This window comes from Parasteatoda tepidariorum, chromosome 6, assembly GCF_982258835.1.
Source record: "Parasteatoda tepidariorum strain Cologne lab strain chromosome 6, Ptep-v5.0, whole genome shotgun sequence".
In the NCBI taxonomy this organism is placed as follows: domain Eukaryota; kingdom Metazoa; phylum Arthropoda; class Arachnida; order Araneae; family Theridiidae; genus Parasteatoda; species Parasteatoda tepidariorum.
Window position 1 is genome coordinate 21,328,952 of NC_141760.1, and position 62,431 is coordinate 21,391,382.

At 29.5% G+C, this 62,431-nt stretch overlaps 3 protein-coding genes across 4 annotated transcripts; 1 reads left to right on the plus strand and 2 right to left on the minus strand.

The window, feature by feature from the left end:
- The first annotated feature begins 1,452 nt into the window (after positions 1-1,452).
- LOC147807673 (uncharacterized) lies at positions 1,453-2,358 on the plus strand. The gene has a single exon (XM_087166746.1). It carries the CDS (start codon positions 1,453-1,455, stop codon positions 2,356-2,358), a length of 906 nt encoding a protein of 301 aa, XP_087022872.1.
- Positions 2,359-6,674: 4,316 nt separating this feature from the next.
- LOC107436843 (uncharacterized) lies at positions 6,675-21,176 on the minus strand. Of its 2 annotated transcripts, none has more exons than XM_087165513.1 (5): positions 21,078-21,176; positions 16,623-16,681; positions 15,070-15,092; positions 10,998-11,123; positions 6,675-10,921 (listed from the first exon to the last, which is right to left on the minus strand). In XM_087165513.1, exons 2-5 carry the CDS (start codon positions 16,657-16,659, stop codon positions 6,728-6,730), a joined length of 4,380 nt encoding a protein of 1,459 aa, XP_087021639.1. In that variant the 5' UTR covers positions 16,660-16,681; positions 21,078-21,176; the 3' UTR covers positions 6,675-6,727. The 2 variants fall into 2 exon arrangements, with proteins under 2 accessions (XP_087021639.1, XP_042903340.2); XM_043047406.3 differs by having other exon boundaries at positions 21,022-21,144.
- A 19,606-nt stretch (positions 21,177-40,782) lies between these two features.
- LOC147807674 (uncharacterized) lies at positions 40,783-46,101 on the minus strand. Its single transcript, XM_087166747.1, has 2 exons — positions 45,984-46,101; positions 40,783-45,863 (listed from the first exon to the last, which is right to left on the minus strand). Exons 1-2 carry the CDS (start codon positions 46,099-46,101, stop codon positions 40,783-40,785), a joined length of 5,199 nt encoding a protein of 1,732 aa, XP_087022873.1.
- Positions 46,102-62,431: the final 16,330 nt, after the last annotated feature.

Sequence of the window (62,431 nt, forward strand, 5' to 3'; positions counted from 1 at the left end):
AAAAATTCCTGATCAAATTAAGATAAAAAGTACCAGCACTCAGGGTGCCGGTACTTACTACTACCAAATCCATTTGTAACGGAACATGTTACGGAACAAAAAATCTGATGCACCGTAATTTTTACAGTAATAATTGCCGTAAAATTACGGAATCAAATTAAATAAATATTACTGTAAAAATTACGGTATTATATTTTTACGGATGATGCACCCAGAGTGCTAGTGTTTTATACTGTGACTAGGAGGTTTCGCCCCCTGCTCGCTGGTGCTCGCCAACCCCCGGAACTGCTTTCGCAGTTCATTTCGGACTGCTTCGCAATCCGATGCTCGCTCATTGGATACGTTCTTAACGTCTAGCTTTTGTATACTTTTTTGAACACTGAAGTTCCGAAAACTTTTCACTGTAGAAAATTCTAATCCTGTGCATTTCAATATTAATTTGAAATTGTAAACAGTTCACATATTTTTCTTAATCACACTATTCTAAATTTCAGTTGTTGAGAAAAGTAACTGTTGTAAGTTTTGTTTTAAAGTCTTTCCCACCAGAGGGCTCAAACCATGTGTTGTAAAACAATACGAAATAGTACTGAACGCCGGATGTAAAGCATTGGCTTCGATGAAGATAATTTTGTGAGAATTTTTTTGATAATTCGGTGAGAATTCACCCGATTAGACATATGATGCTCACTACATGCTCTTGCGCGCCGAATTCAATCAATTAAAAATGAAAACTGTTGCCAGCGCGAGAAAAGAAATATCATCGGTTTTATTGATACATACGTACGTATTAGCGTTTGATATAATATAGAGTTGAGCCGGACCTTTTTACAGTGTTATTTTATAGATATCGAAGACTATTCCATATCCAATGGCACTATTCCATATTTTTTAAAGACCCCAAATGTGTTAGAAGGCAACCGCGTATCAAAATGGCTGGCACAACTACTGCCAATATTAAACCAGTAAAAACACTTAAATATCTTGGCGTGATTTTTGACCCTCGGTTGAGCTGGATGCCACATCTCGAGCAGTTAAAGTCCGATGTCGACATCTTTTACAACAAAATGAAACAGTTCAGTAGAGCCACCTGGGGCTTGTCCCCAAACATTCTTAAACAAATTTATCTCCGAGCTATTGAGAAAAAAATCACTTACGGAGCCTCTGTATGGTATAAAAATAACGTGAAAATTAATAAGAAGTTGAACTCCATACAGCGCATCCCCCTTCTAAATATCACCAAATGCTACTACACCACCAGCACAGAGGCTCTCCAAATTCTTGCTGGTTTCCCCCCCCCCCCCCATCGACCTAAAAATTAGACAGACTTGTACTATAAAGAAACATCGGTGGACGCGAGATAAGCAAATCATTTTCGATAGCGACTTCCAAATCAAAGAACTAGATGCCTTACCGATAGATATCCCAGTACACCATAATCCCTTGGATCTCAAGATGATAGAAAGGGGCTACAGCTCACCGAGGGGTGTGGGTTATGAAATCTATACAGACGGCAGTAGAAGACAAATAACAAATTCGGATACAGGGTTGACCGAGGATAGAGTGGGCTGTGGTTTCTTGGTGAAGCTTAATAACAACACCATTTATCAACACTGTGCTAGACTTAATAACGATGCAAGTGTATACCCCGCCGAACTCACTGCCATCAAACTTGCAATCACATGGGCAAACGCTGAAAATATTAATGCATTTAATTTATTCACTGATTCTAAATCCTCGCTGCAGTCGCTAGAAAACCCAAATCCGAATGACCCACTTGTGGAAGAAATTAAGAACATAGTCAAATATAAAACATGCTGTCTCAACTGGGTAAAGGCACATTCTGGGGACATTGGCAACGAGGAAGCTGATGCACTTGCCAAACAAGGCACTCTTCTTGGCAGGGTTGATCACTATTATCCTCTTTCAAAACCACAAATCAATTACAGACTGAGGCAGGTAAGCAGCGCAATTTGGCAGGACAGGTGGTCAACCACAACAAATGGGAGACATACCTATATCTTCTACCCAATGGTCAAGGAGAATAGACTCTCCAGCGATTTCTTTCTTAATCAATTTCTCACGGGTCACGGAGTTTTCGGCGAGCATCAAGCTAGGCTATTCCAAGCTACAGCCAGCTGTAAATACTGTGGAAAATATCAATCTCTTAAACACCTAATCGCCGAATGTGACAAATTCCGGACACTCCGAGGAAATCTCTTTCGTAATATGAACGACTTGACTCTTTGGTTCCGATCTAAAGCACAAAAATATGCTATCACTGAGATTATTAAACGTACCCTGGTAGATATAATGACACCAGACGATCTCATGGACCCTCTTCATATGAATCAAATTTAGATCTTTGCACCTAATTAACATCTCTCGGGGCTGCATAGCGACCACCTGCCCTGCCACAAACAGCTAATTGCTCTTAATGCTTTCTTTTAATTCTACTCATTTCACTGCATTACTATTTATTTGTTTTTAACTTTGGAACCCTTTTGGTTCAATGATATTTTATATTCTGGAAGCCTGTTGGTTCAATTTCTGTTTTCAATATTTATTACGTTTAAATTGCTTTTGCTTGTCTAATTTACCTTTTGATCCAATGTTTTTAATGTTTACAATCTTTCACTTACCTGTTTACCCTCTTGGATCCAATGTTATATACTGTATTCTTTTTCAGATTGTTGTTGTTAGTAATATTCAAAGATACTTAAGAAATCATGTAATGCTATATCAAATTCGTCTCTATTCAAATCTAAGGCATACAAGTCATTGTCAACTAAAATTATAGGATGTCAACTAAAATTTAGGATAAGCATTAAATATTATTATATTTATTTATTATTCATTTATTTTGTTTTATTATTCATGTTTATCATTGTAAATTCTCATCTTCTTTTGTTTTCAAACTGGAAATTGTATTGTATCCTTTTTGTTGATCAATAAATTTTCACCCCGGTTGCCCCCGCTAGGGGGCGGGGCGGGGCTGAGCTATGAATATCCAATGGCACTTATTCCATGACAATTTAACATTGCGAGAGACAGTTAAGAAAACAATGTCATACATTTGCTCCTCTGTTTACAAAAATATTTTTTGCAAAAAAAAATCTCAAAAATACTTCCTTCGAGAATCATCATACATTAAGTATGAGCAGTTCGAATAACGAGTTTCTGTTATTCGAAAAAAAGAATGCGAGTATTTATGGAAACCTTTGCAAAACCTTTGGATATAAAATTTCTTTAAAAAGTCAGCCTGAAACATTTACAATTTACAAGTTACTTTTGACTCAACAAGATAATGTACGCAAATTATATCTTAATTTACCTGTAGTTTACAATTTGGAAAAAAAAAACTTTAAATTACTTCTAATATGTATAATTCCTTTTAATATAACGTATAGAAAAATTTTACTTTTTCAATTCATTTTATCTGTTTCTTTAAATAATCGCGTATATCAGTCTCTATATTTTTCTTTTATTTTTTTAAGACTCTTTTTCTTTACATTCATTTCCTATAAAAAAAATCCTTCTGAAATTAGCTTTCGTATTTTTTATTACTTACAAACTACTACTATAAAACTATTTCAAAGGAAATTCACTATAAAAGAAACATTTTCTTATCCTATTCCAAGCTATTAATATAAAATTATTTTTGGCAAAATTTTCTGTAAACTAGGGAGTTTTTAGCCTTAATTCAAATTTTAAGTTCTTAACATTTTTCAAACTATTTCTGTAAAATTATCTTGATGAAATAATTTTTTTAACTGAATAATTACCCAACCTTTTAAATTTATAACCCTCTCAAAACTATTGCCATAAAATCATTTTAAGCAAAAAAAATTTTAAACATTATTAGTAATATTAAATAAGTCATTGCCTATAAATGACTTTCGGTATGCGTTTAGTTAAGAAAAAAAAAAAAAAAAAAAAAAGAATTTTTTTTTAAGCGAAATTTGAAAGAAAAAAAAAGTTTTATGAATTATGTAAGAAAAAAAAGTTAGCGCATATATCTTGAAAAAAATATGTGGAACACAGCCTAAATTTATATTTCTTTCCTACCAAAAAAGATAGTTCTAAGATGGTTGATATTCAAAAAAGGAAACATACATCATAAAAATATAATAAAAAAATCTTTTTAGTATGAGTTGTAGGTAAAAGGTAAGGTTTTTAATCCATTTCCTGTGTTGACGTTTTATTTTGCATTGAGGGTGTCGAAAATGTTACAGAAAGAGGAAATGTCGGCTACCAACATCCGTTTTGTGACACACTAGATCATATGAGCGATCTTTCAACGTGTTGAAGAGTTTGAAGCATTTTTGAGATGATCACCGAGTCCAAGAATTCACCCCTTAACATACTGAATTCATATAACTTTTAAGAAATGTTTGTCCTTTAGTGTTTAGATTAGATTGCAAATATTCTCAGATTCTAACCAAAAATCTAATATATATATATATATATATATATATATATATATATATATATATATATATATATATATATATATATATATATATATATATATATATATATATATATATATATATATATATATATATATATATTACTTTTACGAGTCGGAGAAAAAAAGGGAAATAATGAAATGATGCTGATGCTTGTTGTTAAATATTTTCAACTTCTATGTTTCTTTGCTTGATTTTTCTTTCTGTGTTTTTTTTTTTTTTAATTTCTCGTGGTTGTTAAGCAGCGAATCCTCTAGATGAATTTGCTCAGTAACGCCGTAAAATGACCCTAGTAAGTGCAAAACCTTAGCAAATCTTGTGGCCTTACATACGCAAATTTTAAGTATTTTAAATTGGTTTTTCAAATTATTTAAAAAAATTTGAGTAAAATCAAACACTTTACTATGTCAGGTTTTAGTTAATTGACTACTCGGGTTAAATAAAATAATGTGAACATATCTATATCAATTTAAAATAAATTTATTTTCGATATGTTGCAGACAATGGAAATTAATGCGTCAAAAGTTTTTGCCAACTTGGAGTTATAACCGAACCTTTCAGTGTCAACAATCAGTTCAATACCAATGAAAATCCATGCAAAAGTTGAACTAAATTTACTGAGTGCAAAATGTTTAAAGCTTGATTTTTTTCTTTCAATATCAGCAGATACAAATTAGCATGTTTTCAAATTAATATGAGTTAAGTAGAAACTATATTTGCATATTTATCAGGAAATTTGGTAACTAAACTACTAATTTCTAATAAAACCATTGGTTGCACAATTACTGTTATTAAAAAATTGCTTACTATAGTTACCGCAAATTTTATATAGATACAAAATAAACAAATATAAAAATTATCATCTTTCAGAATACGCTAATAAATTTGAGACAAAATTTTTTCCAGAGTTGAGATCGAGAGGAAAACAATTTTAAGATTAATGTAGTAGTTACCCTTGTTGATTGGTAGGTTTTGAAAAACTTATTTCATACGTAAATATGCCTTTTGGACTTTTACGCGCTATTATATCCTTCTCTTCACATTTTTCATTTCAGAGTACTATGCCATAAAGATTAGTTAAAATTTTTACTTTGCGCTATACCTCATTTCAATTTATTTGAGTTTAGATTTGCGAGGATCTATTCCCAGTCTAATTTTAGTAACGCCCTAATATTTTTCTTAACAATTTAGGCAAAATTGATATGAAACAATTAGCTTAAAGCAATTTTTTTATAGCGCAAATAAATAAATTTAAACCATTTTTAAATAAATTAAACTTCTGTAATATTTTATGTCAATTGTTTTTATTCTAAAGAAACTATTTTATTAGAAACTATTTATTTATTATTTTAACGAAACTATTTTATTAAAAACTATTTATTATTTTAACGAAACTATTTTATTAAAAACTATGCTATAAATTACATAAAAACTTTAAACAAACTATCTTTTTTTTTTAAAAAAAAAAGGATACATTCCTTGCGCAAGCATTACCACAATCATATTTGGAAATTCTTGGGATTTTGGGAACAATTTTTGTTGACCAATGTTGCTAAAATCAAAAAAGAATATTGAAAATTCAATCAACAGTCCAATTATTAATATCAGATCTTAAATAATAATTTTGCTTGATCTACACGATGTCCAGCACTTTATATTTTCAGATTTCACATCAAAAATGAAGTTAAAAAATATGCCCTCATTGAAGATTGCAAATTAATATTTAAGCACGAGAGAAATTAAACCTCTGTCAAAATCTGTCAAATTACCAATGAAAAGGGAGAGATGGAAAAATATCAAAACCAGTTTCATTACATGATAAAATTTAGTGGTTTTTACAATAGTCACCTCTATACTCTCCACTCTTTCCTCTGGCCCTCGATATAAAATTAGGTATTAGTTCCTGCAGCTGGCGATTAAGCCAGGTACTAATATAAGGGATATATCCTTTATAATATATTTCATAATATCCTTTACACTTTATATCCTGTATAAAGTCCAACTTTCTTCAATTGTGACTTGATATAATTTTTGCATATAGCTCACTTAGTTAATAATTTGAGACTCCTGAAATGCATACTTCTTTGATTTTATTTTTGACAAAGATTATAAAAATAAATATAAATGGTGATTATCGTTTACATGAACATTTTATACCTTGTATTGAGTATTTGTTACTTATAATAGATTTGTGAAGTAAAAAAGTTGAGATAATAAATAAACATTTATTTAAAATATTAAAAACAACATTTACATTTTTAAATCTCGTTCATAAACGAATCAAACATTAATTTAAAATCATTGAGCTTAGCTCTCTTAAATGCAAGTAAGTTTTTTCCGAATGCAACCAATTTTTTTACTTCAATTGGTTTTGATATTCTTCCTACAGGCGGAGATAAAAAGCTACCACTTTTTAAACCAAAAAAGTCTACGGGAAGAAGCTTCTTGACTGTCTGTGAAGGTTCAAAAAGTGAAAGTAACGAAGGTTCACGATATTTTAAAGATGAATCGTCTACATTTTCTAAATCATGAGGAAAATTAGAATTCAGGCTTCTATATTTTTTATTGTGTGATGTATTAACAACTGCAGACTTCTCATTTTTAGGCTTTTCCTGTGATTCATCAAGCTCTTTATAAAATGTAGATGGATAAATTTTGTCTCTGTTGATTTCATAGTTTTCATCCTGTAACAAATTCTGCTTGTACAGACCTTGTTCAAAAATGTTCGCTGGTAGGGGCATAGAACTTGAATGGAACACTGAATCAATTGGTTTTTCTTCTTCGTCCTGTGACTTTTCAACAAACCCGCTTGTAGCTTTCATGGTGTTTATTGGATTAATTTCAAACTTATTTAATATCACTTCATTAAAAGCTCCATTTTCATTTTCAGTTAGATGACTGTTTAAATTATCTGATATATCCGCCTCATTTTGCAGCTTTGCTGCCAAAAGAGTGTCTTTTCTTGTTTTTGTAAGTAAAGTAGTGTCATCTTGTTCATCAAAACTTTTAGATGGGAGCTGATCGTCTGCAGACGGATAAATGTGAAACAATTCGGCTTCTGCTGAATCTATAGTATCAGTAATTTTTGCAAATGGCGTCTTTTCATCCATATTAATATCTTTTAATTCAATAATAGGAAAGTTCTCCAATGATTCTTCAGAAATGTTTGCATATTCATGTGTTTTATTATCTCTTAAACCTTCTACAAATGTAGAGCTTCCTAATGATTTTTCAGGAATTTTTGAAAATGGTGGGGCTTCATCCATATCGGTATTATTTAAATGCTCTACAACAGTCGAAGTTTTAAACAGTTCTTCCGGTGTCTTTTCAATGTGCACCCTTTCAACTTCATTTTCGTATTTTGAATCTTCCATAACTATCGAGCTTTCGAATGATTCATTATAAAAGCTATTTATTTGATTTGAAATTTCCATAATGTTTTTCGGAATGCTTTCCAATGTTGTAGATGATTCAAAATCAAAGAAATGCTGTTGTTCTTTATAATGCCCTGTTTCTTCTTGCAATGGTACGTTCTCCTTCTTGTTCAAAACCAAACTTTTTCCTAAACCATATAATTCATTTTCTACATAATCAGAATAAACATCTTCTCCAAATGAAAGGCTTTCTGTACTAATTACATTATCTGAAATTTCATGATATTCGTTTGACTCAAAATCTTCAGTTTTATCAGCGAAAGATTTTGTTTCATCTTCATTAATTACATCAGAAATCGCGGCGTTCATATCTGAATTTATTTCTTCATCAACAGACATTAATCCTTCATGTTCTGGATACATCACTTTTAAGCTATTAACATAATGCATTTGTTCATCTTCAAACGAATCAGAATTTTCATATACTAAGTTGTGTTCATTGTTATCTTCATCCAGAAAATTAGCTGTTGATGACTCATCTGTAACTGCTATTGGGGATAAGGTGCTAATCAAAACGTAATTATTGGAGTCTGAATCTATAGTTTGAGAAAACATATCATATGCTCCTGAAAATCCATAGTCTCCATTTCCGTAATTATTCTGACCCTCGTACTGATCAGCTTGCTCACCTGATTTCAAAATTTCGTAGCTAATTGCATGAGACTGGTCATCTATCATGTGAGTTACAATATCACCAGGATTCATCTCTTCACCTGAATATTCCAACTTTTCAAATTCTGAGTCCATATTTACAATATGATGAGGATAAGTCTCTTGTTCTGAATATGCCGTATCAGCTGCAGAATCGACATATAAAGTATTATCAGAACTTATTTCTTGTTCTGAGTATACCAAATCATCATCTGCAGAGCTTATATTTATAGTATCAGAATTAATTTCTTCCGGATATACATTATCTTCAACGTCCGAATGCATATTTTTATTATCATCAAGATTCATGTCCTGTTCTGAATATACCAAATCTTCATCTGCAGAGCTCATACTTATAGTATCAGAATTTATTTCTTCTTCCAGATATACATTATCTTCAACTTCCGAATGCATATTTTTATTATTATCAAGATTCATGTCTTGTTCCGAATATGTCTGATCTTCAACTTCTGAATTCATATTTAATAAAAGAGGAATAAAATTTTGATTGTTCTGAATGACCTTTTCAAAAACACCTGCTGGATTACTTTCATGAATATGAGGTTTCTTGCTCATAACATCTGTTTCAGCAGTTTTCAGTTTATAGGAACTAATATGAGGTTCTTCTACATGTGAGAAATTTTTCATTATATTATCTGTGTCTTCTAGTTCATTTTCTATAAGTTGAAGTGTAGTAATTGAATCTGGTGCTATTGGTGTAATTGATACTGCTGCTTGAGTTATTGTTGGTTGTGTTTTTATGAAAGTATCAATTTCTGAAATAGTTGTATCATTTGACACTAAAATTACAGGTTCCTCGTCAGTTTCGAAAGAAGGGCTCATTATATTTGCAGGCATTATAAATTCTTGATTTAATTTAGTTGATTCCGTTAATTCGGCGTTGGTTTTCTTAGATTCGTCAGTGTACATTCCAAGTATTTTATTTAGACTTGGTTTTCCAGTAGATATATTGAATTCTTCATCTTTGTTTTCAGTTACTTTAGTATCCAATATAAAAGAGTCTGTATTTGTTTGTAAAGAGTGATATGCATTTTCTTTATCAGAGTATACATTTTTTATAGTTTCATATTCTTTAACAAGTTCTTTTGTTTCATCCTTTTCTTCATCCGGTTCGTCAACTAACATATGAATTTTTTTCCTATTTTGTCTAGGTTTCTTGATGGACATCTTAATATCCTCAGAATTTTTCCCAGCCTCTGGAAAGTGTGTAAGAGTTGACTCTTTGTGTGAAGATTGGTATACAGTCACTGCATCAATGTATATATCTTTGGTTGGTTGATATTCTTCCACAAATTTTGCTTCATTTAGGAGATTTTCCGATTGATCTGTAAACGTCTGAAGAGTTTTCCTATTTCTTCTAAATTTTCTATCAGACTTCTGAACTAAATCTTCTTTCAATTTGGTTTCAGTCTCTTTGATACCTGGTGTAGGGGACTCTGTAAGAAAAGTGTGATGGTAGGCATTCGATTTATCACCATATACATCTTTGATTGGTTGGTTTTGTTCCACGCCATATGCAGTGCTTTTTGAAGGGGATTCATCTGATTCTTGAGTTTGTAAGACTACGTATGTTGGTTTTCGGCGAAACCTTTTCTTTGGCGCATCTGAATTGTCTGATAAGCGTTTGATCAACAAACTTCCAGATGATTCATGATCAGAAAAGTTAATGTTATCTAAGGGTTGAGGATAATGGATAGGGAATAATTTATTCTGCTCTTCAGTATTATACCTTTCATACTTGTCCTTTTTCTCAGTCGTGGTGTCTTGGTTCAGATCCCTACTAGACTCAATTTCACTGAGAGACCCAATGCTGCTTATATAAACTTTATTATTATTATATGGAAAAATTTGAACAGAATTGTCGTGAAATCTGATATCGACACCATCTTCTTCTATCGAATCATGTTCGTATTTAACGAAACCACGAACATTATCTTCCGTTTGGCTGTTTTCTGCCATCTCATTCAAAAGCATCTCCTGTGCAGGAAGGGGATAAGTAGGACCAGTTTCATAATTTTCGTTGCCATTATCGCTTAAATCGTCAAAATAGTTCTTACCAGATTTTTCTTCTTGCTCTTTATGTATAAAGTTTTCAGTATGTTTCTTTGGTTCATAAAGTGCGGCCATTTTGTCAAAGATATTGTTAGTTTCAGCATTAACCGGTACTAATGGAACATCATTGTATGGGCTCCGTTTCAATTTTCTTTCTACAGCTTCATACGAAGTTTGTGTGGAATCACATTCTGAGCTGTACCAGTAATCACAAGATTTAATTGCTTCGTTAAATATCGTACCTTCCTGGCACAAAAAGCTCTCTTTTCGATGTTCGTAGCAGTAATGGAAAACCTAAAAGTAATAAATTTTTATTGCGTTATTTTGTTCAGTAGCAGTCTTCATAAAAGAGAAGATTTACTTTACTAACCTGACACCTTGTTTCTAAATCCGCGTAAAATCCTGGCTTAAAATCTGGGCATTTAAAAGAAGTTTTGGGTATAGAAGAATAATTAGGATAATCCACACCCGGAATGCCACGCACTTTTGCGAGAACCTGTGTGTTCAAAAAAAATTATATTTTTAATCACAAAATTTTAAATTAGAATATAATATTATATGGAAAATACAGAGTGTCTATAATCAGATTTTTTTAATTATGAACAGGCTATCTCAAAATCATACATCAGGATTTCGTGAAAACTGAGTAATGGCAAAATGAAATACTTTAAGAACTTTATCCCGGAAAAAATGTTTCCAGAGACCACCTCTAAATGGTATATGGGTGATTCTCACGAAACATGACAATTCGGACCAAAAAATTTCTTCATATTTAAAGTCTTCAAAATAATCTAAATTTTTTTTTGTATACTTCTTTAGCTACACTTATTAATATCTTATAGACAGAAGTGTACTTTATTGACATTTGCTAGAGAAAAAAAATAAAGTAGAAATTCACCAAATCTTGAATGCCAGGAAAATGACATATTACCTTAGAAGTTTAGAAAACAGTCATTTTAAGTTAATAGTAACTCAACTTAAGCCTTTATGTGAGATGGACCATAAATTGCTTAAATTAATTCTTTTTATCCACTGTAGAAAGAAACAAAAACCTTTTGTTGCTGATAAGTACAGAATAAAATTGTGTGTAATAATCAATCATTAAAGAAATAAATAACTTTGATTACATCCAAGCATATTACAATCAAACATAAACTTAGTAATAGGTTAATATTTGCTTTCCCTCTTTACAGTATTAGCAGTTAAAAAGAATTTCTGGTAACACTTCAATATCCTGGCATTCATAAGCCAGGATAAGGACAAATTCGCCATTTTATAGCATATAACTTTACTTTAATTTAATATTTTGGCCGAAGACGTTTATAATCTGCAGAAAACAGCAGTATTTCTTAAAATAACTCAGATAAATCTATGTAGTTTTTGTTATTAATGATTTCAAGAAGCCAGGAAAATGACAGCATAAAAACCTACTCATCTTTAAAAAATTTTTGGAATAGATTTTGAGCCAGAAAATTGGTTCTTTATTCATGCAACAAGACATGTTCAGATAGGAGGGCATCTAATCAATCTATTAACATAAGATATTGATTCCTGGCGCTATCTATTTTGGTTATAAATCACTAAGTAAAAGTAGCCAGGAAAATGACAGATTTTCATGGAACAAACAAATTATTGCCAGAAAAAATTATTTTAAGCGAAGTTTTAGTAAACAATACCCTCTGCGTATATTTTAGAAATGCTTACATAGGATAAGAAAAGAAAAATTAGATTTTGAAAAATGTATGGGAAGTTTTGATGCTAGTTATTATTGGAAATATTGTTTGGGACATGCCAGGAAAATGACATTTTGATATTCAATTTAAATTTTTAAGTATACAAAACAGTCAATGCCAGTGCAAAGTCATTTTAAAATGCTAACAGCAATGCTATTTATTGATTTTTTTTTAAAGTTCTTTTAGTGTTATAGTATTAGATCTTGGAGCAAGGGACAGTGAATTGTCATGTTTCGTGAGAAACGCCCATATACGAGCCTTTACAGACTGTAACGAGAATCTGTAAAATTTAGCGTACTCTTGTTTATGAACCATGATTCATACAATTAGCATTGTCTGCTACCATTTGAAAATGTAAATTTGCATGCTCAATCATTGGAAGCAGTGTATAGGTACTTGCAAATAATACACGCAAATGACTTATTTGAAACAATGTTATGGACTATCGGGATCACGTTAGATCTATCCCTTGAGGTATGCCCCCCGTTCACTTCAAGGATCAAAGTCTGGGGATTTCAGAGGTCAAGTTATAGGTAAACGTGCCTGGCAGATGAGTTGTTTTGTTTTGATAGATAATTCTCCCTTTATTTCACTCTGCTACTACACATTTTCATGAGTTTCTGCTGTATACTTTTATATAAACTGTTCGCCCGTGCTAAGAATAATTTTGGACAACATGTATTTAGAACAATTGAGCAATAAAGAAAAAATTCAGCCTTCGTCATTGGTAAATGAGTTATTTCGGAATTTCTGAGAACTGGACAGAAGGATTATGGAGATCAAAGCTCCACAATTTCGTAAGCAATGGCATTGCGCACCTTTGCATTTACCTTCACTAATAATCTGATACTCATTGATCTGATCTGTAGCTGGGTGAGCTTTAATTCGCCATCGGGGACTGAACCTTATTACTACACTATGACAGCTGAGGGCGTTAATCACTGAGCAATGATGGCCCAGTGAATTTCCATATCTTCCTAAATTTTACTCGTAATTAGCTCTTCCATAAGCTCATTCCTACACCCTGACGTAAAATAGTAAAGAAATGGGTATTTATAAAACAAAATATGTTATGCAAATTTGTTTACATCTTCGAACTGCTTCGTTATCATTTCAATAGAAAATTATGCACCCTTTTAGTATATTTTTAAGATAAATTTGAATTCCTTTACGAGTAAAAATATAAATTTATACGACTTGAAATCGCTATCCTAAAGAATATAAAATATTATCAACATTAAAAACTTGTATCCGAAAGTAAAATTTTATTAGTTCTTCGACAATATGCTTACGTCAGTCTAATTAACTAATTAAAAGACCATCTTTAAAATATATTAAAATTCTATTAATTTTTTTCTTAATAATAATCAAGCACAGAAGTTTTTATTACTTATACAACATTCACCAATTAACTATATAGAAATATCATCAAATTTTTATTAACACTAGCTCTTTTTGTGTTGACCACGATTGGTGGCCTTAAGTTTTTAAAATAATCAGAAGAATTTCAGTTTCTCATTGCTTTATATCTCAAAAGTATTTGGGTGCATATAATAACTACAAACTTCATTAAAAGTTCATATTTTATGCTTCTAGAAATTTCAAGTTCGGATATTGTGCTATGCGTAGAACCATCTTTTTCATAACTTATTTATGCCTTACCTATTATAACCTAATTATAATCCAAATATGTCAAACAAAAGATTTTTTAAGCAGTATTATTTTTAAAAATTAATTACTCTAAATCAAATGCGTTCTTTGCAACTGCCAGACATATGTTTAGTTCTTGGGTTCAGAAATATAGATGAACTATTATTATTAAATATACCTGATGATTCTTGGAGAGAGTAAGGCATATCTTAAGAATCCAGAATAATATAGCAACTTATGGCCAAAATCATACATCATTAGGGGTGCTTCGTAATAATAGACTGGCCGTTTGTGCACATTTGAACCGTTACATTGATTTAACTAAATTGTCATAACTGTAACTGTTTTTTTTAAAATTATTATCGGAACCTTCCTGCAAATAACTATTCTAACATGATTTACTGACTTGGCGAACAATTCGTCCAGCTTTGCTAATCAATCGCCAAATGAATAATCTTTGATAAGCATTTCAATTTGGGTCAAACAATAATTAAGAAACATAAAACTAAAATAAAAATGAAGAGAATGAAGATGGATAAAAGCACCGGTTCAAATGAGCTTGAGCAGCCAGTTCATTGCAGGAAAAGAGGGTCTAGCGGTATGCGTGGACATATCATTCTATAGGGTTGGTATGCAATTCTCAATCTTTATGATTCGATTTTACCTTCTCTCGAAGTTAAAAACCGCTGTGTTGAATCATGTCTCAAATATGTATCATAAATAACATCGAAAATTTATTGAAACTTTTATTTAAATGCATTTTGCAACAGGTACAATAAATTTTCCTTGTTAAAACTACTTAAACTTCGATTAAATTTTATAGAGCAATGAAAAACTGCGTACGGTATGAAACAAACTTCGGAAAAAAATCATATTCTTGAAATGCAATGGTCTCGATAATTTTACACATGGTGAAAAAATATTGAATGCAAAACCTAAACATTAAATATTTAGCGAAGCACTAAAACTCTATAGACGTATTAAAAACCTTAAGATAAACACTTTTAAAAAATAACTTTCACAAAAATGTCAAATATGTTAATCATAAATAATACTTACAGTTAGTTGAAAATGTAGCAAACCTAAAGAAAGGATGAAAATAACCATTAATTTTTATTCCTATAAAAATGAAATAATTATGCTTGATTATAAGAAAGTTTATGTATAGTTCACAAAATAAAAAAAAGATTTTTTTTCTCATAAATGGATTTTTTCGAACAAACTATCATTAAACCCGTAATGTTGAATTTTTGAAAAATAATCGCTTTGCCCACAATAAAAATAATAATTTTTTAAAAAAATTTCAAAAATCAATTAAAAAAATTTTGATCACCAAAAGGATATCACAGGTTACCTATTGGCTAAATAGTTATAGTCTAAATTTTTTTTTCTCTTTATATGTGATATTCACCTGAATTAGTATTGAAAACGATCCAGTTTGAATTGTATATTAGAATTTCTGATTCTTAATTAAAACCATAAAAACAAAAATACATCGTTATTCAAATGATGAAATTCTCTTTTATTCAAAACTCAATAAGTATTTATGAGATCTCTCTGGTCCCATATCTCAAAAATAAACTCATCAACTTAATGTATAACAAAATTAAAAGTGAAAAACATAATTCTAAATGAATTATCAAACAGCAGCGGTCGCCATAACGCATGCAATGGCGACGCATGCGCACTGCTTACTATTACTCCTGAACGCAGTGCAAAAGTGTGATGACGTCCAAATAAGTCGCGCAAGCCATAAAACTCAAAACACCCATTTTGCCAATAGGTAATACAATAAAATTGCACAAAATATAGTTTAAAGCAAAAAAATAAATTAATAAACAAGGTATATAATTATTTTTTTATAATTATTTAGAACTATTATTTAACTATTATATAAACAAAATTTTTAAATCTTCAACTCCGCTTATTTAATTCGTGTAATTTTTACCTTTCTTTCGTTAATTATGTCACGTAAATCTTAAAATAATAAAAATAGGTTGTTTTTTTTTGTTGTTTTTTTTCTGTTATGTAAACTTATTTCTAGCAAATTTTGGATTTTTCATTCAATATTACATAGTATAAAGTTTTGCAAAAGTGCGGGTAAATAAAAATGATAGATATTGAGGAGCTTAATTTTTAAAAAAAATGTTAAAAACAATTTGGAAGAACTCAAATTTCCGGGTTCAAAAACAAATTATTGTTGGCTGCAAGTACAGAAAATCAATTTTACTAAGTATTTAGATAAAAATGGTTTTCAACGATTAAATTTGTTTCGTAAGCAGCTTCCTGATGTTTCTATACATTCTAATGCTTTTTTCAAAAAAAGATTCTTTAAAAATATCAAAAAACATATTTTTCTATAAATCTCTTTGATTAATACTGAATGATAAACAACAATACTATAAAAAGATAAAGTCCTTATTTGAAGTTAAGAGTGGAGCAGTGTTTCTATCACTTTTCACTGGTCCTAAACAGAAGATTTAAGAAACTGATCTAAGAAAATTTTTGCTGCAGTTGTTGTGCCAGGTTAATTTAAATGAATTATATATATGAGTAAACAGCAATACATCAACTAACAGTTTTGTTAAAAAGAGGCATTTATTATCACTTACTTATAATGAAATACAGGAGTCTCGATGATAACTGCATCTTTCGATGTTTAACTTAGCATCTAAAATATTGAAAATAGATTTAGTTTTCGAATAGGAAAAAAATTCATTCTAAACTGCGAACTGGAGAGTTTCTGATTTTAACTACAAGAATAATATCTTTTCACAGTAAAAATGAAATCTTGCATGAATAATTAGAAAACCAAAATATAACTTTAGAAGTAAAAACTTATGATGCATATGAATATTTTAACTTTTTTTAAAAAATTTCTCTTGAAAAGAATCCTTAAATTCTTATTTCAAACTGCACCCCTGAGAAAAATGAAAAAAGAAAAGAGAAAAATAAAAACGGAACAACCTAAAGATTATTACTTAATAGATAATTAATAAAGATTATTACTTAAAGATTATTTTGTAACTTTAGAGGTGCTTAGTTCATGTAATTTTTATAATAATAAGCTTTAAACCTTTCAGAGGTTTGGAAGACCTACAATAAATTACGAAAGAAAACAAGTAACTTTGAGCACCCTATGCCAGAAAATCAAGCAAAAACCTTGTATCAATTACTTTACCTGTTACTTTTAATAACTGCATAAAGTTTGTAAACCTAGAGTAAATATTTATGGAGATTTGAACATTTTTATAAAAAATTAATTTTTCGGCCTTACGTATTTTTGCTATATCTTCATAAATATTCGACAGAATTAAGCAATAATTTTAGAGAAATTTAAAATTAATTATAAAATTGTTGATTTAAAATTTTAAAAAAAATCGCTAAAAACTGCGCAAGATATGAGTATTTAAGTTAGTTCTTTTATACTGCCAACAGAAAAATTTTAAAAAACATTTTTCGTAATTTTTTAGGAAATCATATTTGACAACTAATGATAAAAGCTTTATTTGAATATCTTAAAAATTTAAAGAGTTTCAAGCAATTTTCTGAGTAGTTTTGTAATTTTTTTAAAAAAAGCTCAAAACTATAATGGGTTATCCACATATTTCACCTTGTAGATTTATTAAAAATGAAACCGGCATTGTGGAGGACCACTCGCCATAAAAGTATGTTTCTTTTTGTTTGTTTTCTTTCTCTAAATCATCAAAGTTTAGTTTCCGGATGGTTATTCTAAGGTAATAAATATCATTTGTCATTAAATTTTTGTCTCGTGATACAAAATAAAATTTGTGAAAAAAGCCTGATCATTTTGAGCTTTCTTTTGAAAAGTACGGAAACTGCTTAGAAAATTGCTGAAAACTTTTTAATTTTTAAGATATTCAAATTATTTTTTTTATTAGTTGCCATAAACGATTCACTACAAAACTATGACAAAAATTATAAAAATTTTTCAATGCTTGCTCAGTATAAAAGAATTAGCTTAAATACTCATAAATTGCGCAGATTTTAACGAATATTTCTAAAATTTTAAATCGACAATTTTTTAATTGATCTTAAATTGCTCCAAAAAATTTTTTATTCCGTTGAATATCTATAAAGTAATAACGGAAAAACGCAAGGCAAAAAAAGTAATTTTTTTCATAAAAATGTCCATATCTCCATAAATATTTATTCCAGGTTTACGAAACTTAATGTAGTTATTAAGAATAACAACTAAAGTAATCGATACAAGTTACAAGCTTATTGTTTGATTTCAAGCTTATTGTTGATATTCAAAAATACTTGTTTTCTTTCATAGGTCTCCTAAACCTCTGAAAGCTTTAAATTTTATTGCTAAGTATGAAAAATTGCATGAATTAAACATCTCTAAAGTTACAAAATAATCTTTCAAGTATTTCGTGAGAAACTTAAAAAAAATGTCCAAAACTGAAAGTGTCCTTTCCACTATTATAGAGTACTGCATTTTGTAGGGAAAAACAGAGTACGTCGAAAAGATTTATGTTCATTCAGAAATAGTACGTTTTTGTGTCCTAAAATATCATCGATTGGCGATTGGGTGGAGACTTGTACATAATATTTCAATCGCCCTGCGATTTTGCCTTATAGGTACTACGGTTCGAACCATCAAATTGAATGATTTTTATTTAATGATTGTGAGAATGCTATTATTACATTAAAAAATTGTTTAGTTGCTCCATTTTCTTTCTGTGCGTTATACTTTAAAAAAAATTATAATTTGGAGTATGATGTACATTTTCTATAAACACTAATACAATAAATGTATGACGCATATCTGAAATCTAGGTAAATTACGTTTTATTTTAAGATGGGAGATTCGCCCGTATTTTGTCCGGATGTTGACAATTCGATTGAATTGCTGGCCTAATTGTGTTAATCATATTAAAATATCATAAATGTTTAACAGCTAAAGGCGAGTTTTCTTGGCGATCAAGGTTAACAATATATTGTAGATCTAGTTCATACATGAATTTAAGAGAAAAATACAAATGTATGTGTTTTCAAAAACAATTCTCCAGTCGTAAAAAAATTGGCAATTTCTTGAATAAAATTAGCTATTTTCTTAAGATTATTTGAAGGGAACTTAAAATTAAGACAATTATACTTAAGAAAAATTCCATTTTTTTAACCTTTTATAGGGCCTTTTTTTTAGTAATGATAAGTTAAAGGATTTTCGGAATTAAGATTTATAAAAAGAAATACATTTAGCCTTCTTTTTTAAGACCATTTTTTCGGTGCGATGGTTGGAAGAATTTCCAAACTTTTACCTACTTTAAGTACTTGCTATAAATTCAAACTTATGCGCTTATAAATAACCTTTTTTATAAACTTCGTGTTTATAATTACAAGGGAATTAATCAGGCTGGTGATCACTTTGATCAGCCTGCGTAGGGACCGAGGGTGAACGGCATCGGTCCTCGCTGAACTGTTCTATCGTAAAGTGCTCGACTTCACGCTCAGATCGTCGGCCTATCAACGCAGTGGAGCGACACCCTCTACAGAGGATCAAAATTGCGATACCATCTCTTCGCATTATCGTCAGGGATGTTTCCCAGACCGTCGCCAATAGCCCATTATGCAGCTCTAGTGCAACGTAAATAAAGTACCTACCTACCCTTCATTGGTATTCTTTAGTATTTTCTAAAGTAATCAGCAATTTGCAAAATCATTAGTGGAAATAGCTTTTCACTGACATCTAAAAATTCATGAAATTTGTGAGAAGTATACTTACCACCAAGGTTAAAATATTTTCTTTCATAATAATTAAAACTATATTATGCAAATTAAAACTGAAATATTTGCAAGAAAAATATTTTGATATTAACACCGAATTATTAAATTATAAGTACTACAATATTAAATTTTAAGTACTAAAATAGTACTCGTAGGAATATTAAGTACTAAAATAATTATTCGTTGTTATATTGAAATTCATTAAAATCGTTCGAAACGTAAAGCTTTTCAATTTTAGTATAAAATTATTGTTAAACTAATTAATAATGTAACAATTTTCAAAGTCTTAGGTACTGCTACTTTTATTGTAATTGAATGGTGATAAAATTCTAGAAAAAAAACTTTCAGATCAGTATTTTAGACAACATTTAAGACACCTAAAAGAGTTCGTTCACGCTTTTTTTTCTGCCAGTATCAGTTTCAGCCTTTTAATTTAATGCAAGAAATTCATATTGAAGAAAAAATTATTTACGAATGTGTAGCGTTCAGCATTTAATTGTGTTTTCTTTTCCCTCTAACATGTTTTGGTATTACATAATTTTTTTTAAAATCAAAGATAGTTGCATAACTTTTCACACGTGAAATTAATTCTCAAATTTTTTTAGGATTCAAACATTGAAATCTGTATTTTGTCCTTTTGTTATGTATATTTCCAATTTCGTAAATCAAAAATTATCCACAAAAAACATATTGTAATGACTATTAACATTGATCAATAAAAAATTCGCTTTTCCTTCCGAACTCCTAAGTTTATGTGTTCAATTTACGTTGAGAAGTTCAATCAATTTTATCACCTTTTTAAACTCTATTCAGTACAAAAAGATTTGAAATAAATCAATTTTTGAATCATGCGATTGATTACCAGTTTAATATCAATTTCAGATGATGTTTCAGTTTAATCAAAATTCCAGATTGTATTCCAGTTTGATCACAATTCATTTTTATGACTATAATAATAAATATGATACTTATATGAAACACTATAGTATGAATAATAATTCAACATTTGAATAACGAGAATAACTTAATGCCCTTACTTTTAAAAGTTTTAGGCAGCATTATATTAAACCCCAATAAACATTAATAATTCTATATAAAAATAAGTCTGTACAAATTACTTTAAATAAAGCGTCGGAAGAACCATTATTTACGGTACATCAAAATTAGAAATTAAGAATAAATTACAAAAAGAAGAACAAAATCAAGAACATAATTACAAAGCTATTTTAATAAATCATATTAACAATATTTTTTTACCTCAATTAAGCCTTATCCAGTTTACATTAAACGGTATGAATTCAATCCTTACTAACCTCATTACAGATTAAGTTCAAGAAAATAGATTTATCTTTTGAATATGCTTCCGACTGCCTATTTCCAACCAATTTGAAGACTATTATACAAAAACATAGGGCCTCCCTGGCCGAGCGGTCTCGCTGTTTCACCAAATACTCTGTAGCGTGAAAGTAGTGCTTTCGAATCTCGCCGTAACCTTGGATGTACCTTTGTGATGTGCTTTTCCAATGGGTGCTATCCATCCTTCAATTTGATAAAATCTTTCAATATGACCTGCATCTGTATGAGTAACAATGAAATAGAAATATAAATACAGAAACTAGAAGGTGACTCCACGACTTTAGAATGTAATCGATCAACCAATTGTAGAAAGAATATGAAGTAGCGGGTTCAACTCCCACAGTATTTCTGGGCACTTCTTCAATCGTTTTCCTATAACAGCTACAGTACTTATTGTGAAGCTCTAGTGCAACGTAAATAAAGAACCAACCTCCCAATTGTTGTTGTTGTTGTAGCTCATTTACGTCCCTCTAAAGCTGCACAATGGGCTATTGGCGACGGTCTGGGAAACACTCCGGAGGATGATCCGAAGGCATGCCATCACAATTTTGATCCTCTGCAGAGGGGAGGGCACTCTCGCTTCGGTAGTCCGACGACCTGCACGCGAAGTCGAGCACTTTACGGTAGAACAGTTTAACAAGGACTAATACCACACACCCTCATTCCCTACGCAAACTGATTCTAGTGGTCACCCACCCGCACACTGACAGCAGCCAGTGATGCTTGACTTCGGTGATCTGCTGGGAACCGTGTCTAAACGATCAGTCCACTACGGGACCCAATTGGAAGGGGCCATTAGGTAGGTTGGTGTCCCGCAATGGACTAAACGTTGTGTGGTGAGGGTGTGCGGTATTAGTCCTCGTTAAACTGTTCTACCGTAAAGTGCTCGACTTCGCGTGCAGGTCGTTGGACTTCCGAAGCGGGGGTGCCATCCCCTCCGCAGAGGATTAAAATTGTGATGACATGTCTTCGGATCATCCTCAGGAATGCTTCCCAGACCGTCGCCAATAGCCCATTGTGCAGCTCAAGTGCGACATTAATGAACTACAGCAACAACCTTCTAATTGGGGCCGAGGTAGCCCAGCGGTTAGACAATCGAACTCAGGTCCTAAGGGTCCGGGGTTCGATCCTCCACTCCACTAAGACCTACCAACTACATAAGATATACGTGTTCATAAAATCTGTGTAATCAAAAGTCCTGCGATCGATAGCTGAGCATTACCATGAGTACAGGGTTCTGGAGAAAAGAAAATTTCCTTCCCGTTCAGATCTATGTCTAAATTGAGGAAGTGGCCCCACGAATTGTGATGATATGTCTTTGAATCCTCCTCAGGGATGTTCCCTAGATCGTCGCCAATAGCCCAGTGTGCAGCTCTAATGTGACTTAAGTAAAGTACTTACCTATCTTTTTTAGACTGGTAATAACTTGGAATCAACCCCAAATCAATTAAAGAGTTATGCATCATTATATAAACTTAAAATGAACTCGAAGGAAGTAGGGGCTATCGAGAAATTAAAAAGGAAAGATTCCAAACCATACTAGAGTGAGTCACAGGTTCGTTCCCCGAAGTCATTGAATAATCTTGAATATTACTGCGTGTACCATAATAAAAAAACCTAATTATAAATCGAAAATTGTGCACTCAACTACTCATACCGACTCCTGCTTTAATTTTTGGAAACTAAGAAGAATTTTGATTTTAAGTTATTTGTTTCCCTTTGATCGTTGCAGATCGGTGACATACACCTGGAAACGATGAAGTTCCTATCATTTTTTTTTTATTTGAATTTGGGGCAGACGTTACTGTCACCATATTTCTATATATATATTTTTTTTTGTGTGATTTTTGCGTAAACAAAGGGTCGAAAGAATGCTACTGAAAGGTAGTAATAGTAACAGTAGTGCCGCATTCTCGTCACTCTGGAGCTACGCTAAAGACTATTCAAGCGATCTCAGAAACATCTCTGAGAATGATCCGAAGACATGCCATCACAATTTTGATCGTCTGCAGAGGAGCTGGCTTCCCTCTTTTATATACTGTCGACCAGTGTGCTATGTAGAACACTTAACGGGAGACGATTGCCGATATGGCATCCCCTCGGTCCCTTCGCAGGCTGATCAAATGAGTCACCCAACCGCTCACTGACTGTAGCCAGTGATGCTTGATTTCGGTGATCTACTGAGAACCGCATCACAGAGGGAGAAATTACAGAAAGGGAAAGATATCCTAAAAATAAAGTAATTAAGCAAAAATATATTACATAAATTGTTATAATTTCATTAGGAACTCTTAACAAATACAGCTGCTATAATTTAGTTCATATTTTCTTAAACATTTTAGGTTAGTTAAAAACATTGCTAAGTCAGTCCCCGTATTTTATCGCATTATACTCCGAAAATACCAGCTTTTGACACCAAATACTTTATACTATACAGCGTTTGAAACGGAATATGTCTAATCACTTATGCGCTTTGAACACAAGAGCTTTAAAATTGTCCGAAACGTTAAGATTGTGATAGAAAAAAGTAGTATAATGGTTACCAAAAATTGACGAAGCTTCCATTTAATCTGACTTTCTTACTTCGTGCTAGTTGAGAACTTTAAGCTCGCACAGTAATTTTTGTTATAGTAATTTTTTTTAATATCATGAGATGAGTCAATTGTTGTTGTAGTTTATTTACGTCGCACTAGAGCTGCACAATGGGCTATTCGGTAACGCCTCAGACGCCCAGTTCCATTGCAACGAATGAACGAACAATGGGCTATTGGCGACGATGAGATGAGTTAAAGATATGTTAACAAGAAAGTTAAATTGAATGACATTGTAATTAAAAAAGTAAATTATTGGGAAAATTACAGAGATTTGGATTGGTAAAAGTTTATTTTATTATAATTTTTAGTAGCATATTTTTTATCACTTAAATAAATATTTTTAACTTATTAAAAATACCCTTCTTATCTTACTTAACTTTTATTCACTCGATAGAATCTTGCTATTTTTGCAATTTGATGGATGAATATTTGTCAAAATTCAGATTGCATTCTGACTAGCTTGAGCACTCAAAACCACACTGAATCTCCGTGTCAGGTATCAATACAAAATTCAATCATTTCGCGATTACTGCTAGCTGAATTTATCACCGGCAAAGAGAATTTATTATCAACCAAAATTTCCTGACCAGATTAAAACTAGTTACAGCATTCCAATTTTAACTGAAGCTCTACGCTGAATTACAATGCCATTTGCAATCAATTGCCAACTACTACAAGCAGAATTTATCGCGAAATTCTGCCAAATTACAGCCAAAGAAAGTTAAACTCCAATAGAATATGCAACCATTTTCTGACTTACTAGAAAGTTCGCTGTTGTAATGTTGTTTCCATGATTATCTGTTTACTACAATAAGAATTTATCATCATATTCTAGCAAATTTAATTGATGCCCGGTAATTGACCACTAAAGTTTCGAAACTGATGACAAATTAAAGAAAAATTGTTGTTCCTATATTACTACTACAGTACAATAGTTACAGTCAATCAATTTTTGATCTACTGTCTGATTAGCTAGAATGCTTACATTATAAATGGAGCTCTGTACTGAACGACATACTAAGTTTCAATTATTTCCTGGCCATTACATGTACATTTTGCAGCCATTTTTATTTATTTATTTATTTTATTTTTTATATATTTTAAAGATTCTATGTTGGAAGCGTACTTTCCTGCTGTATGCGCGTGCTCATAGCGCACCTTATTATACGCGTCTCATCATTACCCGTTAACTAAAACAACTGTTAAATATTCATGTTCTTCCCGCTCTACAAGTGAGACGGATACATGTGAAGCAGTTGGCGTCATCATTTTGTGTTAATTGCTCATCCTAGCTCATCCTGTATTTGTTAATAAATGTTTGGTTAAATTAGTTATGGTCGTTGCCTTTACCCATAATATTACAGTACAGAACCCGTTATCCGGAAAACCAAAAACCGGAACGAAATTCGATAAATTTTCCCGCCATTTTTTAAGAAAAAAATTTTTTTTCCTCATAAGATTTTAGGATTTTTCTTTCTTTTTTGAAAGATGTTTATCTTACCATCATTTTGGAAATAATCATTTGTGTATTACTTCGTTTTTTCAAGATTATTTCCAAATAATTTTTTTTTAGATGGGTTTAACAATTAAAAAAAACGGCTTTTTGTAGCGATTCAGAAAACCAGAAAAATCAGTTATCCGGAATAGCGATGGTCCCGATCGTTCCGGATAATCGGTTCTCTACTACTATCAAAAAATTTATGGAAAATTCAGATTTCGACTGCATTTCCACTTGTTAAAATGTTTAAAAGTGAACTGTGTAGGATGATAATGCTAGTACTGATCATTTCTTGACTCCTACAGACATAATTTATGCAGGCAAATACAATTTATAGACAATTATTGTTTTGACCGCTTCCTGATTAACTGCTCAAATTTCATTTGAATTTTCAACTGAACACAAATTTCAGTATATTTCGAAGTTCCATAGGCTAAAATACAACGAATTCTTTGTTGCTATAGTACAATATTTTGTAACTTTACATTTTGTATTTTCCTCTTTCCAAAAGACAGAAAACTATGCCGAAATACTGCAGATTGTTGATGTAAAGATTAAGCACTTTAAATATATTTAAAAGAAATCCTACTTTTAGTTTTTGCAGAATTTTCTGCTAGAAACAATTTTATAGTAATAAAATTAACTTTTTATCAGAAAATTAACGATTTATTCGGCACATAATAACATAAATAACTTGATAAAAGAGACAGGTAGAGCTATAAACTTTTTTTTAGATCTGATTATATCAAAAATAAATGATGCATTGCATTATACTTGTGTACAACAAATACTTTACCTTGTCTATCACTCCATGTTAAGTCTTCCAGTAAAAGTTTGTTTCGCTTATTTCGGTGAATTTTGGCTCTCAACTAATCAGAAAATGCTACCCGTATGCCGTTACTACCTAACGAAGTTATATAGCTGGAACTCTAACCTTCTCGTAAACTAGACAGAAAGTATAATTTTTAGAAAGATGAAACTTATTATTTCAAAAAGAGGGTGCAATGCTGAATCGGTTGAGATTCCAAGAAAATATTTCAATCATGTGCAATGGTACTTTTGTAACTACCTTACTTAACCGGATCGAGACCTAGAATGTAATACTTAAATGAAAATGGTATTTTCAGTTCATATCGCCAAGGTGACTACTTTATCTTTTATTATCAATTGATATTTTTTTTTAAATGTATATACTTTGTGTTTCCTTAAGTACCCTAGTATTCTTTTTTTAAATATTTCTTGTTTGAAAAGTTTTTAATTTTTTTTATTATCAAATATTGGTCAGAACCTTTTCAAAAAATAGGAATATTCTTACTATCAATAGCCCAAATTTCAAAAATACTAATAAAATTTTTAAATTAATTAAATCACCCTCATATTTTAAATCAGTTTCATCAAAAGCATACTTTTTTATAACTTCATAAGTTTATCATCATTCAAAACAAAGTTAAGTTTTGTATAATGCATTCTGTCTTCCTTCCCACATTTTGTATATTTAGAACAAAACCATGCAAAACGATATCAAAAGAAAATGTACTTTCATTTGTGGTTAATTACGTGATGTATAAAAATAACTTTACTAGAAAAACCACAGAAAAATCTGATGATGTGGTTTACCATAAATTTGGCGTCAAACATAAAACGAAAGAGGGCTTATTTTTATAATAAAGTGCACACAAAGAAAGAAATCCTTAAACTCCAAAAATAGTAAAGTCAATTTTACTTTGTGAAAAAGATTGAACGCGCACTTCCTTGCATCGTTCCACCGTTATTTCTTGAACAATATCAGTTAAAAAATGTTGAATGTTTTTGTCTGACCGAACAAATAGACCAAAATGCTTAAGTTTTATGCTATGAAAAAAAATTGAAACCAAGATTTAATTTTATTATTTGACAAAATATCTCTAAAAGGAACTTATAATTACCCTTTTCTACACAAAACTAACAGTTTAAACTCAGGTGAGTTTTTTATATGGCATTTATAGTTCATCGTTTTGTTTTTCTTATTTTATCATTCGTCGCTGCATCATAAAAAGTTTGAAAACTTTTTGAATACTAAAATCATAAACAGCTTAGTTATGAGCAAATGCATTTAAAAATTTTAACTCCTTGGTTCTCACACCGTTATTACCAGTGCCAGCAATTACCAATTTCAGCATAGATATATTACTATTACATTCTATAATTATTTGATAATGCCCAAAACGAGATAATATGATGCTGATGAAAACACATTTTTAACAACCAAAAAGTAAAAGGGTACATTTTTAAAACCATCACATATATCACATTAGAGTAGCTCTAACACAATATTAACAATAAAAGTAAACAGTTATTCATAACTTAGACCCATATGTCTATAAGATTTAAAATGCTTTAAAAGTAACACTCCGTTTCCGAGGGTCGTAAAAAAGTTGTTAAATTATATAATAATTGGTAAATAATATAATAATATTGGTACTTTATATAGGCACTGTAGTAATAAGTTCCGGTAACGGAATAGCATTTTTATAAACTTATGTTTTAATAAGGATTTTAATATAGATCTTTGCACAGTGGTACAAACCTAGTCTACAGTACTGTACAAAAAAAATTAATCGAAATACGTTGATTCGCCTGATCCAATATTTTTTTATTTATTTTTTGTGCGTTTTAGTTTATCCTATTTAATTGATTAAACCTCTTTTATTTTGTTAAGTAAATAAAAATACTTTTGTTTGTGGGTTTTTATAAAATAATAAGTAATTTCGGTGTTGTTGACAGCTTTCAAAAGCCCGTTAGTGCTCTTACCATATACTAGAATTCTATACCAAGACAGTTTTCGCCAAGGAGGAATATATTATGATTGGTTGAACTGTATTTTAATTCTACCCTTGGCGACAATTTAATTTCCAAAAATTCTTTATATTCATTTATTTTTTTTAGTTGTTTCAATTTGCAAATATATTCAAATAATTATTTATTAATTTAATATTTCAAAAAGGGCCTACCTACAAAATAGTTTAACATTATTAATTTATTTTGTTCAGATTTTTCGATTTACAAAGATTTTAATTATTTACAAGTTTTTAACTTAAAATATGATTCATTTATATAATTTAATTGTTTCTATCTCCAAGAATTTTCTTACAATTATTAAATAATTGTCTAATTTAAAATGTTATTCAGTTATTTCATTCAGTTTTTTTCAATTCTCGAACGAAATTAGCAACTTTCAAAATGGCGTCAAGGGGGGATTTAAACTAGTTTTACTCAAATTTCATTTTTTAAATTATTCATATCACCATCTATATCTAAATTTAAAAGAAAAACATTTTAAGCTAATATTTATTTAAAACTCACTTGACAAAAAATAATCCTCCTAAAATTTATGTTTTATGAATTTATTAAAAGAATGCCGTAAAATAAGAGTAATTGCTTCTTGGCTCATTGTTTAGTAAACTTTACAGCCTCTGTAGAAGGCGCAGTATTTCCGAAATCACCACTCGCATTTTCAACGAACTGAACTCCAGGTTCAGATTCACCGAGTGACACATTCACAAATTTTTCATCACCAAAGGAGTATTCAGAAGTATTTAATATTTGTTTAAGAGGATTTTCTTCTTCTTCGAGTCCGAATGGCACAAATCTTGGTACATCGGAGTTTTCACAGGTATTTAATGCTTGTTTAGGTGAGCTTCCTTCTTCTTCTTCGAGTTCAAAAGGCACAAACCCGGATAACTCGGAACTACCTAGTTCTGGTGTTCCAGGAGTCAACATTGAATTTTCGACGTAACTGCTATCATTTATCTTTTCGCTGTATTCATCACCAGTTTTAGGCGTTGATTCCAAAGAAAACGCGAAATCATCCCGAAGTTTTACGAAACTTTCGCTCATTGATGTTGATATTTTTTTAGTTTTTCGTCTTTTGTAGCAACTACCAAATAATTGCTGGAAAAACTTGGAGCAGCTCATGCTATCAAGTCTTCAAATGTTAACCAGTATTTAAAAGTTAATAAAAATTATAGAGATATATGGTTTTTTCTGGTGAAAACTTTAATGCAAAACAAATTTTTAACTGGAATGTATTCTCTTGTTAATTTTGAAAATGGAATGGGATCAACGTGCACTTATCAAACCTACTGTGACCATGCAAACCTACATTGCAAAGAAAAAAATGCTATCACATAGCTCTATTATGACATGTTGTAAAACTTCATGAAAAGTCAAGTTTCTTTGTATAAAAAATGGTTAAAGAAACGGCGTTCTTTTTTTCTTGTGAATGTCATGTATTATTAAATGCCAGCCACCATGCTAAATAAAATTAGTCGAGACAAAAGTTAGTTGGCAAACAGGCTACAATAGGTGTGGTGGTAATCCCAAGGAGTTGAAGACCTCAGTCAATGTTTAAACCCGTCGCAGAGTTAAACGTTCGTAATGTGACGAAAAAGTTTAATTGATTCTGTTATTCTGGTACTAGGCTGAACTAGATCGTAACTTTAGTATTTATAAAAATTCTAATTGGGTATAATATTAAAAAAAACACAACTACTTCCATTTAGTAGGAATAACATTTACCATGACGCAATGCTAAATTCTATGCCACTATCCACATAAATGCCACTATCCACATAAATCAATTATTAATCAAAAATCGAATATCAATTACTTTTCTTTATAATGCAATAAAATCTGGCGAGCAGCTATTTAAACGATCAAACACTTCGTTTGTTTATTTGTGGCTTGAAGTTAGGCTCGCAGAAAATGCCGTTCATGGGTTAAATTTAGTAGGAATAACACAACCTGTGACGTAGGCTATAGTATACCCAATTGTGATAATTAACCCCAAACCTTTAGATCCCATTGTCGTTCGTAAATTCCTGAATCGTAATAGGCCATTTGTTTGCAAAAGAATGAATTAAACTCATCTATTTTTAAATAATTGATTATCATTGCATATTTATTATTATATTTTCTGATAACAGATTTTTTTTCCATTTCTTTTCAGATTTTTTTTTTTCATTTATTATTGACCCTGATTGTGATCTGTCTGTCTCGTTATTTTAAAAATTATGGAAAAAATATTTGCTTTTTTTTAAAATTCTAAATGCTATTAAATTAATTGGTATAAAATTAGGAAGATAAAAGTAAAACCTAAGACCATTTATATGAACTTTATTAATATTCTACTAGAAAAATGACAGTTGTGACTTAAAATTGATATTTTATGAAAATTACTGACTATTTGTAATACACATTTGAAAAGAACGTAGTTAAATAAGTTTTAAAAAAATAAGTGTCAACAATTTAAATCAAATGAATAGGATATTTCGATATCATGTGATCTGTCACCATAACTACACTCACCAAATGGATTTTAAACTTGCGAATAAAAAATAATAAAAAAAAGCAAAACTTTGCCCGAAGGTGGCTACGAGTTACACCCTTGAGTTGATTCCCTTCTGTGATATTTTTTAATTTCTCGCAGGTGTTCGCAGTAAGCCACTGCACTACCAACAGGACTTGGCGATTATTTTGGCGTAGATCACGATACTGAAATATTCCTGAAATGACTAAAAGCTGTGATTTAATTTGTAATTTTTATAACTCGATTTTACGAAAAAATATTCCTAGCTCTTCTAATAACTAAAATGTTTAAGAAAGTGAGGAGATTTTATTTTGTGAAAATTTAGTAAATAGAAAAAATTTCAAGTCCGAAAAATATCAAACCTTATTATAACTTAATAGCCAAAAGAACGAACATCGATATCGTTCCCTTTCTTTTGCCATAAAAAGTGGCCACGTATATTTTTTATTAAAATTTTTTAAATACTTAATTTTAATCAAAATTTTAATGTTTCCAAGGTTAAATGTGCACATTATTTATTAAATAGTAATTACATTTAGAATTATATTTTTCGATCGAAATTGTATTTATTAAAAAACGGAGTTTGCAACTACTATGTTATTCATCTTAATTTATTTAATGTAAAAAAATAAATACTCATAAAACATAAATTTAGTTGATATTAAAACCTTTTGAGTATATTAAGTCTAAGTTTAATTGTCTTAGCATATTTCCGCGATTTTGTCTTTATTGAAAAAAAAGTAACAAAAACTACTTACATTTTAATGTCTCAGTTTTTACATATTCGACTGTTTATATAAGTTATATTCGACATATTTTAACATTAAATCAAGCATAAGTACGGATATTTTTCCTCTCAAGTGCGCCATTTGCTTCAGAGATACATTTTCGAAACATAATTCTTAGAAAACAAAAATCTTAATTTATGTCAGATTATTTACTGGCCGGTTCTATTAAAAATACTAATGAAAGACTACATCTCGAAATTTAAAGTATTGTTTGTGGTATAAATTAATGAAGCCAAATAAAGTTTAATATATTCCGCAATAAAAAATTCGATTATACTGTTTGCTATATTTTATCCCATAAACATAAACATAGAGGGAAATATTAGAGAATTGTTTTTAGAAAAATAAAAATTCTGAAATTGAAATACAATATGATTTTTTAGCGAAAGCATTACTGAGGAACTATAAATTTCGAGCTGTTCAGATGAACTGCAAAAACACAAATATTTTACCTAAATTTGATTTCAACTAAAATTTATTACCATACATAAAACTTTAAAGTAGCCGGAGTTTTGTTACGAAATGAAAATGTTTATAAATTACATAATTTGCTCGTAACAAAAACCTATTCGTATTTTAATAAAACAAAACTTCACTGTTATTTTTTTGTTTTTAATGTCACAATTTTCTGCTCCCAGATCGAACCAACCAAGTGTTGACGCAAAATATTCTCAGTGGTAGACGGATAATGGGTTAGAATCCCCTTGGCGTTGGGCTAACCGTGGGAGGTTTTCGAGGTTTATCCCTCCAAGTATGCAGGTTAATTCTATCAAAACTGTCCAAGATGGTTAGCTTTCCCTGATGCTTGATACAGGAGTTCTTTTGTCTGCTGGGCTCAGTTCAAAATTACAGGGCTACGGAGTTAAACATTGATAATCGTAAACTCAAAATTGGGTTGGCTGTTCAACACCAGTTATAAAATAAAATAAAAATGTCCCAATTTTAAACATATATTAGAATAAATAATTGCGCAGTTAAATATAATAAGCATATTAAATATATTTAATTGGTTAATGAAATTAAGAAAAATATGAAGCTACTTTAAATTAATTCCTCATTAGCTAAGGCGGAACCTAACGTGTTATTATTTATATTTCATCATGATCATGTAATACTGCGTCTTCAAAATAATGTTTTTAAATAAATAATGCTTATATTACTTATAAAAAAATATGCACCTCAAACTTTCGTTAATAAATAAAATATATATTAAAATTTTTGAAAGTAATTCATTTCAAACCGGCACACCAATCCGAAGAGATTTACTACGATAGTTACGAATTAAAATCCAATCAACCTGCAATCATTCATTATTTTTGCTATTTAATGTGGCATCTTTTTTTAACCCTCTGAAATTTTAAATATGATTTTTAACACAACCAGGTGTTTCGTGAAGCGATTGGTAAGAACGAAACAAGAGTCTGGCTATAGCAGGTGCCTCATCATCTGCTTTTCATCATATCTTATACCTAGGCGAATGTTTTTGATTTTAAACACAAGCCGACAATGAACTTCTGCAGATCAGGCTCCTGTTTTATCTTCGTATCAGAATTTCTTTCGATTGTTGCCAGAGGCTATTTCTTGAGTGCCAATTACTGAGACTTGTTTCATGTTAGAAAAGTCTTTTATTAATTTTGCCAAACAGAATTCATTTAAGGACTACAATTGTTTGTTATTTTTCGTCAGTATTTATCTAGAAAAAAGCAACATATTTATTTAAGAAATTTGAGATAGCGCAAATTCTTTTTAAAATAAAATTATGTTACTAGGTTATATAGGTATAATATTTTGTACATAAAATACAATAAATACTTTTTGCATATAAATAAGGTAAATGATTTGAATAGTTTCAATTTTTTAGTACTACAGTAAGTCTGTGTCCAAGTCTGTAATCCAAGTGTTTTCAACAATATCAAATCAATTTTTATAAACAGAGATATGAAGATTTCAATTGTAACAAAATTTACTTTATCATATTAATTTATCATATTAATATTCAAATAAATTTTTTTTGTTAAATTTTATTTCATTAAGTAAATTTTGTTATTTATAAGGTTACGCATATTTTAACACGTGAGAAAAATAATCAAATATATTTATAATTATTTTGATGCGTTTCATGCAAAATGTCTTTTGAGTTATAAAAATAAATAAAAAATTTAAAAAATGAGAATTTTGTTATTTATTTATCTGTTTTTATTTATAAATAAACTGCTAGTTTTATTTACTTTTTATTTGAAGCTTGGCAGGTCCTTTAGTTAAAAAAAAATTTATCGAAAACTTTTTCTTAATGAAATATATAAAACATTTATTAAAGTACAGAATTATTCAATAGTTCGGATATGAAATATTACTGTATATCATTGAGTATAATTGAGAGATTATTTATTAATGTTACTATTATTATTATTTATTTATTATACTTTCTCTTATTTATTTATTAGTTCCTTTTCTTAATTATTTGTAAGTAGACTAATTGGCTCTTACTACACAATTCAAAATTTTTGTAAAACTCCGAACACAACTGCCTGACCTTTGACAAACTAAATTACAATTAACTCTAAAACGTTTCGGACAGTGAAAATAAGTTGAAGTTTTAATATGAAGACCTGGCAATGTAACGGAATGTGTAAACAAATTTAGTGTACAAAAAATTTTGAGAATGTGTTATTATTTACAAAGATAGTGGCAAAGAAAAATCGAGGTGATCAAAGAAAAGTGACAAAAATAGATTTTACATCGATTGTTGCTACGTGAGTATTATTTATTGAGCTGTAACAATGTAAGTTATTTAATTAAAAAAATTAACAAAAAAAAACAATTTTCCAGGGATTTTAATATCTTTCTCTATATTTTTGACCGAGTAAATGAAAAAAATTTCTATTTTGCCTTCTTTTTTTATTATTATTATTTTAAGAAATAGAAAGAAAATAGGAGGAGAAACATTATAGTTAGCAATATGTAAAATCGTCTCGAACATTTACTTATTTACTGTTAAGTTTTAAACGTGAGTCTTTGACACGTTTCCAAAAGAAAATCAAAACAATACTTTTCCAAAAGCTCATTTCAATTATTTTCTAAAGAAATTAAAACTTAGAAATCCAAGTGTTTTCAACAATATCAAATCAATTTTTATAAACAGAGATATGAAGATTTCAATTGTAACAAAATTTACTTTATCATATTAATTTCATTAGTTAAAATTTTTAATAAAAAGTTCTCAAAGTCACTATAAAACGCATATGTATAAAAAATATGAAAGAATCTAACTTCGTAAAAAAAAATTGATTCTAATTTATTTTAATTTATGTATTTATTAATGATTAGTCTTAAGCAAATATAAAAACTGCTTTTAAAGAAATATAACATTTTGAATTAACATGCAGAAAAATTACTTATTACTTTTAAGGTGTAGTGAGTATAATAATTATAAAACTCAATTAAAAATATTATTTGTACTAAACGAAATAATAAACTATGTACAGATTATTTTATATGGCCAAAATGTCCTTTTTAAAAGTTTAACCTTAACGGGTGGTGAGCGAGATAAGAGTATCTGAAAAGTCGTTGCTTGAACAATAAAATTAATGACCACTACATCCTTTCCTTTCATCAAACTGCGGATCTACCTTCAAAGATTAATATAATTTGACGACTTTATTGATTTAATTGTTAGAGCTGCGCCAAAGTGGCGAAGTTTGGTGAGCATTTGGCAGATGAAGTGTTGAAATGATAATTTCAAACAAACGCATTAATTACTGACAGCTTTCGATCTTCTAATTCGTCTATTTCCTTTGACATAAGGCGTTCGGCTAAGGTAGATGCCTCATTTAAGCTTTCTCGAACAAAAGAGAAACAGCAGGAAACTGGTGACTTGATTTAGTGGACCATGAGGCTTTCGATTCACGACCCACTTGGTTCAGCAAGGAGTCGACCCCATAGCTTCATTGTGCCATCAAATCTTCCGGAACGCTTAGCAAGGGGTGGGTGCCTATGTGATGAACAACAATAGGTGCCACGCGCCTCGTATCTTGACATTGAATAGATATCCATAACTAATATTTCCCCAGAAGGTGCAGGCTGGGTTCTTTGACATAAAAAATAGAATCGAACAACTAATAAATAAAACATCTTGACTAGATTTTTTTTTCTTCTGTAGTTGTTTAAAAGCTTTTTAAATATCGAGACCGTTTGGCTTCTTTTAGCTTTCTTCTATAGACAGCTGTTTGTGGCTAGTTTGAATAATTTTAAATTTTTTATTGAATCGATATTTGCTGTATTTTCATAATTGTTAGACCATCGTAGCATTGACATATATATAAAAAATAATATCAAACGATGAAGGAAGGTCAAAAAAACAATTTCGTGCAAGTTAATTGATTATTTTTTGTAACAATATTTGAACTATGTGAAGCATACTTTTAAGAACTTCCCTTAGTAATAAATAAAGACACAAAAATGTACGTAATATATCGATGATTTTTAGGAAGATTTATTTTTAAATCTTATTTGAGGATCAAAAATTAGAAAAGCTTACCACTATGCTTCTTGTATCATATTTTATTTATTAATCTTTACAGTTAAATGATTTTTGTATTTACAGAGCAAGACTTAAAATGTAGAATTAATTTTCTTAAAAAAAGAACTAAAATTTTTATTATAACAAAAAGTTTTTTACATTTTTAGTAAATAGTTATAGTCTAAGAGTATAAGTCTAAGATTTAATAATTAAATTGTTCAAGCATTTATAATATTCTAGGCATTTATATTTAACTTAAATTTTAATTACATTGAAATTTATTGTTTAGAACACTTTCAAAGAGCTGCATTGAATGTGCCATCTACTTCCAGTATTTAAGGTCTTAAGAAATTTATAAATAACACTATTTAAAAACAAATTGCTCAACTGTTAGAACATGGTTAAGAACATGTTCCGAACTACTTAGTGCATTTGAGAAAATTTTCTATAGAATGTATGAAAACATTCGGAAGTTATTTAAAAAAATATATTTTAATTGAAAACTTTTAATAAATTAATATTCTACATTTTTATTATCTGTCCTTAAATTAAACTTGAGTCTATTCAAAACTTTGCTCAACGCTTTTTTCCATATACTTTTACAAATACACATTTTAACCTCTTTTTTTTCAGTATGTGTTACGAAAAATTACTTTTTACATCAGACAATTACTTTAACTATCAATTTTTTACAACTTTAAAGCTCATTAGAACAACTAGTGAAACCTTTTGTAAAAATATTTTCAGATTTTATTTCCAAAACTTCCCGAGGAAACAGTTTTAGATACATAATTCTTCCCATTTGCTTTTTTTATAGTAACCCAGACTTTTTTTCTAAATGAACGGTGCAAAATTATCTTATCATTATTTTTATACTCTGCACTAGTAGTCTTTTAACACTAAGCCATGACTGTATTATAAATTATATTTTAATTACGCTGAAGCAATCATGAAAATATTTTTCAAAAAAGGCACAGTGGTTATCTTGAACTCAAAATTTAACTTAATTTTTATGCTACATATACTATTTTTAGGAAAGAATTGACTGAACATAAAATCTAAAAGTGTTTTAAAATAATATTAAACGTTTTTTTCTTTTTTCCTTTTTTTTATATAACTAGTTGGGTAAGATTTTTTTTTCTCTCACATTATATAAAGATCATTAAAAGCAATGATTAATTCCCAATCTTTACATATTTTTACAAGGCCATAAGATACAACGAAATTAAAGTTTAGTTCAGTTATTCTTTTCAATTGCAATTTCAATGAAAACTATAGATTTCCTTTGTGTTCTTTTTAATTTCAACAGCGAGAACGTTGACTACAGATGAACAAAACATAAAAATGATAAATAACTGTTACGAACTGGAAAAAGTTTTTTAAAAAAATCATATTATTAGCAAGAAAGCGTTATTTCGTATGACGTAAGAGACTTTGTAAAGCAGTTAATTAAACATTACATAATACACCCTATGACGAATATATATTTAGATTATATGGTGCATAAAAAAATGCACGATTTGAGATCGTAAGGTGCTAACGATAACAAATTTGAAAGTGTTTTAATATTAGATTCTCAGATCATTACTTATAATTTAAAAATGATTTATTAAAGGGGCCTTATGGGGATAATGATGGGGGTGGGGGAACTTGAGCACGCTCGTATTCCATAGAGTCAGCGCTAATTTGCATGACAAAGGCTCAAGGGAGTTTTGAATCGACTTATAGTCAGCTTATTTGTCATATCCAATAATGCACGATTGAAATAAGCTTTTAAATCATGCTTTAATATTTAATCATAATTTTTTTTCGTATTTATAATACCTTGCTTTCGGTTGTATTAAAATTTATTAACAGACATAATTGTTGGGTTAAAACATACTTAAAATTATTAAACTACAATCATTCTATAGCAATGGAGACATTTTTTTCTTTTTTTTTTTTTGGTTCCCCTTGTTATTCAGCGTAGTGTGTTTTTATTTCTCGTGTCACTGAGCATTAGACTAATAAAAAGCTTTAAGAAACATAAAAAAAAAATTATAAATCCATAAGATATTTATAAAAAGAGAAGAAAAAAAAACATGTCCCTATTCAACACTAAATCTATTCTGTTATTTAAATAATGAATGCGTCTTTATTATATTTTTTTCTCGATTACTTTTAAGTCGAAAAAATCAATGAATCAATAACTCAGACTATTATTTCGAATCAATTTTGCTCAAATGATGAACGGTAGATAAATCAACAAAAACGAATGATTGAATTTTATAAACGAAAAATGACTATAAAAACGAATATTAAGTTTAAAACTCGTTCTTTTTAACAACATATGAATTATTTCATATTTTTTTAATCAATCACTACAGAGCTGAAAAATTGTGGAAACAATAACTGTGGTTAGCATTTCTAATGAAACGAAGCAAACAGTGAATGGCTGATGAATCAACAAACAATAATAACTTAACTCTATAAATACAAAAGAAATTTTAAACCCCGAAATTAAGTGCAAAACTTATTGTTTTTCTTTTAAATCAATTGTTTTATGCATTTAATCATTCATTTTAAGGTTAAAGAAATTGATGAATCGATAATTCTGATCACTTTATTTCTAATAAAATACTCCCCAGAACAAATCGAGAATGGTAGTTAAATCAACCAAAAAGAAGGGCTGTTTCATAAAATAAATATCTTGAAACTCAAATTAAGTTCAAAACTAATTCCTTTTTAACCAATTTTCGATCATCATTTTAAGTCTAAGAGAAAAGATGAATCAATAAATCTGAATACTATCTCAAACCAATTGAACAAATTGAAAATTAATCAACTAACAAGAATATGTAAATTCTATGCATGCAAAACAATTTTTAAAACCTGAAATTAAGATTCGGAATCATTTCATAGTATGTAATTATTTTTTATTTATTCTTTTTTCTTTATTTCAACCACTTAAATGATTAAAAAGAATTATGTAATCGGCCCCGAACTCTGTTTTTCATGGCCGAGACCTTTACTCGTAAAAACTATCAATTTGTCAACTAACAATAATGACCTAAATTTTATATATGCAAAATGATTCTTAAAATATAAAATTAAGTTCAAGGCTTATTCCTTCAAATACAGTTATGGAACAAAAGAAAAGCCCCATATAACCTTCGACCTCCGCATCTTCGCCAGATCAGCTGTTTATCGGGGTGATACGGGCAGATTTTTTTTTTTATCATCTTTATAGTAAACCAAACTACAAGAAGTTGCAGCAGCTGATCGTTGACGAATAGTAAGCAGATGAATTGAAGTGAAGAGGGGGTCGAGAGTAGAAGGGGGATGGAAAACTCAGTGGCAGCACGCCGTCTCGTGACGTCACAATAAAAGTTAGTTCCGCAGGGCTTGTAGGCCCGTGCCGCCTGACGTACATCTGCTGTCGTTCAGCCCTTACCTACACTTTTCTTCAACAAAGGCGCACCTACAATATGCACAATTCTGGTGACATCTGTCGCTTTCGCTTCTAAAGGAGTTTCCTGATCCATAAACAATTGTATTTATTTAGCCACTTAAAGCCTATCTGAAGACTGTATGGCTCTAACTTTTAAAATGATTTCAGTACATTCAGAATTATTTACTATTTATTAATTTTTGCTTCAGGCGGACGCTACACAGCGGCAGAAACCCTTCATGGCAAATCCTCCTTTAACAACATTAGCATAACTGCCAACATGGGTAGAAAAATTTCAAATAGATTTTACGAAATAATATAAATTGCTGCATAATGTAAATATTTTACTCATAGGGAATTTTAGGGATTTTTACAGCCATCAGAATATAAAAACTACAATTTTTTTCCAGTTATGCTTGACATTAAATGAACTTGAAATGTTAATTATTATTATTACTAATAATTGTGAATAGTAGTAAGCTTTTTATTCATCAAAGATGGCTAAAAGATTTTTAATAAATTTAAAAAGGGAGCTCTGAATAAAAATAAACTGAACATTTTAGAACAAAGAAAGTTTTAAATTGATTTCTATAAATGAGACTCGCTTCATTACGTATTAGTAATATGCATTTAAATATTCAAGCACGCAATAATCTGTCCAAATATGATATTTTAATAGGGATTTTTTAGGAACTTATTCAATTTTAGGGAGTTTTCTAAAATGTACAAAAACTAGCAGAATTTTTATTAAACCAGTAAATCAAGAGAAACAGGTAAATTCCTGTAGTCTACTGGAAAATCCAGTGGAGTTGGCAGCTATGCATTAGTAATTTAAAATTTAATAGTGAAAGTGAGTTCAAGTAAACCTAGAATTACGCAGTGGGGAAATAATTCTGCAATAATTTATTTAGCATTTTGATATTTTGAAAACAATCTTTCAGGATTTGAAACTTTTTGATTTATCTGTATCGTTTTATATGGTCTTATACCGGGAAACCGGGTTTATATGAGTTTCATTTTTTTTATATTTTATGTCGCTAATAAATGAAAATAAATAATGCGGACGCCTTTTAAATAAAATCAATCAAATGAACTACAAGTTCTACAGATGAATGACAACAATTATAAAACTTTAATCTTTTAATAACAAATAATTTAGCATCAAAAACGGATTCTGAAAATTATAATTCTAAATTACAACAAAAAAGAACAACAACAAAAACTATCTCTGGTTGCCACGCAACCTAAAGTGAAATATTAAAACAAATAAATCTGAAGAAAATTAAAGGTGGCGCTTCGGTCAAATATACATACGCTAATGACTTAAAATCTTAAACATACTCCCACCTTGCAAAGTGATATTATAAATAGCACTTTGGAACAAACAGTTAGCATTTCTTTAAAATACAAACTAACTCATGTATATTGGTCACCTTTATATGAAACTAATAAAAAATATTCAATCATTATGTAAATAACAAAAAGTTCATAAATCCAAACGTTGTGGAATTTTTATGATTCTTCCCAATCTGCCTTTGATAGGAGAATACACTTCCAAATTATCAGGCACATCAACGGACTTAGGAATATTATCAACTTCCAAGTTAAGTTTCTTTGAAGACTTTTCCAGAACATCCATATCGTTCTTTGCTGATAACTCTAAAGGATAAAGTCTCTGGAAAGGTCGGATCCTTTCGCCTTGAGAGGTTCTTAATCTGGCTACTCTAGGAATACTGTCCTTTCCAGGATAAAGCTCCAAGACAATTCCAAGAGGCCAATCTATGCGTCGAGCATTATCTTGTCCTATTAAAACAATATCACCGATGTTTATTACATCATTCCTTCTTATTCCCTTGTGCACTAGCTGAGCAAGATATTCATTTCTAAATCTTTGTTTGAGATCTTCACGTAATTTTTGCAAAAATTTCACACGTTTCAACATAGAGGTTCGATTCACAAGGTCTAGATCGGGAGTTTCGTTGCTGTTGCTACCTTCCCCGTATATAAATGTTGCCGGAGTTAAAGGCACTAATTCAGATGGATTATCGTGAATGTAGGTCAATGGTCTGCTATTTATAACCGATTCACAGTCACATAAAATTGTAGTTAGTTCTTCATAATCTACAACAGATTTACCTAACACACGACGCAGAAGAGTCTTAAGCATTCCAACTATCCGCTCCCACCATCCACCCCACCATGCTGCTGTGGGTGGAATAAATTTCCAAATTATTTTCTGAGCTGTTGAGTACACAGCAATCTTATCCCAATCTAAATTCTTTAAATAATTGTTTGCTCCTACAAAGTTCTTTCCATTATCCGAGTAAATGACCGATATTCTACCTCTTCTTGCGATAAATCGTCTGAATGCTTGAATGAAAGCATCTGTAGTAAGTGACGGTACTAATTCAAAGTGAACTGCTCGGTACACAGCACAGGTAAACAAAACGATCCAAGCTTTTTCATTCGATTTTAGATACAGAGGACCGGCATAGTCCACACCAGACACTTGGAAAACTTTTGTCTGAGTAACTCTTTCTCTTGGAAGGGGCGCAAACGGAACTTCTACTGGTTTAGCTTGATGACGCTTACAAATCACACACTTGGAAATAACTTTATTTACTAACTTTTTAGCTTTAAGAATCCAGTATCGCTCTCTGAGTCTTGAGAGTAAGATGGAACGACCTGCATGCATCGCTTTTATATGCTCTTCACGGATTAATTCTAACACAACACTGTTAGCAGGTAAAAGGATTGGACATTTGAAATTCTCATTCTCATCACTATGTACCAGTTTGGTCTTTACTCTCAGAATATCACTTTTATCTCGAAAAGCTTGTATTTTGGCGAGAAATTTATCATCTTGGAAATGCGTTGTTTGCATTGACTTAAAAATCTCACTTTCTGCCTTTGTTAACTCCTCACAGATTAAATTTCCCTTCAACTTATCCTGATGTGAAACGTTGTGGACAAAACGTAGGATCCAAGCTACTACTCTTACATTTCTGCTATATGTTGAAAAGTAATTACACCATATTTCCGTTACTTCAATATTTACCATGGAAATAACTACTTGTTTTCTTTCTTTTCTTTTTTCCAAATTTACTTCCTCTTCATTAACGGAAATTTCGTCAGCTGCTGCAGGCCATTGTGTGTGGGAAAGATGTAGCCAGCTGGGGCCCTCCCACCACTTCGAATTGCCAAGTTGTTGAGCAGAGCAACCTCTACTTGGTAAGTCTGCGGGATTCATAGATCCGGGCAAATGCCTCCATGCTTTTACTGGAGTCAATTTCCTGATTTCTTGAACTCGATTTTCCACAAATACACCCCATGTGTCTTCTCTTTTAAGCCAAGCTAATACAGTTGTTGAGTCTGTCCAGAAATGAACTTTGTCCGTCTGAAACTGTTTTACTATTTCAACCGATAGACGAGCTGCAATTGTGGCACCAAGAAGTTCAAGTCGAGCAATCGTTGTTTCCTTTTTCCCGCTAGGTGCAATTCTTGCTTTGCTCTGAATCAGGTGAACTTGAACATTGCTTTCATCTTCTATTCTCAGGAAAACTACTGTGGAATACGCAAATTTACTGGCATCACAAAAGAAATGTAATGAAATGCGTTCGTAACCTTTGTCACAATGTAACCACCTTGGGATTTCTATGTGCTTCAGATATTCAAGCTGACTTAGCCACTTTGTAAAATCTTCTCGTGTTTTTGTGTCAACTTCATCGTCCCAACCAATTTTAGCTTTCCACAAATTTTGTAACCATAATTTTGGTCGTAGCGATACCGGGCTAGTTATCCCCATAGGATCAAAAACTCTGTGTGAGGCAGCTAGAATGCTTCTTTTGGTGATTTTTTCAAGTTTTGTGTCTTTCATATCAGGAATATTAATTAACAGAGTATCACTTTGTCTATTCCACTTCATTCCCAGAATATTGGTCTCACTAGAATTAGGTTCTGATGGGTTAGTAGACTCCCACCCTCGTAAATCAAATTGTCTTTCAGCCATAATATTAGTAGCAACTTCTATAAATTGTTTCAGCTCTGATTCAGTTTTCACGCTTGTGAGGCAATTATCTACATAAAAACTGCATATTAGTTCCTGTATAATCTCCTTAGGATATTTTTCATTCCCTCCCATTGCTTCTTCTAGTTTATTATTCAAATGGTATTGAATAGTGGCTCCTAGCAAAAACGGACTACAAGAAACACCAAACACAACTCTTCGATGACGAAAATGTTTCAGCTGTCCATCTTCTCCATACCATAAGAATCGCAAGAAATTTCTATCATTTTCATAAAGACTTATTTGCAAAAAAGCCTTACGTATATCAGCTGTTACGCCAAATTGATATCTCCGAAATTTATTTATCATTGAGGGAATTACTTCTATCAAATTTAACCCTTTTTCTACACAATCATTTAAACTAGGAACTCCTTTTCTCTTAGAAGAAGCATTGAACACGGGCCTGATTTTAGTTGTGCTGCTCTCCTTTATCACAGGTCGATGAGGTAAGTAATGACAAGGTATCTCCATGTCTTCTTTTGGAACCTCTTCAATTATTTCCTCTTTCTCCCAGTCCTTGAACACTTCTCCATAGGCATCATACAATTTGTCGGTTTTCAACTTGCGTGTTGTCATTTGCAATCTCTTTAACGCCAAATCATAATTATCTGGCAAAGGCAAATGCCCATCAAGCCATGGCAGACTAACTATAAAACGGCCATCTCCTTCAACTTTCACTGTATTTAAGAAATGTTCCATTGAGGCTTCTTGCAGTTCCTCTCTAGATTTTTGTTCTGAAGGATCTTTTATTCCTAAAGAATCTAATCTCCACATCTCAGAAATATCCATTTCTTTTACTAAAAGTGAAGTAACCAACATTGCGTTGCTTGACGGTAAATCATTTTCAGGTGCTTTCCCTGTTAAAGTCCATCCCAATAGTGTCTCTATTGCTACTAATCCACTTGCCAAAACTCTTCGTTTTCCTGTCATAAGTTTTCCTATTACGTCAGCTCCAAGCAGAATTTGAACTGGTTGTGACTCATTTCCGACGTCTGACAACTTTATATTCATTTCTTCAAGCTCTTTTAACCAGGGTCCAAAGCTAACAGGTGTTATAGTATCACAAATAGATGCTTGATCCAAAGCTTCCATGTTACAAGTCAAGTTATTCTCTGGATTCCTTAATCTAATTCTATAACACGTGTGTTCAAATTTATCTGATTTATGACCACCAAACAAAGAGTGTATGAGAGTTTCTTTTCTCAAGGGAACATATTTCATCGTTTCAGCCAAATTTTTTAAAATATATGTTCTTTGTGATCCAGAATCTAAAACTGCTCTCACCACAATTTCTTTTCTATCAGATATCAGCTTTAGTTTCATAGTTTGAAGGAACACTTTCGGACCGTACGTGATGTTGGACATGTTTATTTCAGAACTTTCACTTTTCTGCCCGGATTTATCGGGTTCACGATTTTTTGCAGCTAAAGATTCACACATTAGTACCACATGTCTTTTACCGCATATGACACATTTTATAAAAGCTTTGCACTTACGAACTGGATGTCCTTGCATTAAACAGGCAAAACAACATTGACTTTCTCTTACTATGTTCTCTCTTTCAGCTAAAGTCATATTTCGAGCGGAAAAGCAATCTGAACTTTTATGTTTCCCTGAACAAAACACACACACTTTCTTCAAATCTTTTACATCTGTAGTCAATAGATTTGCCGCTGTTGAAAATCTTTTTGTTGGCAAATCTCTTGCTTTCTTTTTAAAGGGTAGGCGTTTTTCATCAGATCCCAAGCCAAAACCTGACATGGCCAAATTAATTCTTTCTTCACCTTCCGTTTCTGCCTTCAGAAAAGCCATAATGTTCGTTAATCGCTCTTTGGCGTCAACTGAAGCAACGCGGGAAGAACTTCGGTTCCAGGCTTTTAGAAACTCTTCTTGGAAACAAGATTCTACCATAGGGAATAGTATTGAAGCGCATTTCTCGGTCGTAACACCTAACGTTTCTAAAGCTCTAAGATATGACTCTAGTTTGTCATAAAGGGACGTCATAGATATCTTTTCATGCTTTTGAACGGAAACTATGAGCTTCAACAATTCCCTAACATAAACTTCGACCAAAAGGTCATCCTTGCCAAATCGGGCTTTAAGGCTGTCTACTGCTTTGGTATAGTTTGCAGCTGTTGGAGGAAAGCTTTCTACAACTTCTCTAGCTCTAGATCCAACAGTTGTAGCCTGAATCAGGTATTGAAATTTGTTTTCAGGGGCAATATCTGTATCATTATTAATTTGTTCAAATTGTCCCCAAAATGGTAGCCAATCTTTTAAATCTCCACTAAATTGCCTAAGTTCTAATTTTGGCAAATTGAACTGCTTTCTGGCACTGGCACTAATAATATTTGGCGGAGACTCACCGGTTCTTTGCGATGTAGCTTGAATTCTCGCCAACTCCAGTTCATGTTTTCTTATACTTTCTCTCTCTTCATATTCTCTTTGTTTCTCTTCATATTCTCTTTGTTTCTCTGTTTCTTCATATTCTCTTTGTCTCTCTTTTTCTTCATATTCTCTTTGTCTCTCTTTTTCTTCATATTCCTCCTTTTGTCGTCGATCATTGACAGTAGCTACCAATACACTTGTTACAAAATCTGGATCAGCTAAATATTCTTTACTTTTCAAAATGATCGTTTTCAGATCCGCTACAGTAGCTTTTTGAGGTAATACTTCGCCAATTTCTTGGGCAACAATAATAAGATCTTCCTTTTTAAATCCTTTTGATGCTAAAAACATTTTTCAAATCAGAAATAGCGTATCAACCGTCCTGTCGCGGACGCCACAAAATGTCGCTAATAAATGAAAATAAATAATGCGGACGCCTTTTAAATAAAATCAATCAAATGAACTACAAGTTCTACAGATGAATGACAACAATTATAAAGCTTTAATCTTTTAATAACAAATAATTTAGCATCAAAAACGGATTCTGAAAATTATAATTCTAAATTACAACAAAAAAGAACAACAACAAAAACTATCTCTGGTTGCCACGCAACCTAAAGTGAAATATTAAAACAAATAAATCTGAAGAAAATTAAAGGTGGCGCTTCGGTCAAATATACATACGCTAATGACTTAAAATCTTAAACATTTTAAGTTAACAATAGATGTGAAGCAGAAGAAGTTTCTGCTGCGGTTCTTTTCCTTAGGATTTACATGACTGATTTAAGTTTTGGAAATCCAAAAGCTGACCATCTATTCAAACTGCAAACCCAAGAAAATTACACATCACCTATGATATACTGTATAAGAGACAAAACCTTGATTTAGGAAACAAATGTAGTAATTTTAACAAACGCAATAACTAAATGGAAAAAATACTTTAAATCTCAATGAAAAAAAACAAACTTCTTCCTTTATCTCTAAGCAAGAAATATTTAAATGAAATTCAGTGGAAATTTAACACTGAATTACATCCAATTTACAATTCGAGAATGTTACATCCAATTTACAATTCGAGTATATCGAAATTCGCCCATGAAAACCCTTTTCCTGTCTTTACATTACTGACTATATTTTTATGTATAATAATTCAGTTTTCTCCTATAATTTAACTATGTTAAGCAAAAACAAAGACTCATTATATTTTTGAAATGTGTTTTAACAATTTTATGTAAAAGCAGCGATTTTTGTATTTGGTAAGAAGTCAAATTTTTGCGGCACTATTTTCCATAGTTTTTGCTGCACTCTTATAGGCCAAAGAATCACATGAAATGATTTAATTTCCTCACACGAAAATCCATATCTCATAGGTTGTCATTAGCATAAAATTAATATTAGTTACAAAAGTAATGTTTACCTGCAAAATATTTCTTTGTCACTAATTTAGAGGTATTTAATAGTAATATTCATTTCTAATTCTTTCTCGGGAATCTCTGCTATTATTTCATATTTGATTTTGAACATTATTCCACATTAAAATCTTAAAACAGAAGCAGTGTTTGATTATTTTAAAGTAATAGTACGGCATAAAACTACATCTTATTAGCCGTTCAACCCTTGCACGACTGACTTCTAATTATTTTAGAGGAACTTCTTATTTGAGCAGCACAGTGTTCTTTTTACTATTAATAATATTACAAATAAGTTTTTTTTTAGATCAATGGACTCATTTCTTGTAGTTAAGTCCTGGGATGCTGATGTCCCATTAGTCTTTTTGAGTGACTTATGACCTGAGGAAAATAAAAATATTGGGACATATACATCCCAAGTAAGGATAAGGTTGTTTTGATTGATTCCAGGTGATAAACTTTCAAAACCTTTAAAATTTGATTCAAAATAACGTAAAAGGATATAAATAATACCACACTCACTTATTCCTAGCTCTATTTTGGTTATTTTTCTCGCGAAATGATGTAGAAATCTTCACAAGCGTGGGATTTCTTCAAAGTTATGCCACCATGACAGTTTTACAAGTGCCACCAACAGTCCAAATGGAAAAGACGAAGTTCAGAAGACTATTATGTGCAAACCTAATGTTAAAAATGGGATTTATTTAGCCAAACGGCCTCCTTGGGTCATATGTATGCCATAATGTCCCATAAGCTTCATATATATCCCATAAGGTTCGTTCGAAAGGGTTAAACAATAGATAAGTTATTTTCACTTTTGCTGAAAGCTTCGCAAAGAATTGTGTCCAATCAACATATGCAATTAAAATAATGACAACAAAATAGTAAAACATTATTGTGAATTAACTTATCGCACCACTGCTAAATAATCTAATAATAAATAAAATATTTTAAGAGTTTTAAATGTAACCAAAAATTAAAAGGAATTTGGATAAAGAAAATTGGAATGGTAACCGAGCAGAATGATTAAGATTTAATTTTTTTCTAAAAGAATCGGGGGAACTAAAACAGTGGTGGCAAAGCTGTGTTAATACAAGAAAACATTTTGATATCTTACAGTTCAAATTGTTTTAATGTAGATGTAACAATCTGTTTATCATTTAGAAAAGAAAGAAAAAACAATGGTAGCAAGCATAGGGTTGGTAAGCAAAAGAAACAGCCCTCTAGTACAATTATAAAAAAAGGTTTAATTTTTCAAAATTATTCTTTAGTTTCTAGATATAGTGTGAATGTAGAACAAAGTTTGACTATATATGCTCACAATAAAGAACAACAGATTCGAAGTTGTTAAGTTTCTTTTTTTATTTTTTAATACTTATTTTTCTTATTAATGATTTTTAACAAATTCTTCTTTTAAAAAAAATAATAGTATGTAAACTCTCACCATTTATTTTGTTCCTTAAGATATAAATTTTAAAAAAATTGATTTCAAACAGTGATATAAAATTCTTAATATTACAGTACAGAAGCCTTGAAATTATTTTCTTTTTATTTATTTATTCATAAGAAGAATATAATATTAAAAGAAGCTGCATAATGGTTACAAACAAGCTTTCAAAAACTGGAATGTACAGTAGAGCAGAAGTTGTCTTTGTATTCTTAAAACTAGCCAACAACAGACTAAAATGAATTTTCATTTATTATAAATAATTTCATGTTCATTTATTAAGAATTCGAACAAATGCTTTAAAAAAATAGCTTAAAGAAAAGTTATTCAATGCGTCATTCCGTTTTTTTGTGCATTGTACAATATATGAATTAGTTATATATTATGTTAATCACACTTCTTTTATAAAAAGTATTTTATAAAAAGTATTTTATAAAAATTAATTAGTTTCTGTTGGCATATTATTTTTCAACTCAAGTTCATCGATTCCAATAGAAATATTGGTCTAAAAATAATTAGCTATTTTAATTATAGCTATCTTAAACAGACTTCGGAGTTCATATGAAACTATAGCATTATTAGTTTGATTAAAGTTAGGATTGTGATTTTACCTTTGTGCAGATAACTTTCAGTAAATATAACCCCAACTTATCGAAGTTTGTAGATTAATTTTCAAAATTTGTTGTTTTGTCTACTTCCATCTAAGGCTTCTGTGAAAATATTTAAAACAGTGAAAATTCATATGACAGAAGAAAATAACTGCAGAGGAAATCTTTAATTCATTAGTTCGAAATTGAAATCTTTCTTTCTAATACCATTTTTCTTATTGGATATAATTGTACGAAAAATAGTAACTACTTAATAACTCTACCAGGAAACGTAAGAATAAAAGATACAGGATGTTTTCATTTAAAACTCATACATCTGCTTCAGTTGTTACTACATATGATAATTTAAACTAGTTTCCTTCGTTATCTATGCAAAGTATTAGTTTATTTTTTACAAGGCTTTTTCCTTTCTCCTTCTATAGTAAATTAACTTCTTTTTCTTAAACAGGATTCTTTAAACAACTGACTTTTGTTTGACAAAACTATTTAACTTAAATGATTTGACTTTTAAAACATCTTTAAGGTGTCCAACTAGTTTCGACAGCTGTTTTTTTTTTAAATATTAATGTAAAATTTTTAAAAAACTAATTTATTTGTTTTATTATATGTAAAAACTTATAATAACTAGAAAAATAATTTATATATTTTTTTTCAAAAATGGCCATTTCTATATTAAAATAATGCATTATTTTGCATAACACTGTCAAAAAAATCCTATCAGCTAAAACAAAAAATTCTCTAAGAATTTTATTTAAAAGGCTATCAACTATGTTATCTCAAAATAAACTGTATGTACTACTGAGTTAGGGATCAATGTAGTAAAAAAAAAAAAGAACGACTTTTTAAAATTTTCTGCACGTTTCTTTGCGAAAAAACATGCATGAAAAATGAAATTCTACTTTTCTCTTAATCTGTTGTTTAAAATTATAAACATAATCACAAACACTCATGACTATTATCATAAACACTCATGAAAAATTATAAACAATTATTATAAAGACAGCATGAGATATCGTGAGATGGTATAAAATGTGAAGAAGAAAAAATTCTGATTTTGAGATAAAAGCATTTAAAGACTCAAAACCATTAAGTCTATCTACTGTTATCACCCTGCACAAAAACTGCTATAACTTTGTAAATAATTAGAGTACAAACAAAAGTAAAGTATTTTTAGAAAGCTAAGAGTACAGGGATTATATATTTATAATAAAATCAATTTCAAAAATGTTGCCCAAAATCATGTTTTTGAACTAGTTGTACTACATTAAACGTATTTGTTGCGAAGCTTTTGAAAGTTTTAGAACCGACAATAACTAAGAAGTATAATTTTTTTAAATTTTCTTTTTTATATTAGCTGAAAGAGGAGGAATTCTGAATAAACTTGTTTTCCTCTCATTTTTCTGCTTTGGATTTTAATTATCAAAATTTCAGCTAAAACATTTTGAGAAGTAAATTAACAATAGATAAAAAAAAGAATAAGAAGTTAAAAAAGAATGCTGTTTTCTTATTAGTTTATCAGCTAGGCTTATCTAATAACTAAATATAGTGCTGATCATGTAAAATCCGTGTCAAGTAGTGACTAATTTGTAACAAATCTCTTGATTTGTTACAATAGTTTTAAAAAACCTAAATCCTTCCTCTCCCCAAACAAAAAATAAATAAATTTGCATTTCTCTTCCTTAGCTGTTTAAGTGTACAGTATCCTTTTGATAAATTTTCGAAACTTTCTTTCCCATGTTGCAATTCGATACACGAGCAGAAGAATGTAAAAGCAAAACAGAAAAATGTTTCTGTAATTTTTTTCGGGACACGTATCATAAAACATATAAGGTCAAAGGTCAAATTTTGACCTAGTGTCAGATTGAAAGGTTAATTAGTTAAGTATTTACTAAAATAATTATGCTTTAACTATATGTTTCATTAGAAATCGATCAATTTGTCTCGAAAAAAAAATTTCTTCCAGTTAATGCAGTAATTGCTAACAGTTAATGTTGCCTACAGCTATTACTAATTAATTTTTATAAAATATTTTCTACAAAGAAAAATGTGATCAATATAATATAAGGTAACTAATTCACAGATTACAGATATAACAAAAAGTGATTTCTTAATATTAAAAATAAGCTATGCATTTTAAAAGCAAAATTGCTGTTTTGGCAGAATCTAAAAATTGACAGAATTACCTACTTTATCATGAGTATCCATAACACTAATTTTCATTAAAATCGTAGGGGTTGGGGTCTAAAAGTAGTTGATCTGACGAGGAATGACTCAGTGATCAAAATATGAATGTAAGATATAAGTGACATAAGTGAACAACAGTCCAAAATAATTTTCTTCTTTTACTTAATTTTGACTCAGTGATCAAAATATGAATGTAAGATATAAGTGACATAAGTGAACAACAGTCCAAAATAATTTTCTTCTTTTACTTAATTTTATTTTTAGAATAATATACTATTAAACTAAACTGTTAGAAATTTGAAAACTATTTTCCAAATTCCTAATGAAAATGCGAACGCGGAACAAAGCTTGTCTAAATAACACTAGTCATCAAAATTTGTTGTTGAAATATAGGCAACTGATAGTTGATAATTTTCATAAATACATTTAAAAAAATAGTTTAAAAAAATTCCTCTAATTCTTGCTATTTACTTTATTCTTTAAAATATAAATTTAAAAAAAATGTAACCAATAATAGTGAACATAAGATAGTAGCTGAATAGTGGATCTCTGCACGGGGTAGGAAAAACTTTAACCATCAATGAATCGTTACTGAACATGCATGTACCAATACAATTAGTAAAGCTAAAATAGTCATTATTATTTTATTGATATTGATTATTATTTTTTTTTTGTCCTTGTCGGTGGCTTTGCGTTATTAGATTAAGCAAAACACGTTTTTAATAGTTCCTCCCATCAAAATAAAGATTAATTATATTTAGTATCTTTCGTAATAATGCTATTGCTCTTGATGGTCAAATTTACCACAATTAAGCTATTTTTGCTGGTACTTCTCCCTGTCAAAGGCCCCTAAAACTCCTTTCCACATCTATATTAAAAAAGTAACATATGACAAGTTACACACATTAAAACTTCTCAGTATTAATGCAATTTTAATAGGTACCAAATATACTAATTTTACCTACATTAGTATATTTTGTATAGATTAAAATTTCACCATTTACCAATATACAAAAGTGCCTATTGCCAAAATTAATTAAGCACTATTAGGGTCAATAATAGTATGATGATTTTTTTTATGTTCCTCCAGAACGAATTGGTACCATTTCTCTATTAATTTTGATCTTCAGTACATAGCTTATAGTTTTATTTTATTTAGTACCATGCTTACCAACAACTACTATGATTTTTGCAAAATATTTTATAGAGTGGTAGACATTCAAAGATCAAAACTTTCAGCACTTTTGGTAATTTGTCAACATTTTAAAAGCTTCATCATGAAAGATGTGGAACAAAGTGGAGTTGCATATGAACTTTTAAATCATTTATGTACAGTGGTGAGGAAAATAAGTTTAAATGAATAAAAAAATATATACAATAAAACGTAAACTTAGATACCACTAAAATAATTACAAAAAGCATCGCAAGCTGGCAGTCCTGTAGTACCTATTACCAAAATTGTTTAAGCATCATTAACTTGAATAATAGTATGACGATTTTTACTTTTCTCCAAAACGAATTAATACCATCTCTCGATTAATTTTTCTCTCTAGTACTTATAGTTTTTTTCTAAATTTCAGTTAGAGTACTTATTATCAAAATTCCGTATCATAGGCACCAAAAGTAACAAGGCGAGTTTTAGTTTTTCTCCTAAATGAATTACTCCCATTTCTCCATTACTTATTCTCTTTAGTAAATAGCTTTTTTTTATTCCAGTTATTACCTTTTACCAAATTTAATCAAGTACATTGGTGTATATAATAATATAGAGATTATTTAGTTTTCTTCTAAACTATCTAGTGCTGATTCTTCATTAATTTTGTTTTTCAGTACATATAGCTCATTTTTTTCAATTTAAATTATTTAGTTTTATCGAAATACGTTTTAAAAGCATAATTATAAAAAAATATTCTTCATAAATTCTACTTTTTAGCACATATAGCTTCTTTTTTCTACAATATAATAATAATAATATATTACTAGGGGTCGGGCTCCCCTGTTCGCTCTCGCTTACCAACTCCTTGAACTGCTTTCGCTGTTGAAGGAGTTAGTAAGCGAGAGTTCGTTCTGTAGATACATACTGTTAGATATGTTCTATATCTAACAGTACTATACATACTATACATATGTTCTGTGAAGCATACTAGTTCAGTATTTTGGCTTAAGCAATAATATGCTCATACCATAGTCCAAAACCATTTTCTATTTCCACAATACCCTGATAGCAAACTTACACGTCCTGAGTTATGCACTCAGTAATTAAAATAAATATCGATAATATTTCTCGTCTATATATAACTATTTCATAGCTATCAAGTAAAAAGAGCATAATCCTATTTGTTTTCGTTTAAAAAAATTTGAGTTAAAATCAATAAAATTTCTCTCTCAAATTATATCATGCTGGCGTTTGCCATTTACAACTGACGCATGGTGTATGCAAAGTTTAAAATTTAGCACAATGAATTATAAATATCTTCATATTAACTTGATTAAACAAACAAGTGTCAGGTTTGTTAAATCAATTAATCTATACAAATCATTAATTTGAAGCTTTTATCTTATTATTTTTGCTTTGTTTTTTCGTAAACCCTATATGTTGAATTTACAGACAATATCATAATTTGAATTGGTAAGCGCAGTAATTTCATTTATGGATGTCTATTTATTTTTTTAAAATTAAAATATAGAACATAAGTTACAAAATGAAAATGATAACGCACATTTTAATGATCTGTAATTTGATTAGTTTGAAGAAAAAGATAACAGCTCTATACACATTTATTTTTGGAAAATTAATTAAAATATTTTGTTACTTTTATGGAACAGAAAGAAAGAGCGACTAACTGGATTATACAATGGTCACTTCGTGACCTAATTTCTAAACTTCATTCGATGTACAGTGCTCCGGAAAAAAAACGTATCACCTTGACTAACTTTTGATCTAATTATCCGATTTTCCCGTTCTATGACTCAAACTTAACATTTTGTTCACTGGCAATTTTAAACAAAAACTATGTCATGTTACCGGCTATTATCTTTTATACACGATGCTATAAGCTTTAACAATATTCTAGATCACCCTGGGTTTCCTAAACAGATAGTGCAAGAGCAATGACGAATTAACTCGTCATGACGTCATCGGTCAACTACGTTTGGGCATGAAAAAACGAATTAACTCGTTACCGGTCATGATTCGAGAGTGTGATCTTGAATAATAAAATAGTGCAGGCAATACGTTAAGTTGCGAAATGAGACACAAAAATGTACTTTTAATGGTATAAACATACCATTTTTTTCAACGGATTATGATTTCTGACCCACAAAATATATAGTCCCAATAGTGTGGTCAAGAGAGTGGACCCCTTAATGTTAATTTTTTTTTGTGTGCTTATTTCGTCATTTTACGAAAACTTTTTAAGCTAATCTAAGAAATTTTTTCACATAATTATAAATGTCGCTTATTCGAAATAATTCAGAGCAAAAAACAATTTTTTATTTCTTAATATTTTGCTTAAGTCGGAAAAATTTTGAATTTTAAGGCACAAAACCTTACATCATTTTAAAGAATGTAATTTTATAAGGCAAAATTTTGAAAATTTGAATAGCTTCTGAGAAATCAAATTTTAAATATCTGACTTTTTTAGTTTTTTTTTTATCATTTCTTTACTTATTAATAATTTTAATAATTTTTGCTTTGCTTTGTTTTCTTTGAAAATAAAATAGTTTCAAGAATTAACTTTGGTTCTTGCAGTTTATTTTATGCATTAAATACATTTTCAAAACAAAATAAAATAAGAAGGTGATACTTCAAAAATTTAACATTTTCAAATCACAAATTCTTAAAAACTAAGCGTGTTAAAAATATGTCTTTACTTTATATGAAGCAATTAATAGAAAAATAAAGGATATTCTAAAAAGAATAGTTTAAATAATCCTATCTTGCGTAATTTTAAACGAATTTTTTCAAATTTTAAAATGCTGTTTTTGCTATTAATTAAAAATTACACTTAAAAATTTTGTTTAATTTTATTGAATATTACTGCAGTTATAGAAGGAAAACATTAGACCAAAAATTAATTTTTTTTTACAAAAATGTCCATATTTCCATAAATATTTGGGCTAGTCTTACGAAATTTCGTGTAGCTAATGCAAATTATAACCAAAATAATTTATACAATTTACAAGATTATTGTTATGTTTTTTCCCCCCTTTTTTGGCATATGGTCTCCAGGAACACACTTTTTCGTTCGTAATTTATTCCCGGTCCGTCAGACTCCTAAAAGCTTTAAACTTCACTGATATGTATGAGAAATCGCATGATCTAAACACTTCTGAAGTTATAAAATAATTCTCCTAGTATTTCTTTATAAATATGAAAAAATGAGTTAGTATAGAAGAGTTTCCATAATTTTGATCAATTTCTGTTTATAGAGAATAGTAAAAAATTTCCTGGGCCAGGAGAAGGACATTGGGACAAACTTTTAGATGATTCAACTTTGTGTATATAATAATTAAATGGATTGAAAAAATACAATCTTACAACTTCAAAAATATATAATATACTACTTTAACTATTGAAATGTTGTCGTAAATTTTTAAATAACTTAAATAGGTTTAAGAAAAAGTTTCTGACAGGGCAGGATGGTAACTTTTAGGCAATTTTTTTAAAACTTTTTTAGAAAATTGCGAATGAATTATCTTTTTTATATGCATGGAAATGTGTGTGAAAAATTATTTCTAAAAAGTATAACGAATAACAATTATCTATTTCAAACCATCTCGTGATAGTTTGTTTGAACATGATAGGTTTGAGAACCATCCAAGAGTACAAACAGTGAATACATTACATATGTTACATTAGATAACAGTGTACAGTTAATACATTGCATATAATTATATTGCATACATATAATTAACATTAGGGAACAACCTGATTTCTTTTATTTTATTTACTTCTTATCATAAGAAATATAATATATTATTCAAAATTCTGCTAATATTTAAAACCTAGTTTTACTAGACCTTAAAGAAAATTTGAATACTAAATAGAGTTTGTCTATATTTTATCATAAAAGAACTATTGTTAAAATATAGACAAAATATATTCCTCCGTTATTTTCTTATTTATTCTTAATAAGTTTTATAGACTATTTTTTTAATAAATTTAACAAATGCTTTTAATTCTTGATGTTTGCTTCTTTCATTGAAGTATAGATCTCCTAAAAAAAAAATTTTAAAAAAATTTCGAACAGTTCGTATAAGTAACATTAGGAAACAACAATTTAAAAATCACATTCCTAGTTTTATTTTTTAACATTTTTTTCATAAGAAGAAAAATATACTATTATAAGAATCTGTTTACTGTTTAAAAACAAGCTTTGTTAGTTACTAAAGAAATAGTGAATACTGATGCAGAGAAGAGTTTGCCTATTATATATTTTAACTTTAGGGGAAACAAACTTAAAGGTATTTTCTTTTATATTTTATTTATTTTATTTATTATTTTTTGTGAATTTTACTGAAGAATTTAAGAAAAAATAGTTTCTACGAATGCCTGTAATTTTTACTACTTACTTTATTCATAAAATTATGGATCTTTAAAAAAAATATTTAAAATAATGAGTATAAGTAATATTGTAAAACTTAAAAATTATTTTTTTCTTTTTTTATAATTTTTTTTTTTTTTTAAAAAACAATAATGTACTGTTATAAAAAATTTATTGGTGTTAAAAAACTAATTTGCTATTTTTCTGAAAAATAGTGAATGCAGTAGAACAGAGTTTGCTTTTATAATCTAATTTTAAAGGACTTAGAATAGATGTATTTTTTTATTTTCTTATATTTTTGGTAATAATCATCATGATAAGAGTTTGTTTGTTTTTTTCCTTTAAAGAAAAGTTTGAACACATGCCTTTAATTCTTGGCGCTTACTTTATTCATAAGATATTGATTTTTGATGGGGAAAATAACTGCGATTGTGAATCTTTACTTTATATAAAGCAAATAGCTTGTGCATGAAAAAAAAAAATTTAACAAATAATTTTTATCGCTTTACTTTAGATTATATTTATGTAAGTATATAATAAAACAAGCATTATTAGGGAACAGTAGCCCTAATTTTCTTTCTTCTTTCTTTTGGTAATTTTTTATGAAAAAAAATTATATCATATTATAAAAAGCTGCTTAATGTTTGGAAAATAATTTTTCTAGTTCCATCATAAAAAAAAAAAAAAAAAAAAAATGTATATGCACAACAGAGTCTGCCTATATTTCAATTTCGGTGTTTTCACAGCACAAGGTGTTTTCTTTCATAATCTTTATACTTATTAATAATATTAATAAATGCTTTTTTATGTGGAAAAAAGAGATTTAAACATATTCCTTTTACTCTTATTTTATGTAAGAAAAATGTTTTTTTGAGAGGAAAAAAATTAAATTTCATACAACTAATATAAGGTATATATCGGCTACGTTAACCTTTGCCAACCAAATGTTTATACAACATTATGCGTATCATAGCGTGACAGGTAGCTGTTTAACAAATTCATCACTTCATTGAAAGTCTATAGAATACATAAGCGACTTCAGCATAATTAAACAGCTATAAAGCATTTAGGCTCGCGTGGCGTGCGTTTCTTGGCATCCGGTCTTTTACCTTTTCAAAAAACCCAGACACGTAAAGAAGATCCTGGAGGGAATCATCTGCCCATCTTGTCGGCAGATGAACTTGGTGCCCGGGGTCCCCCTTGGGTCCCGAGCAAGTGGCGGATGGAGGGGCTTGACTTTACCCCCTTCAGCTGTTAGAGCACAGATGCTTCCGATAAAGCGGTAAATTTGGATGTTTCTACACTCGGTTTTGAAGGTGTTTCCGCCCCCGAAACAGGAAAAGATGTGACAATTTTTTTTTCTTTTTACATTCTAACAATAAAAAACATATTTCACTCATGTAAGAAACTCACTTTCAATTTGTCCCGTTATCCCTTTTTTCCCTCCCGATTTCCACAGTTGAGTGCAGGCATTTTATTTTATTTATACATTTTTCCGCTTCATAAAATATACATCTCAAAGAAAAAAAGGGGAACAAATCATACGACTATAAATACATACATTAATTTATTATTACTCTTTTAATAATTTTAATTACATAATCACTTTTTATGCCTCTGAATTATACAAAAGCCAATTTACAGAAAATTTCTTGAGTAAATAAAAAAAAAAAATTATGTACGTATTCTTTAAGGTATCAGACAAGTGCAAAAACACGATTTTTGGCAAAATTTTTAAAATAGAGTTTATTATAAATTTAGAATTCTTATACTTTTAGTGTTCTAAAAATACTTTACTTTTGTTTGTGCTCTAATTATTTATAAAGTTATAGCAGTTTTTTGTGCAAGGTGATAACAGTAGATAGACTAGTGATTTTAAATAGCACACATGTTTTGATCTACAGACGAAGAGAAAAAGTAGAATTTCATGTTTTAAGCATGTTTTTTCGCAAAGACAAGTGCGAAAATTTTTAAAAATTTGCTTTTTTAACTACATTGATCTCTAACTTAGTTGTGTATGCACTTGCTTTTACGTAATAGTTCAAAACATAGTTGATAACCATATAAATAAAATCCTCAAAGGACTTTTTTCCTTCGGGAGATAATTTTTTTAAAGTGTTTAGTGTATATGCAAAAAAATGTCTTATTTTTACATAAAGATGGTCTTATAAAAAGAAAACAATAACAATGATAATTGTTCTTGCTAGTTTTATTAGTTTTTACACACAATAAAACAAATAAAATAGTGTTTTAAAAATTTATATTAATAGTTAAAAGAAAAAATTATCGAAAATTGTCGGATACGTTAACGTAAGTTTTTCGTTAAAGAAAAACTATAAGTTATCACGGGAACCATATTTTCTACTTTAACACAACATAATATGTAGTGAGGATTTTTCTAACTTAGAAGAATTTTGCTTTAGATTATTTTTATTAGTTTTATTTTTATTTATTTGTTAGAAAAGAGAAAAGTTGCATCAATGTTGTATTACCGTTGTACCATATTTGTAACTAAATAAAAATTGTATTTTACTTAATAAAGGCTTTAAAGGGTTTACAATTCTTCGTTTACGTTTTGGAGAATGTCCGAAATATTTGTTATATCCGATTTGATATTAATTTATACCATGATATTATATTTATTCGATATTTTAATATCTGATGAGGATAGATTAAGAGAAACATCAGTGCTCGGAGTACTGGTTAAATGCATACTGGGCAGTGGCACTTGACCTCAAAAAAACATTGATGTAGGGCATACCGGGCATTGGCACTCAACTAGACCTAGTATATATTTCGAAGATTTACCAAATCGACTATGAGATCGTCAACTTTACGTATATATATATATATATATATATATATATATATATATATATATATATATACAAAGACAATATTTTTTAACGGTGATTTATTATAAGACTTCCAAAATTTTGCAATAATTTTGGATTTTTTTATTTTTATGAAAAAAAAATTAAGTTTTGTAAATCTTTTGTGAATTTAACTTGCCTATTTTATGAGAAACTTAAGTGTCCAATTACTCGCAAATAAAATTTGAAAACATTTTTTTAATTAGTTACAATTTGCTTTACACAAAGCCACCACCTGCGTGCGGGACCGTAAATTTTATGAATTTAAAAATATATTATATGTGAAAATTGATAACTCAAGGAACCCATATTGAGTTATTCATAATTTTAGGCTTTTGAGAAAACCATGTTTAAAAAATCAGTGCATTTTTACAAGACACCGTGTAAATTATATACAGAAGTTTCAGATATTTTTGAAGGTTTCAAACATTTGAAATTTGTGACATTACTCTAATTCTGCTTTTCGAATTGGTAAAAAATAGGATTACGCGTTTTAAATTTATTATTTTACACAGAAGAAAAGAATTAGCACACCCTATTACATAAAACGTTTGAGAAAATTTTCAGATACAATATTTTAGTAATTTAAAAAGATTTGAATTATTATTTAGGCTTCGTTAAGCTATTATATAATTAGGTTTTGAAAGTTTGAAGAACTAATTAATTAAAATTCGTAAAGGTTAAACTATGAACATTCCGTTACTTAAAATAAGTTAAATAATTTATAAAAACAGGTAAACTCAATAACAAATATAAAACTAATAACTATCAATTGAAACAAAAATAATGATTATAAATTTACATCATCGAATTCTTGTGAAAATTACTTTTACTGTTTTAATAACTATAATATTATTATGATAATTTCTACTATATATTAACTACTACTTATTGTGAGAATATATGAACACCACGAAGAATTTTCAGGAAATTCTTTTGACAGGAACAATATTTAAAGGAGAGGAAATTAAAATAAAAATCACTATCAAAAGGAAATTATAAAAATAATTGTATAATCAAAAGAATATTAAAGAATAATCACATCTGAGAAGAATAAACTTATGACAGGAATGAAATTTATACCAAGTGGATTACTTAATACCTGTGGAAATTCTAAAATTTGCAAAATTTTTAAAATATTAACTTTGTAATTAGCATGATAAAGATATTAAATTTCAAAATAATACTCACCAACAGCATAGTTAGTTGACGATAAAATAAATTTTTTGCTCGGTAAACTAGATTCCTATTTTCTATAAAAACTACCTAAAAAGTAGCTTTCAAATTATATGAAATTACAATTGTTTTTAAGGAAGCACATTTGTATTGATGCCATACTTAAGCAAAAGATAAGAATTATTTATAATTCGAAAACGATTCCAAAAATACAACATTTAAAGAATCGTTTGCTCCAAATACTGTTTTCTCTCTTTATATTATTAAAATAAGACATATTATTACACAATTTGAGAATTAAATTTAAGAGTAGTTTAGTAAATTTTTAAATGTAAAGCTAATTTAATTATTAAAAGAATAAATTTGGAATTTTTATTTATTTATTTATTTTTTCAAAAATAACTAATATCAGAAAATTTAATCTTTTTTACAATAATAATAGACATACATTAAAAAGAATTATATTAAAAATTACATTAAGAAGAATTTTTCATTTATTCAAGTAATTTTACTGGCTCAAAAATTTGTGTTTTATTCTGAAAATTCATTATTTTATAAACAAACGATTTTCTGAAAAAATTACAAAATATTCATTATTGGTATTTTAAGATTGCGGACAAAAAAAAAAAAAAAATGAAGATAATTCAGTTTTACTTATTATTGTTATCAATGAGATAAACATTACTGTTATCTTCTATCTACTAGTATACGTTTCCAAGAAGTTTAACACTGACTGGGGACAAATCTTTCCATCGTCTTTCAACAAGTTTAATGTGATTGTACTAAAAAAAAAATTATACTTATAAAAGATAAATATTATACTGAAAATTGGATATGTTTTAAACTACATTGTTAAAACTAACTTCGTGCTGTTAATATATTTGTAAATGCTCGACCTTGAACGTCAAAAAACACTAAATTTACAGTTTCAGTTATTGGTTCAAATAAAAATGCTTCAATAAATATTTCTAGTTCTTACTTAAACTTAGCTTATTTATTTCACAAAGAATTTTTTTATCTTAGCTATTCCAATTGCATAACTGTTTCAGTGTGTATGAATAAAAATAGTCCATTAATCTTAGACATATAAACACCAAAAAAACGTAATGAGATTGATTTTAACAGGATCTAATATTTTTTAATAAGATAATTTAATTTGAAAGTGGAATTAATCTTAGTGTAATAATTATTTAACGTTAGCTAATTTTTTTGAAAGAGAGGGAAGGAAGATTGCTATGTCTCCAGCAGACATCAAACTAAAGGGGACATTCGACGACAAAAAAATTTAATTCGATTATTATTATTTTATTAGGAAATTAAATTTTTTAATTGTTAAGTTTCTGACTTAAGCAAAAAATTTATGAATTCTAAGGCATGATTTTTAAGCAAATTGAATAATAAAGTTTGAGGTCATTGAAGTTTAAATATTTTTGTCATA

Coding starts and splice junctions, on each gene's coding strand:
- LOC147807673 (XM_087166746.1), top strand. CDS start 1,453: ATGATAGAAAGGGGCTACAGCTCACCGAGGGGTGTGGGTTATGAAATC.
- LOC107436843 (XM_087165513.1), bottom strand. CDS start 16,659: ATGCAGTTATCATCGAGACTCCTGTATTTCATTATAA. Junction 15,093..16,622: donor ACTCCTGTATTTCATTATAA/GTAAGTGATAAT, acceptor TCCTTTCTTTAG/GTTTGCTACATTTTCAACTA. Junction 11,124..15,069: donor TGCTACATTTTCAACTAACT/GTAAGTATTATT, acceptor TTGAACACACAG/GTTCTCGCAAAAGTGCGTGG.
- LOC147807674 (XM_087166747.1), bottom strand. CDS start 46,101: ATGTTTTTAGCATCAAAAGGATTTAAAAAGGAAGATCTTATTATTGTT. Junction 45,864..45,983: donor GAAAACGATCATTTTGAAAA/GTAAAGAATATT, acceptor ATGAAGAAAAAG/AGAGACAAAGAGAATATGAA.